The sequence below is a fragment of the Schistocerca gregaria genome, chromosome 5 (assembly GCF_023897955.1).
Source record: "Schistocerca gregaria isolate iqSchGreg1 chromosome 5, iqSchGreg1.2, whole genome shotgun sequence".
Classification (NCBI taxonomy): domain Eukaryota; kingdom Metazoa; phylum Arthropoda; class Insecta; order Orthoptera; family Acrididae; genus Schistocerca; species Schistocerca gregaria.
Window position 1 is genome coordinate 293,904,607 of NC_064924.1, and position 72,089 is coordinate 293,976,695.

The following is a 72,089-nucleotide window of genomic DNA, read 5'->3' on the forward strand; positions in this document are numbered from 1 at the left end:
TAAACGCTATCCTCTACTGTCACACCAGACTCCTTAACGAGTGACACTGTAGGTTTGTACGATTCCTCTGCGTGAACGATTTCTTAAACGCTATCCTCTACTGTCACACCAGACTCCTTAACGAGTGACACTGTAGGTTTGTACGATTCCTCTGCGTGAACGATTTCTTAAACGCTATCCTCTACTGTCACACCAGACTCCTTAACGAGTGGCACTGGATGGAAGCCTCAGATCGCTTAGCGAGTTATGTAGGACCAGAATTTTCTCGGGTTCTCGGGCAGATTTTTTGCTAATGTATGACCGTGATACACTCCTGGAAATGGAAAAAAGAACACATTGACACCGGTGTGTCAGACCCACCATACTTGCTCCGGACACTGCGAGAGGGCTGTACAAGCAATGATCACACGCATGGCACAGCGGACACACCAGGAACCGCGGTGTTGGCCGTCTAATGGCGCTAGCTGCGCACCATTTGTGCACCGCCACCGTCAGTGTCAGCCAGTTTGCCGTGGCATACGGAGCTCCATCGCAGTCTTTAACACTGGTAGCATGCCGCGACAGCGTGGACGTGAACCGTATGTGCAGTTGACGGACTTTGAGCGAGGGAGTATAGTGGGCATGCGGGAGGCCGGGTGGACGTACCGCCGAATTGCTCAACACGTGGGGCGTGAGGTCTCCACAGTACATCGATGTTGTCGCCAGTGGTCGGCGGAAGGTGCACGTGCCCGTCGACCTGGGACCGGACCGCAGCGACGCACGGATGCACGCCAAGACCGTAGGATCCTACGCAGTGCCATAGGGGACCGCACCGCCACTTCCCAGCAAATTAGGGACACTGTTGCTCCTGGGGTATCGGCGAGGACCATTCGCAACCGTCTCCATGAAGCTGGGCTACGGTCCCGCACACCGTTGGGCCGTCTTCCGCTCACGCCCCAACATCGTGCAGCCCGCCTCCAGTGGTGTCGCGACAGGCGTGAATGGAGGGACGAATGGAGACGTGTCGTCTTCAGCGATGAGAGTCGCTTCTGCCTTGGTGCCAATGATGGTCGTATGCGTGTTTGGCGCCGTGCAGGTGAGCGCCACAATCAGGACTGCATACGACCGAGGCACACAGGGCCAACACCCGGTATCATGGTGTAGGGAGCGATCTCCTACACTGGCCGTACACCTCTGGTGATCGTCGAGGGGACACTGAATAGTGCACGGTACATCCAAACCGTCATCGAACCCACCGTTCTACCATTCCTAGACCGGCAAGGGAACTTGCTGTTCCAACAGGACAAGGCACGTCCGCATGTATCCCGTGCCACCCAACGTGCTCTAGAAGGTGTAAGTCAACTACCCTGGCCAGCAAGATCTCCGGATCTGTCCCCCATTGAGCATGTTTGGGACTGGATGAAGCGTCGTCTCACGCGGTCTGCACGTCCAGCACGAACGCTGGTCCAACTGAGGCGCCAGGTGGAAATGGCATGGCAAGCCGTTCCACAGGACTACATGCAGCATCTCTACGATCGTCTCCATGGGGAATAGCAGGCTGCATTGCTGAGAAAGGTGGATATACACTGTACTAGTGCCGACATTGTGCATGCTCTGTTGCATGTGTCTATGTGCCTGTGGTTCTGTCAGTGTGATCATGTGATGTATGTGACCCCAGGAATGTGTCAATAAAGTTTCCCCTTCCTGGGACAATGAATTCACGGTGTTCTTATTTCAGTTTCCAGGAGTGTAGTTGTTTAATCACAGTTGCCTTTCCCGTCCTCAATCCCCTTACTAGGCACAAAGCACGATTTACTGTCTGTTTGAACTTTGCTCATAATTCATCTGTGTTCGGCATACTGGAACTAAATGATTGCCAATGCAGTGTACAAGTGAGATGCTAACAACTGGTTACTCGCTCTTTCTAGCAGAAACACTCTCTGATTTATCAACTTTCGTAATCGTAGTTGCTATAATGACTTCATGAACACTGATTCTCGTTTTCATACCGACGCCAGCGATAAGGGTCGGCCTGTTTGCAGCTTCAGGATCTAAGATGTTTCCATTGCGTGAGGTCAGCCGAAACTAGCTGCTGACTTTGGCACAGAAAGGGGTAAATTATGCTGCCACAAAAGTCATTGGGCACCTACCAAACAGCATCAAAAGCCTGACAGATAGCCAACTAACATTAAAAAATAAATTAAATGAATTTCTAGATGACAACTCCTTCTACTCATTGGCTGAATTTTTAGATATAAACTAAGTTAAAAAAAACTTAATCATTAGTGTCATGCAATATTTTGTGTAATGTAATTTCTTGTACAGACATCTTTTATTAACCTGACACGTTCCACATCATTACGAAGTGTCGTATTCATGATCTATGGAACAAGTATTAATCTAATCTAATCTAATCTGCCGTTTTCGGAAAACGTGTTCAAAAGTACTTCACACGGTTTTCGGAAAACGTGTTCAAAAGTACTCCGCACAACTGTTTGCATGCAACCCCTGCAATGAATCCGTGGACGTCCCAATCCATACCTCAAAAGGTTAAAGTCGCCTCCAATTAGTATTGCATTATTGGGTATTTACGCACAGTTAGCCGTAGACTTTCTTTCAATGGCCATAGAACTGTCACAGCAGAATTGTGCGGCCAGTTAACTTGGTTTCACGTAGACCCGTTTTACGCGAGCAGGCAACTTCACTGACACAATCGAGTTCGACCCTAATAGAGACAATATGAATATCCCCCCCCCCCCCTTCCAAAATCCCCATCCCCCTCCAACTGCCCCCTTATAGCGTCTAATTCGTGTTTCCGATATGTGTTCCATGACTCTTCCGCTTTCCTTGGATGAAGAAACCAGTGCGTCGCAGGCACTCCCAGTATGCCTACGAGGTAAGTTTCGGTGTGAAACATTTCCTGTACAGTCAAAGTGCAGACTTCTACAACCAATGTTTCCGTCAAGTCATCCACCGATGAAAAAATGTATCGCAATGGAGGGAGAGAAGTACTAACACCATCGCGTTTCATCACCGCAGCTTGTTTTGACGAGGTGATAATTAAAACTTGGCGACTAACTTTCATATGTCATGACCGTCGCCTGTCCCCTTCCCCTTCCGCCTCCCCCAATCTACTGCGCCACTGCATAAGGCAAGGCACAATAAAGCAGCTGAATGCTTTATGTGAGCGCACGTGTGCAAGGCTACCCCATCCGAACTTCTCCTCCTCCTCCTGTTCTTACTGGCGGATGCATAATTCATGCCGCGGTCCCTGTATCAGCGCACGTGCGACTGCGACTGCACGCGGGGCTCGCTTGTTTGCTTACGTCACGCTACGTATTCCACCTTCCGTCTCTCCACCCTCGCGCTGTCTCAGTCGTGCGCCTGAGAAAAACAATTGTGATGCACCTGACGAACGCTGGTGATCGGTGACAGTTGCCTCTCTGCCCAGACCCGAGACGAGGGAAATACTTTTAATGATAATGGCCTCAGTTCGGCTAGAAAGACGGTCCACAAGTGTCCCCAGCAATGACATACGAGATGTGATCAAAACGTAATGAGACTTTTTTAATTTCGCGGGCTTTACACAGCCGATTTCCAATTGTTTTTTTATCTGATTGGTACACAAGTTCCTGATGTATGTTTGCATTTTCAGCTGTTTTGATTATTTAGTTGATTGTTGACAGTGGAAAAGGTTATGTGTTTTGAAGTGCGAGGGGAATTTTTACTTTTGAAAAAGATGGATATCAAAGAATTTGCATTAAATTTTGCTTGAAAAATGGAATAAAGTGCAGCATCGCATTCGAAATGACTGTGGCTTCTGGCGAATCTACTATGAGTAAGACAACAGTTTACGAGTCTTATAGACGTTTCAAAGAGGGGCCAGAAGACGTTGAAGACGACGACCGCCCTGCACGCTCTAGCACATGAATTACTGACGACAAAGCAAAGAAAATGGTTCTGCAAAATAGCCGAATCACCATCACAGAGGACGGGTACCATGTCGGCGTATCACTTGGCTCAAACAACATAACTGTTTCGGATGTTTTGTGTATCAAACGCTTAGCAGTAACGTTTTTTTCCGAAACTGTTGAATTTCCGCAAAAACGACGTCGGGTACACGTCCTTCAGGAATTGCTGAATGAAGACGACAACGATTCAGAACTGCTAAAGGAGGTTACCGCTGGGCCCGGGCTCCTTGCCGCTAACGAAGTGATTGCTTTCGGTGACATCATTTGCAATAGCGACTGCGCGAATTGACGGTAGCTCGTACGGACAGCAAGAGTAGCTGATGCTACCGAGGACTCGGCCGCGAGCATTTCCGACGACTTCTTGGGCTGTTATTCGTGGTGGCATTCAGACAGGCAAGGATGCAGTCGATTGTTGCATACGAATGCGAAATACCTGCATTGTGCGTTTCCGCAAAGTGATTTTTACGCCAAAGTTGCGATCGTCCTATAAGTTGTGTCTCATGTGGAGCTCAGAGCGTAGCAGTTTCTGTGGTGTAGCGGTTATCACGTCTGCCAACACGCAGAAGGTCCCCAGTTCGATTCCGGGCGGAAACATATTTTCGTCGCACTCAACAAGACACTTGCTACAATCTCTACTGTGAACATTTAAATCAATTTCAAACGTCCAACCACCAGGCTGCAGATGGCTCAAATGATACATGAAACTCTTCCAGAACCGGCTACTTGGTTTTTGTGCTTACCTGGAGGGCTGGAAATGCGCGAAACCAAGCCCCAATCGTCCCAATGGAAAGTGACTGAAGAGCCAATACCGAAAAAATTCGACGAGTTAGATCACATGTAAAGGTTCCTCTGACTGTTTTCTTTGATTACAAGGGGATAGTGCATCGTGACTTCCTGCCTTAGGGCCGTACGGTCAATAAGGAACTACCTGGAAATTATGCACCGTTTGCGTGAAGCAATCAGAAGAAAACGAGCAGAATTGTGCCAAAACAACTCGTAAAAATTGCGCCCCAATTATTTTTTGGCAAAAAACAAAACCGTTTTGTTGCCTCAGCCACGTATTCACCGACTTTTATCTATTCCCGAGACTGAAGAGAACCATGAAAGGACTTAGTCTTCACACCGCGGATGAGATAAAAACAGAATCGCTAAAGTATCTAAGTCTTCACACCACGGATGAGATAAAAACAGAATCGCTAAAGTATCTAAACACCACAACGAAAAGTGAGTTCCAGAAGTGCTTCCAATATTGGAAAATGCTCTGGGACAAGTGTATTATATCTGAAGGGGATGAACATGACGTTGATGAATAAAGATTCTTTAAGAAAAATTAAAAGATCCTTTTAGTTACAAAATGTATGTATAGCCACCTTGGATGCGTAAAATTGTTGTCAAATTGACTATGGTTGCGACAACACTAAGGCAGTCTTCATCAGAATAAAAATTACATAGAATTACCTAGAAAATATAATGACATGGCTCCAAAATAAAATATACTTAATAGGATTACTTCCATAAAATATACAAACAGTGTACTTACATGTAACCACACCATAGGTGAAAAGCATCTGAGGAACAATGCTCTTGTCAAATTGAAATTATCACAGGAATAAAAATTAAACTGTAGAAATGTAACGAGCTTGTCAATTGGAATAAAATGTTCCATCGAAATACAATGGCAGTCGCGAGGTCGCTTAGAGCCAGTTAGGGACAGTTCCCGTCAGACTAGAGTAGCACATGATGTTTGTAATATTGTCAGCGAAAACGTAACCAATTCTAGTAATATTGTTAATTCTGACAAAAACTAATTAAAACCATAAATATCAAGCTTGTAGAAAAAGATGCATTGTCATTTTTCTGTCAAACAAGAATATGTTACAAAAACTCTACAGTTCTTTCAGGAAAACGATATTTCCGACCTACATGAGGACCCCACGCCAACTTTGCAGAAAGAAGTCAGAACCACTGTTAACGATGCCAAAACTCTATTTAAACTTTTCCAAAAAAAGTAGCTAATCAACATGAATCCGCAGCCACCTAAGTTACGAGCTCGGTTTAAGTTCATAATAAAGACCATCCGATCCGCCCAATTTCGAACAATATGAACAGTGCTTATCACGACGTAGCCAAATTCTTGCAAGATATACTGAAAAAATCGTTCGTTTTCCATAGCAATTATTTTGTTTCCAATAGTCAAGATTTAGTTAATAAAATTGAAGGCGTTCACTGTGATAGAGATACGAAATTAATTTCCTTTGACATTAAAAATCTTTAGACAAATGTGGCGGTACTTGAAGCCTTAGACATAGTAGAAAATAATTTACGTTCTTTCAAAAAAGATTTATCTGATGAGCAAATCACCGACTTCATGAATTTACTTCGTATTGTTGTAAAGTACAATTATTTTGAATTTAATGGAAAATTATATCAGCAATTAGATGGCTTTGCAATGGGGAACCCCTTAGCAGCAATCCTTGCAGATGTCTTCATTAATTCCTTAAAAGTAAAATTTTTCAATGATTTTTCAGCGTCAACTGTAAACATTGTTGCATACGCTACATACGTCGATGGCATTTTGATAATATACAAAGCGCCTAATGAGGGTATTGATAGACTTTTTAATATGTTCAGCGAGTTTCATGAAAATATTTCTTTCACCTGTGAACGCGAAAATAGTTCTGGCAACTGTATTTTCTAGATCTCACTCTTACGATAGTAGACGACAAAATTAGATTCGATATCTTCCATAAAGAACCCAGTTCTGACCAAATTATTCCATTTGCGTCCGTACACCCGCATTCTCATAAGATGGCCTTTTTTCATTCAGCTATTCATAGAGCTACCTCCATCCCCTCCTCCCTTCTTCTGAAAATCTCAATTCTGAAATCAATCTGATTAAAACTGTTGCTGTGAATAATGGCTATGATACTTCGATAGCAGGTAGTATCTTTAGTAGAAAAACCAATAAGAGAGTCACCACCCTAGGCCTTTCTAATAACGAACCTAATGAAAAGAAAAATAATTTATCTATACCATTTCTGGGTCCGATTTCTTGCAGGACACGGCGTTTACTTCATATTAAATATAACCGTAGAGTAGCCTCCTCCACTAATAATTCTTTAAAAAGTAACATCATACATAACTTGAAACCTAAGCTTTCCCCTCTGCAGAATACTGGTGTCTATAAAATTATTTGCGGCAATTGTCCTGCCTATTGCGTAGTCCAAACAGCCCGAGATATTTCGAAAAGATTTAAGGAACACCTTCTGGGCAAGAAAGGCACCAATGTTCACAATTCAACTGTCGCTGACCATTTGTTAAACACATGTCATAATTCTAAAGATGTAAAAGACGTCCAGATCTTGCACTCCGAGGAAAAAAAGTCTTTAGGCTTAACATCTTAAAAGAGCTAGAGATTTTTAAACGACTATCGCAGGAGGACGGTCTCACTCTTCGAGCAGTTGCAGTCACGCAACACAAATTTTTTCGAAGTATAGAGCCGCTAATAAGCTTCTACACCCTTACATTTGTCCTCTAGCCATCCCTGTTTAGCCATTTTGCACTTCCTGTCGATCTCATTTTTGAGACGTTTGTATTCCTTTTTGCCTGCTTCATTTACTGCATTTTTATATTTTCTCCTTTCATCAATTAAATTCAATATTTCTTCTGTTACCCAAGGATTCCTAGCAGCCCTCGTCGATGACATTGTAATTCTGTCAGAGACGGCAAAGGACTTGGAAGAGCAGTTGAACGGAATGGACAGTGTCTTGAAAGGAGGATATAAGATGAACATCAACAAAAGCGAAACGAGGATAATGGAATGTAGTCAAATTAAATCGGGTGATGCTGAGGGAATTAGATTAGGAAATGAGACACTTCAAGTAGTAAAGGAGTTTTGCTATTTAGGAAGTAAAATAACTGATGATGGTCGAAGTAGAGAGGATATAAAATGTAGACTAGCAATGGCAAGGAAAGCGTTTCTGAAGAAGAGAAATTTATTAACATCGAATATAGATTTATGTATCAGGAAGTCGTTTCTGAAAGTATTTGTATGGAGTGTAGCCATGTATGGAAGTGAAACATGGACAATAACTAGTTTGGACAAGAAGAGAATAGAAGCTTTCGAAATGTGGTGCTACAGAAGAATACTGAATATAAGGTGGACAGATCACGTAACTAATGAGGAGGTATTGAATAGGATTGGGGAGAGGAGAAGTTTGTGGCACAACTTGACTAGAAGAAGGGATCGGTTGGTAGAACATGTTTTGAGGCATCAAGGGATCACAAATTTAGCGTTGGAGGGCAGCGTGGAGGGTAAAAATCGTAGAGGGAGACCGAGAGATAAGTACACTAAGCAGATTCAGAAGGATGTAGGTTGCAGTAGGTACTGGGAGATGAAGCAGCTTGCACAGGATAGAATAGCATGGAGAGCTGCATCAAACCAGTCTCAGGACTGAAGACAACAACAACAACAACAACAACAACAATTAAAAATTGTCAGAATAGCGATACTCTCCTCAATGCCGCCTTTTAAGCATCGTATTCCTTTCCATTTTTATATTCTCTATGTACATTTTTAAACTATATTTCTTTTGTAAAATAAGACCGTTACGGTATGTTGTAACTTTCATGCACTGGCTCCTGTTGTTGCACATTATGTTTAAAATTGTCTATGCAGTGCCTCACTTGCTCTTGTCTGTAATTGGACCACTTCTTGCTAGATGGCGCGAATCAGTTTTCGTGTCCAACTTGTGGCTGCTTTGGCCTGTTAGCCGTCTAGTGGCGACCAAACATGTCTGGGAGGTGGCAGTAAAATATACACGGCGTTAACTCTTATAGAGATGTGGTGGCGCTCATGTCGGCATGCCGCTTAGAAGGCGCCCTCGTGGCGGTTGACCTAGACCACGCATTTGACCGAGTTGACCACCATTTCTTGCACTCTTAGAGAAGACGAGACTGTCCTCAATATCGTCAGGTGTGGTTTTCCGTCTCATCCACGAAGCCCCTTCCACAGTTCTGGTCAATGGCTGCCGCTCACCACTGTTCACTATTGAGCTCTCAGTGCGACAAGGATGTCCCCTGTCAGCCTTTCTCTTCGCCGTCGCCCTCGCGCCTGCACTTCATGGTCTGCGACAGCGTTTGGAGGGCATTCGGCTCCGCGATGTGCATTTTAAATGTTGTGCCTATGCGGACGATGTAGTATTCTTGGCGAGGTCCGAAGAAGATATATGTACGGCAATCGCGTGGTTCAGCAGTACGGAGAGGTGGCCAGGAGCCGTATCAACCTGCGAAAGTCGCTCTACATGGATGTGGGCAGAGGACTGCAAATGAGTTCGCCAGTGCCCATTACCAAAGTCCCGGCGATGAAGTGTTTGGGAGTGATCTTCCGTGGGAACGTGCAGCATGCAGCGGCATACACGTACCGCAGACTACTTAATGTGGTCCGCACGCAAGTTCGCCTCCACAACTTTCGCACTCATGACTTGATCATGCGGGTACATTTTGTCAACGTGTACCTTGCTCCGAAACTTAATCATTACACACACGTTCTCCCGATGCCGGCTACGGTCGCTGCCAAGTTCCAGGCGGCCTTCGGGTAGGGTGTTCAAGAACCGTTACGACACGCTAACGTTGCCCACACGTGCAGGAGGCATTGGAATGATAAACGTGCACAACAGGGCGCGCGCTCTCTTCCTGCGGACGATGCATCGCCTATGTACTTCGGACAAGGCTACCCTCCCTGGTACACTGATCCAGGAGGTGGTACCTCAATCCATCCGTCCGCCAATTCCTGTTGGACATATTACGCCAGCACTGTGTCACATTCGCACCTATCTGGTCGACATGAGTTATCTGTTGGATGTCTTGTCGACCACGCGGGATCCTAGCACCAAGGACTTCTACCGTTACTTTCAACGGGCGCTGCCTGTTATGTGGTCGAACGTCGACATCCGGCGGTTGGCTGGAGACGGTTGTGGAGTAACATACACTCCCCTTTCCTACCCACCATGGTCAGGGCGCTGTGGTATGTGATAACGACCGAAAAATTCGCCACCCGACAACGTTTACACATGATCCTTCTTTCCGAGGATCCTCTCTGCCCCAGATGCGCCGTTGTCGACACCGACATGCACCATTTAATTTGCGGTACGGCTGCCGACTGCTGGCTCCTCACACGGAACACGTTGGCATTGTTGCTGCGTCGGACGCCTCAGTCCGTAGAGCCCACCGAGCTGATCCGTCCCCACATCACTTACTTCCCTGCTACTCGTCATAACGCCACGGTGTGGGTTAAGTCGGCCGCGGTGGCCGTACGGTTCTAGGCGCTTCAGTCCGGAACAGCGAGACTCCTACGGTCGCAGGTTCGAATCCTGCCTCGGGCATGGATGTGTGTGATGTCCTTAGTTAGGTTTAAGTAGTTCTAAGTTCTAGGGGGCTGATGACCTCCGATGTTAAGTCCCGTAGTACTCATAGCCTTTTAAACGGTGTGGGTTAAGGGTATGGCATTGTCATACTTTTTTTTAATGAGACCGTTGCAGGGTTGTTAGATTTCTGGCATTATTTAACGAGTAACTACACGATTTTACGGCGCAATGCGTCGTATGGTACGCTCTTTGCGAATTACTTGGGGTCGTTGTTTACGCGCCCTCCAGACCATTGGGGTGTGCCAGGTCTGAGAAGAGACTGAGAGATTGCACATGATGGACTGCTGAGAGTCATAAACGGTAATTATGGGGTGTTTCACCCTCGCTGAACGAGAAGACGATAAGAAAAAAAATTCCAAATAAATACATAAGAACAAAATAAGAACAAAATAAGCATAAAATAAAATATAATAAAGTATATATTGTACCCTTTCCTTTCTCATTTTCTTTTTTTAATAAAATGTTCAGAGGCATATTTAATTTTTGTTCGTGGGCGGAACCTGAAGTGGTGGCTAACGGCCGTCCTAGTTAGCTTTAGGACGAAAATGGCGGTGGCAAAAAAATAAAAAAATAAAAAATAAAATAAATAAATAAAATAAAATGTGGTGGTAGCAGCGGTTGGATGCAGTTCTTGGCCCTAAGCGACCTCGCGACTGCCATTGAATTTCGATGGAACATTGTATTCCAATTGACAAACACGTTACATTTTTATTCTTGTGATAATTTCAATTTGACAGGAGCATTTTTGCTCAGATGTTTTTCACCTATGGTGTGATTACATATAAGTACACTGTATATTTTATGGAAGTAATCCTATTAAGTATATTTTATTTTGGAACCATGTCATTATATTTTCTAGGTAATCCTATGTAATTTTTATTTTGATGAAGACCATGGTCAATTTGACAACACTTTCATGCAGCCGAGATAGCTATACATACATTCTGTATTTACGTTAACGCACGGTTGCTGGATTTTAGCCAATAACAACGTTTAAAATTTCAAAATCCTTTTGGTTTTTGTTCACATCTCGTATGTGCCTGATAACAGTCATTGAATATTAGAGGGAATATCAGCGTTTAACAGGCTGTCGACAACGAGGCCATTAGAGGCTGGAACAAGCTCGGTTTAGAAAAGGATGGGAAAGGAAATCGAAAAAGCACTGCAACCTACATCTTTTTCAATGAGCGTATTGTATCCATCTTGTGGTCTCCCTCTACAATTTTTACCTCCCATACTTCCCTCCAGTACTTAATTAGTGATGCCTTGATGTCTCAGGATGTGTCCCATCAACCGATTCCTTCTAGTCAGGTTGTGCCACAAATTTCTTTTCTTCCCAGTTCTCTTCACTGCCTCCTCATTTGTTACTTGATCTACCCATTTAATCCCAAGCAGTCTTCTATAGCAACACATTTCAAGCGCTTCTGTTCTCTCCTTCTCCAAACTGTTTATCATCCAGGTATGACTTCTATACATGGTTGCACTCCATACAAATACCTTCATAAAAAGTCTTCCTGACAATTAAATCTATATTCGACGTTAACAACACTTAAATTCTTCAGAAACGATTTTCTGTCCCTTGTCAGTCTCCATTTTATATCTTCTCTACTTCGGCCACCATCAGTTATTTTGCTGCCCGAATAGAAGAATTCATCGACTACTTGAAGTGCCTCGGTCCCTAACCTAATCCCCTCAGCCTAACCTGATTTAATTCGACTACATTCCATTATCCTTGTTTTGCTTTTATTGATGTTCACAGTGTATCCTCCTCTCAAGACCGTGCCCAATCCTTTCAACTTCTCTTTCTGGTCCTTTCCTGTCTCTCTTAGCCGGCCGCGGTGGTCTCGCGGTTCTAGGCGCGCAGTCCGGAACCGTGGGACTGCTACGGTCGCAGGTTCGAATCCTGCCTCGGGCATGGATGTGTGTGATGTCCTTAGGTTAGTTAGGTTTAAATAGTTCTAAGCTCTAGGGGACTGATGACCACAGCAGTTGAGTCCCATAGTGCTCAGAACCATTTTGACCTGTCTCTCTTTGGTTTCTTTTACTGCTTGCTCAATGTGCAGATTTAATAACAACTGTGATAGGTTACAACGCTCTCTCACACCCTTCTCAACCACTACTTCCCTATTATGTTCCTCGACTCTTATAACTGTCGTCAAATTTCCACACAAGTTGCCAATAGCCTTTCCCTCCCTGTATTTCACCCCTGCTACCTCCAGAATTACAAATAGCATATTTCACTTAGCGTTCTCAAAAGCTTTCTCTAAGCCTACAAGTGCTGTAAACGTGGGTCTGCCTTTCCTTGACCTACCTTCTAAAAGAAGTCATAGGGTCAGTTTTGCCTCGCGTGTTCCTGCATTTCTCCGGAATCCAATGTCAATGGTACATCATGTGAATGCTACTTTCTTTCTTAAGTCTTGCACGTCAATGTAGATTAGATTCTGTAAAGTAACCAAATAGGTAGGCTGCTGATTGCTTTGTTTCACTATCTCTTTCCAGATATTTTATATGGAATATAAAATCTGGTAATTTGACGGGCCACTACGTGCGGTAGAGTGCCCGAGTGTTTGTCAGGTCAGGAACGTATGTGTGCAGGGCTAGGCTGTTGTCATGTTTGTTGACATTGTCAACGTTGGAAACAAGCGATCTGTCGTGATTTTCATATTAAGGGTTGAAAATCCTCGAAGTAGTGATCGCATATGAATTTTTTATTTAATTGCCGTTTTCAGATGATCTGATGATTTGGGGAATAAGGAGGAGAAAGTAAAAGAGCAGTTGGACGTATGGAAACGAACAGTACAAGAATAAGGGATGAAATTTAGTATAAGTAAGAATGAGACGATTATCACAACAAGAAAGAAGGAGAGAGGAATAACGGGAATAACAATTGTTGGGGAACGATTGAGGAGAGTGGAGGGTTTCAAGTACCTAGGAAGCCTGATACTGGAAGATGGAAAAAACTACAGACAAATAAACGAGCAGGGGAGAAAAGCAGAAGCATGTCGGAAGAGTGTCAGAAGCCTGATAAGGAGCAAGGATGTACCCTAAATCAGTAAAAAGGTTATATACCAGTCATACTATGTCCCGATCCTGACACAAGCATCAGAAACTTGGGTAATGAAAGGAAGAGAGAAAAGCAAAGAACAAGCTAGTGAGATGAAATTCTACAAGCTAGTGAGATGAAATTATTGAGAAACAGTATTGGAATGACAAAGATCGACAGGTTAAGAAATGAGAGGATCAGACAGTTAATGAAGGTAGAACCATTACAGGAGGAGATACAGAAATCAAGGCTGAGATGGTATGGATACGTTAAGAGAATGGATGAGAAGAGGATACCCAGGAGAATACACGAGATGAAACTGGGAGGAAAAAGACCAAGAGGAAGACCGAGAGGCAGATGGCTGAAAGGAGTAGAGGAATGCGTCCAGAAGGAAGGAGAAGACTGTACCAAGGTGAAGACGGGGAGAGGGTGGCAAGACAGAAAACGATGGAGAGGCCTATGTTCCATACAGACCCGGCCAGAGGCTGTCCAAGATGATGATGACCGTTTTCAGCTACACACGAGCCATCTTCAGATCATAAAAATATTCTCTATTAGTGTAACTGCCATGACAGTTCAACACATCGTTAAAACATTCTTTACAACTGAAAATATCCATACAGAACATATAAGTAAAATCACTATACATCTTCATTACCAGTCACGAGGAGCAGAGGTTATAGACTAAGGCGTAATGCCGTTAAAACTTAGGAACTGTTTAAGTTGTTTCAGTTACTAAGTTTTAGGAGAATAACGCCTTAGTTTTGTAACGTCGTTCTGCTTCACTGGCTGTGGACGATATAAAGTTGTTTTACCTATACGTTCTGTATGGATATTGTCAGTTTTAAAGAAGATTTTGACGATATATTGAACTGTCGTGACAGTTACACTAATGAAGAAAATTTTTGTCATCCGAAGATGGCTCTTGTGTTGCTGAAACCGATAATCAAATAAAAAAATTATTTGCGAACTCAACTTCGAAGATTTTCATAACTTTCTCCTCAGAAATATTGACAAAAACATCCTGAAACAACTTTGATTCCATAAGCAGCTCAGTTTCCTTCTGCCTATACACCAGTAAGATAGTGTGACATGTATTGCCCCGAGTTTATTGGATTTTAGCTCAAATGCACCTAAGATGGCTCTTAATAGCCGAAATCTAGACATGCGAAACTAATAAAATGGTAATGGGATTGCGACAGATTCCTGTTTGCCTCTCCTTTATTATGCACTGATGGTCCAAAACATTCTGACCATCTGTTTAATAGCTTGTTTGTCCGTCTTTGGAAAGAAATACATCAGGGCTCCGACAGTTGGTTGGTAGGTTTGTGGAGATATGCGACATTAGATGTCTAAGCACAGGTCATTTAATTCGCATAAATAACGGGCCGCTGATTTACGTACGTGGTGATGGCGCCAAATTGCTACCCAGATGGGTTGCATAGGGTTTACGTCAAGCGAATTTCGTCGCCGAGACATCTACATGAGTTCGTTGTAACGCTCCTAAAACCATTGTAGCACGGTTCTGGATCGGAGACATTAACAACTGTACTGCAGACAGATGACCTCACATATGTAGGGATGCAGGTGGTTCGCAGCTGTAAGCCTATCTTCAATTACTACACTATTGGCCATTAAAATTACTACACCAAGAAGAAATGCAAAAGATAAACGCGTATTCATTGGACAAATATATTATACTAGAACTGACATGTGATTACATTTTCACGCAATTTGGGTGCATAGATCCTGAGAAATCAGTATGCAGACCAACCACCTCTGACCGTAATAACGGCCTTGATACGCCTGGGCATTGAGTCAAACAGAGCTTGGATGGCGTGTACAGGTACAGCCGCCCATGTAGCTTCAACATGGTACCACAGTTCATCAAGAGTAGTGACTGGCGTATTGTGATGAGTCAGTTGCTCGGCCACCATTGACCAGACGTTTTCAATTGGTGAGAGATCTGGAGAATGTGCTGGCTAGGGCAGCTGTCGAACATTTTCTGTATCCAGAAAGGCCCATACAGGATCTGCACCATGCGGTCGTGCGTTATCCTGCTGAAATGTAGGGTTTCGCAGGGATCGAATGAAGGGTAGAGCCACGGGTCGTAACACATCTGAAATGTAACGTCCACTGTTCAAAGTGGCGTCAATGCGAACAAGAGGTGACCGAGACGTGTAACCAGTGGAAACCCATACCATTACGCCGGGTAACACGCCAGTATGGCGATGACGAATACACGCTTCCCATGTGCGTTCACCGCTATGTCGCCAAACACGGATGCTACCATCATGATGCTGTAAACAGAACCCGGATTCATCCGAAAAAATGACGTTTTGCCATTCGTGCAGCCAGGTTCGTCGTTGAGTACACCATCGCAGGCGCTCCTGTCTGTGATGCAGCGTCAAGGGTAACCGCAGCCATGTCTCCGAGCTGATAGTCCATGCTGCTGCAAACGTCGTCGAACTGTTCGTGCAGATCGTTGTTGTATTGAAAACGTCCTCATCTGTTGATTCAGGGATCGAGACGTGGCTGCACGATCCGTTACAGCCATGCGGATAAGATGCCTGTCATCTCGACTGCTAGTGATACGAGGCCGTTGGGATCCAGCACGGCGTTCCGTATTACCCTCCTGAATCCAGCGATTCCATATTCTGCTGACAGTCATTGGATCTCGACCAACGATTAACCGCAATCGCAATAGGCTACATCCGACCTTTATCAAAGTGGGAAACGTGATGGTACGCGTTTCTCCTCCTTACACGAGGCATCACAACAACGTTTCACCAGGCAACTCCGGTCAACTGCTGTTTGTGTATGAGAAATCGGTTGGAAACGTTCCTCATGTCAGCACGTTGTAGGTGTCGCCACCGGCGCCGACCTTGTGTGAATGCTCGGTAAAGCTAATCATTTGCATATCACAGCATCTTCTTCCTATCGGTTAAATTTCGCGTCTGTAGCACGTCATCTTCGTCGCGTAGCAATTTTAATAGCCAGTAGTGTATCACAGTTCCTATGGAAGTGCAGGAGACTGTCTACCACCAGCCTGCGTCCGTGTCACGCCACACGTTTCGAGTCGCCTTTCACCTCGATGGCGGCATCTGTGAAGACGACCATCGACCTAGTGTAGCAAAAATGTGATTCGGACAGCTTTCCGTTGATCGACGGTAGAATATCGATGGTCCCGAGCTCCGTGCCAACTGCAATCATAATTGACGATGTCGTGGGGTCAATATGCGAACACGTAGGTCAGGTCTTCTGCGGAGCTCCATGTTCACCAGTGTACCACGAACGGAGTGCTGCGAAACACTAGAACGTGCACCAGCATTGTGATCTTTCGGCAGGGATGTTACAGATCACCATCTTCTCTATTTTACAGAGCAAACAAGCTGCTGTGAGTAATCGTGGACGTCCAACCATTTGGTAGCTTCACAGTCCTTTTACCTCTTCCCGTAGATGCTCACGACAGTAGCACGTCACTATTCGAGCAGTTTCACCGTTTTCGAGATACTCGTTCACGTGCTCTGCGTAATAATTATCTGCCTTTTGTGAAAGTCGTTTATTTCAATGGATTTCTCCATCTTTCCTAGTTTGATCCCTCTTCTCTCTCTACTCCGCTAATATATATGTATTTGACCACGTAACGTCGCGTTGGGCAGTGTTCATAACGTTTTGGCTTATTGTTCACAGTAACCTGTATGAGTACACGCAACTCACGCCACGAAAAACACCTCAAAATATCACAGAACCACCTCAATCTCAACCACACCCTTCACAAATTGGGCCGCTGGTGCACTAGACGCCTTGCATCATTTCAAAAGAGTTGCAAGGACGACTCGTCGAACAAAGCAACACACCCACTGAAGGCGTGCAGCCTCGTGTGCCGCTGTGAGAAATGACCTTTCTCGAAGTACACGACTTGAAATATCGATTGCATGCATCTCCCTTCGCAATGTTCACTCGGTAACTGGTTGAGATGGACCTGCGTTAACTGACAGCAGCTATTCCTTTCGGATTCGGAACCGAATGTCTTTGATAAGGCGTGGTACTCGCCTCTGGTCCCTGTCGGTTTGTGGTTTTGAGTCATCACTCTTTTAACTGGTTTGATGCGGCCCGCCATGAATTCCTCTCCTGTTCCAACCTCTTCATATCAGAGTAGCACTTGCAGCTCACGTTATCAATTATTTGCTGGATGTATTCCAATCTCTGTCTTCCTCTATAGTTTTTACCCTCTACAGCTTCCTCTAGTACTGTGGAAGGTATTCCCTGATATCCTAACGTATGTCATATCATCCTGTCCCTTCTTCTCGTCAGTGTTTTCCATATATTCCTTTCCATATATTCATTTCCTCGCTGATTTTGCAGAGAACCTCCTCATTCCGTACCTTACCATTCCACCTAACTTTCATCATTCTTCTGTAACATCATATCTCAAATGCTTCGATTTTCTGTTGCGGTTCTCCCACAGTTCATCTTTCATTACTATACAATGCTCTGCTTCAAACGTAAATTCTCAGAAATTTCTGCCTCAAATTAAGACCTATATTTGATACTAGTATATTACTCTTGGTTAGGGCTGCCTTTTTTCACATTGCTTTATGCTTTTTATGTCCTCCTATCTCTGTCTAGGCAGCAGAATTCCTTAACTTCATCTACTGATTTTAAGTTTATCGCTGTTTTCATTTCTGCTACTTCTCATTACTTTCGTCTTTCTTCTATTTACTCTCAGTCCATATTCTGTACTCACTAGAGTGTTCATTTAATTCAACAGATCCTGTAATTCTTTTTCACTTTAACTAAGGACAGCAATGTTATCAGCGAATCTTATCATACTTTCACTTTGAATATTAATTCCACTCTTGACCTTTCTTTTATTTCTACCATTGCTTTTTCGGTGTACAGATTGAAGAGCAGCGGCGAAAGACTACATCCCTATTTTATACCTTTTTTTATCCGAGCGCTTCGTTCTTGGCCCTTCAGTCTTATTGCTCCCTCTTAGTTTGTGGTACACGTTGTATATCATCCGTCTTTCCCTACAGCTTATCTCCATTATTTTTAGAATATCGAACAACTTGCTCCATTTGACAATGTCGAACGCTTCTTCCACGTCGACAGATCCAATGAAGATGTCTTGTTTTTTCTACAGTCTTGTTTCCATTATCAACTGGACATCAGAATTGACTCTCTGGTACCTTTACCTTTCCTAAATCCAAACAGATCGCCATCTAACAGATCCTCAGTTTTCTTTTCCTTTCTTCTGTCGGTTAGGATCCTTTAAATGACTTCCATGCTTACGCAATATGACATGCATAACTGCTAGTGGTACATCATTGGTTGTGCGATAGTCTGGGTCGACATAGTGACAAGTATGCAAAATTGATTCGTTGTGTGGACATGGGCGCGCCCGAATACGATAGCTCCATTTTTTCATTGTGTCAAGTCTTCACGTAGATCAAAAAAATGGTTCAAATGGCTCTGAGCAATATGGGACTCAACTGCTGTGGTCATCAGTCCCCTAGAACTTAGAAATACTTAAACCTAACTAACCTAATGACATCACACACATCCATGCCCGAGGCAGGATTCGAACCTGCGACTGTAGCAGCCGCACGGTTCCGGACTGCGCGCCTAGAACCTCGAGACCACCGCGGCCGGCTCACGTAGATCCATCTATACTGATAACATACAACCAGTTGGCCCATACGCTTCACAGCCCTGTCTTACCTCGGTGGTCAAGGGTCACATGATCGCGTGGTACTAGTTTTAGACCGTCTACAGAGCTCCAAAACGATCAGTGCACTCTTGTAAACGAGTGACTATTATTTCGCCCGGTCTATTTCTGAAAAGTAAGTGGTTGTACTCGCACACTAAGTTGAGTCTCGACGATGTGACATTCTCGACTCGATGGAAACTAAATGCGTCGACTGGTATTGACTATTTTCTGGTTGCTGCAAATCTTAGGTAGCAATAGTGCTGTCTCTATTGCACCTACGGCTACGAAAGCAGAGATGACAAACAAAGCTAACACTGGATGTCAGTTGAACAGAACGGAACAGAAAGTGAAAAAATTCCACGATAAATTTCTAAAGTCGACATTAACACAGACAGGTCAACGGAACTGAACGGGACAATTAACTTGCGTCAAATTTAAGGATTTCCTGGAAGAAAGTTTTAACATTGACTTTGGTGGGGGAAAAATGGTTCGTCCTCTGATCTCAGAAGTTAGCCCAGCCTTGCTGCGCTCACTCATGTTATAATAGTGGGTTTTGTGCTTTTGTGTCGTCTTTGTTTCATTGTTTCATTTATTTCTTGGATAGCCCACAATGGTTCCATGAAGAGTTAGTATTTTTCTTGCGAGTATTCTTCCAAAAATGTGGGTAAGTAAGAGCAAAATGCTGATGTTTTTCACATTATTTAGTACTTAGAAAAAAACGCAATAGATATGCTAAAAAGGTTCCATGTTATGCCTTCTAAATATTGTTCGGTATTTTTGAGTATATATTTGCTACAGAAAGATAAATGTCGATGTTTTGAAATGTTTGAATGGCACTATTTATGTTCTTTTACTTTTCAGAACATTCGAAAATTTTCGGTACGACCTACGTCTAGAACATCCTTTATGAATTTTGCATTGACCACTAATAAATTCTACGAAACTTCCTGGCAGATTAAAACTCTGCGCTGGACTGTGATTTTTTTTACCTTTTTTCAGCACTTCAGCCTTACCTTTCGCTCACCGTAATCGCCTTCTTTGGCTTTAGCCAAAAACAAAGAAATACTCTTCTGCAGAAGTTTTTCTCGTTTATAAAACTGATAAAATTCTCTTGGGTTGACTGTTAAATAATTGTAAAAACTAAGTCTTACTGTGCAACAGAATTACCTTGGGAAAATAGTCTTCTTGGAAGTGAAGAACAAATCATGGTGTTTTTATTACGACTACAAAAGATATGTAGTCTTTAGTGGTGCTGGAAATGAGACTTTAACAGAAGAACCCTTCTGGTTTACAAATCACTCAAACAAACAAATAAAGAAATTAACTTATTGTTGTGTATTATTAATTATTTACAAAACAACATATTTCGATTGGTGTTGCGAGTGTCTTACTATGATGTCAGCTGGCGTCCTCCTATTTTCATTACTTCCTAGCGTCCTTAATTGGATATGTTGGAAATGACTGCTGAAGTACCTGTTCCTTATTCTAGCACGATGTCCTCACCAAGAACAACGTTTAAATAATTATGGAAAAGTACTGTCGCGAGTTTACTTCCTGAGATTCGATACCGTCACGTCTCACTTAATTAATCCCTTCCTAATCAGGGATAAACTTCATTTGACCGTGAGGTATCAGGATGAAACAAAATCACTTGCAATAGCTGCCTGGTCATTACGACGATGTTGAGCCAATAAACGTGTCAGAAACTGGGATAGAGACATCAGAGCAGCGTGTACAAATATGAAATTTATTTTACTTTTCAACATACTCCCCTTGTAAACTCAAACATCGCTCGACATAGCGTTAAAAGTCAGCAGCATTGAATTCCTGTGGCAGCGTTCACATTTAACGAGTGACTTTTCGGGATATCACTCCTTTAATTGATGCAATAAGGGGTAGCGAAATACCCCTAGATGGGAAAACAATGTGCCATTACTGGATAACCAAGGAAGCCAGGTTTTGTCCTTTGCTGAAATTCTGTATCCAGTTGCACAAAAATTCCCATTAAATACAGTTCTAAACATATGCGAGACGAATTTCGAAATGAAGGTGCTCTGCAGATAGTTCCTCGTCTCAAAAGAATCACGTTTTTCTAGTAGGGCATACACTCATAGCACACCTGCCATCTAGGTCTGCCCAATAGGTCGTTAAAATCCTGAGTTGGTTGGAGGGCCCTCCCAATGATGCCCCAACGTTCTCAACAGGGGCACCACCGATGACCTTGTTCGCTCAGGTAGGGTTTGGAAAACACGAAGACAAGCAGTAAGAACTCTCGCCTTGTGCGAGCGTTATCTTGCTTGACCAGGGTGGCTTGCCATGAAGAGCAATAAAACGGGATGTAGAATAGTGTCGACGTACCGCTGCGGTATAAGTGTGCCGCGGATGACAACTAAAGGGTTGCTGCTCTGAAACGAGATGGCACCCCAGACCATCACTCCTGGTTGTTGGGCCGTACTGAAGGCGAGTGTCATATTGGTATACCACCGCTGCCTGGGGCGTCTCCAGATACGTCTTCGACCTAGAATCTCATTGACTGGAGTACATTGATTTCAGTGATAAGACTCGCTTCGAACTGAGCCCCAGACAGTGGCTGGTCAGCAAGGTCGTCTAATCTCTCACCAACTGAGAATGTTTGGAGGATTGTGGACGGTGCCCACGAACCAGCTCGGGATGCTGACCATCTGACGCGTAAGTTGTGGCAGTATTTGGCACGACATCCCTATGGAGAACATCCAACAACTTTATCGATCAGTGCTAAGCCGAATAACTGCTTGCGCAAGGCCCAGAGGTAGACTAACGCCTAATTGAGTTGCTCAATTTGTGAAGCTCTTCAATAAATCATCCAATTTTTCTATATTCGTAATCAATTATTTGTCTGTACATGTCTAAACCACACTTGGCTTCAAACTTCGTGAACATTTTCTTCACAGTGGTACGTGTCACAAGACCTGTACCCATTCAAATACCCTTCTTACGGCGATAGGGTCGTAAAACTGCAGTAACGGATTCTCCATTCTGATAGTAAAGTTCCACGAACAACGCATTTTCTGGTAAGGTCAACATGCAGCAATTGCTGGTGCATTTGACTCCTCTCCTTCTCTCACTACAGCTCTTTGTATACGGGATTCTCGTGCGGCGTCACTAACATATTGCTGTCCAGCGCCATCTGTTAACTAGTCTTTGCATTCATTCTTGGTTTCAATAAAACCTCATGCCATTTTAGGCATTTATGTCATGTTTTACCTCTCTAGCTACAGTGTTCCGTGAATTACAGCGTTTTCAAATGTGAACGACTTTTTGAGTCATCCTGTACTTTTCTTACTTGCCTGCAACGTCGCCAGGCCCCATACAGTCTCGCAGAGGGCATTGGTCGCAATGTCTTGACGCATCAGTGTGTATGACACAGACAGCGGTCGGTGAAGGCGGTGGCCAGAGTTCCACTGTATACGTTTTTAGTTAGAGACTGTGAGACAGTTTCTATCTATTCGATTCGCTGCTGTATTTATCAGAAATGTATTTGCTCCCCTTAAGGACATTTAGTCTCCAACTCTCTATTGGTCGAAATTGTTGCGCTAATACTTGCAGTCCAGGAGTACTGAGCGATTGGTGGTGGTGGTGGGGGGGGGGGGGGGGAGGGGAGGTTCGCAATCGATTTCGCTTGCCGTGATTTCGGGCATTATTCACTGGCGCTTCTAATGGCTGCATGAATCGATTGTAGTTTGTCGCTGGTTATTTCTGGTAAAGTAGGCCTTGAGCAGCGTTGGCGGAGCCAGGTAGCACGTGACAGCGGACTAAAGGGCATCACGGATATAATGGGTCAGTCGGCCGTTAGCTCCGTTTATATCAAGACTTGGTGCAACTGGTGAAGTCGGAGTTACAACATTGAACGGAGTATGGCGTCCTTCTGTCTGCGCCCGCTGATTTGTCCGCCTTTGATATTCCATGCTATGCCTGACTGGGTGCTGGGAGCCGTACTGGATATTTCCAGAGTTATCAAACATCTGCTACATCGTGCTTTTATGATCAGTATTTCTCACACTACGTACACCCATGTATATTGCCTATCCTTGGTGGCTTACTGAACTACTTGTCTGAGCCCACTTATCTGAGCTAAGACTCTGTTGCTTCAGATTATGTATATGTCTCAACAGTCGAATATTCGACTGTATATGTAAATTTACCTGTATTGGGGATTTATGTGCACCACTGAGAGCTTGATTGTGGTGTATATGCATTGGTTATACGCACTGTGAAACACTAACTTCGGTGATTAGCCTTAATGCTATATTTTCCGATTCGGCCGTCGGCTTTCTTATGCAGTAGTATTCAGGAAAAGTGTTTTGGCATTAAGGTACAGCAAAAATTTTTCAGATTAAATTGTGATTTAAGTGTTTTTAAGCATTTTGCATTTAATTTTATATATTTTGTCTGTTATAATAGAAATTTCCTTATTTAATATATGTGTTAAAATTGTGTTGTATATTTCCACGTCTAAATCCACGGAAGGAAGCGTTGCTTGTAAGATCTAATTATTAAGTACTGCCTCGTAGAGGTAAGCTTGTTATCTTCCTTACGCAACAGTTTGGTTCACGCAAGGTTCCTTGCTGTGTGGTTTGGCTAAATTACTGTCAGGTCTTATTCTATGAGCATTTATTAAGTTTTCCTGCATCAAATTTTATTGGGTAAATGTTTTAAGAGGCATTACCTTTGCCACTACTACACATTCTTGATATTTTGTAAATTGGTTAAAAATAGATTTTGAAGTTTGGTTGTATATTAAGAGGTCTTATACTGACCATTTCTTAAGAAGGTGGCATTTAATATTTGGTAGGCGTAAGTGGATTTTATTGCAAGCCCTATTTAGACTTATGAGGTTCGCGTCCGGTTTTTCAGTGGCTGGTGGCCACGGGGATTGGAACTCTTACGCACCGCCTTGGTATTTATAGGCTGCCTCTAAGATACTGCTTCGCGCTGCCTACTAATAAATTCTAAGTTAAGTAGTAGCTATATTACTTAGTGTTCTGCTCTATGGAATGTTATTTAAAGTTTTACTTAGAGTTGTACATCTCCTTTGGAACATGCTTACATGCCCATATTACGAATTTCAGGTAGCTACGTTTTTTTCTAAACTTGTTTAAGAACAAGATACTGCCTTGATTATTATGTTAAGAAAATATTTGCAAACCATTCAACCATAATTACTGGTTTGAGCCTAAATTAAAATTTTATTTGCCTCACATGTGGACAGTCTTAATCTATTTTGCTTTTTTGGTACTTGATGGAAGTTATAGTAGAGTTTATGCTGATTTTAGCAGTGCGTTTGCCCTGTTGTGTGACAAGGACCTGTTTGATTAAAAGACATTAATTAGTTTCCCGAAAATCCTCTGAAGACTTTAAATGACCTTTTCTTAAATTGTTATAAGTAAATCTTTGCTGTTGACCTTTGAGCAGCTACTGTTTTATAAGGAAAGAAGTTTTTTTTAAAATTACTGTTTTATATTTATTCTGGCACTATGTTTTGTGGCTTGTTGAGGTAAAAATCATTTGTTAAAGCCGGTTATTGCTATTAGCAACTATTAAGCCTTATCCTATCCCTCATAATGCTCATATTTGTGATTATTGTGTTTATTTGTTCATGCTATTGTGTGATGGTTAAACAAATATAATCATTCACCCAACAAGTGACGCTTCTATTCTGCGTTCGCCCTTCCATGCTTTCCTTGTCCTACCCCATCCTGTGTTTAGGTATTTCAAATGTAATTAAAAAAATAGTATCTGATGTGAGCGCTACAATCCAAATTTGAGTTGCCGTTGCTGGTGGTTTGATACTGCAGGTCGGACACTAATTCCGCCATTCCCGTTGTAAAGAAGTTCTTGAACTGATTTCAGATTACGTGATAGCATTAATAAATTCGATCGTAGACCTGCGAAGAAAATGTCTCTCCCGGATTCTGTTAATTTGGTCGGCGCACATTGATAGGCGTCTCTATACTGAACGACAGTTCCGCTCTTCTAAGAATACGTAAGGCTCATATCTGTGCATCTCCAGTAGTCTAGGGATAGTATTGCAACGTTGAGATTGATGGAACGTCGATGTAGCTGCAAATATGTTCAAATGTGTGTGAAATCTTATGGGACTTAACTGCTAAGGTCATCAGTCCCTACTTAACCTAAATTATCCTAACGACAAACACACACACACCCATGCCCGAGGGAGGACTCGAACCTCCGCCGGAACCAGCCGCGCAGTCCATGCATGCAAATATGTTTCCAGATGAAAAATGCTCCTGTTGGAGCACAAAAAAGCCGAATATGATCCTCTAACAGAAGAGTGGGGGAACAGCTGCCTCAATCCTCGTTCCGACTTCCTCATCAAACATTAGCGTGTGTGAACGTATTTGCGCTCTTTTAAAACATAACGTTCGAAATCCCTCAACCCAGTCTCTCTTCGTCGTAAAGCTTTCACACTCAGCATCTCCCTTTCACTGTCACTGTCTATATGTGTGTATCTCTCCCACAGTCTCCTTTTTTCCCATTGTCACTTTCTCCTATCTGTCTCTCCCAGCCGGCCTGTGTGGTCGAGCGGTTCTAGGCGCTTCAGTCTGAAACCGCGTGACCGCTACGGTCGCAGGTTCGAATCCTGCCACGGGCATGGATGTGTGTGATGTCCTTAGGTTAGTTAGGTTTAAGTAGTTCTAAGTTCTAGGGGACTGATGACCTCAAATGTTAAGTGCCATTGTACTTAGAGCCATTTTTTTGTCTCTCCCACTGTCACTGTCTTCATCTCTTTTCTCTCGCTCTTTCTTACCACTGTGTCTTTCTCTGCCACTTTCACTGCCCCTCTGTTCCACTGTCATTATCTTTGTCCCGTTCTTTCTCTCTCCCATTGCCACCGTTTCCTCTTTTCTCGCTTACAGTCCGTTGTGTTTCTCTTCAGCCATCATTGCCTCCTCTCCACAGACGTACTTGGGGATGGTTTGCAAGTGTTTTCGACACCTAGACCCGGAAACTTCAACACATGCATATGGGGAATAGGGAGAAGTGGCCAAATTTTTTCGTGTTTTAGTTCGTCCCCCCTATGTTTGCCCTCCATTCATCTCTCTTTTTCATTTCCACCGTCTTTTCTCTCCTTCGCTCTCACTGCTGCTATCCTCATCTTTCTCTCATTTATTGCCACTGCCTCTCACTAATGATCACTATCTCCTCTCTCTTTGGCTTCCACTGCTGCTGTGTCCTCTCTCTTCCAGCGTCACTGCCCCTCTGTTACACTCTTTCAGCAATAAAAAGCGGAAATACATTCGCATGCCAAAGTTTTGGTGAGGAAGGTGGAAAGAGAATTGAGGCACCTGCTTCCCAATTTTCTATCAGTCTTTTAAAAATGAACATATTCGCTTTTTGTGTTCCAATGGGAATTTTTCATTTAGCTCCCTTGTTTATCCTGTTACAGCAGGGTGCGCTGCTTATATAAAACGAATTCCATGGGTCAGTAAAGTTTTGAGGATTTATTTATATATTTCGACACATGTACATCTACATCTACTTGGTTACGCTGCCTGGCAGACTGTGTTCCCTGCCGCCGTTGGATAAGCAGCTGCAGCAGCAAGTCGTATACCCCTAGCTTACTTATTTGTTACATAGTTTAATTCTTAATTTCTTTTCGTGTTTTTGGGTACTTGCATTGTTTAATTCATATGTTTTGGGCGTTATAGTATTTGAGAGTTGTAGCATGGCGCTTTAGTGTTTACTTGGTAGATTCTTACTTAAATTGCGTGTGAGTTTCGTATAGGAGGTGTAATTTCGAGTTTTAGTTACTGTAATCGTAAATTCAGGCAGATTGTAGCGCAGTCGTTAGGCATGTGTACAGGTTAGTTGATACATTCTTTGCGTGTTTCGCTTGCGTTATCTATGCACGGACTCGTGTTTCAGTAACTGTTGTTCAACATCAATTAGAATGGACAGGAACTGCGATTGCTGTGTTCGGATGAGGGCTGAGTTGGCATCCCTTCGCTCACAGCTGCAATCGGCGCTGACTTCGGTCGCGCAGCTGGAGGCTGTTGCCAATGGGCACCACTGTGGGGAGCCGGACTTGGGTATCACGGGGATGTCAACCTCGTCCCGTCTGTCCCCAGACCGGTCTGCCGCTGTGGTTGCCCCGGTTGCTGTCCGCAGTGGGGCTGAGCCCTCGCCTGTGGTTGATTGGGAGGTCGTTCCAAGGCGTGGCAGGCAGCGAAAGACGGCCCCGGAAGCTGATCAGAAAGCCTCCCCGGTGCGTCTGACAAACAGGTTTCAGGTACAGTCTCTTGCTCAGCCAGATGCAACTGCCTGCCCTGTTTCAGAGGATCATTCTCAGCCTTCAAGGTCCGGGCAATCACAGAGGGTGGGCTTATTGGTAGTTGTGAGCTCCAATGTTAGGTGCGTAATGGGGCCCCTGAGGGATACGGCGGCTAAGGAGGGGAAGAAATCCAGTGTGCACTCCGTGTGCATGCCGGGAGGAGTCATTCCTGATGTGGAAAGGGTCCTTCCGGATGCCATGAAGAGCACAGGGTGCAGCCAGCTGCAGGTGGTGGCACATGTCGGCACTAATGACGTGTGTCGCTTTGGATCTGAGGAAATTCTCTCTGGATTCCAGCGGCTATCTGATTTGGTGAAGGCTGCCGGTCTTGCTTACGAGATGAAGGCAGAGCTCACCATCTGCAGCATCGTCGACAGAACCGACTGCGGACTTTTGATGCAGAGCCGGGTGGAGGGTCTGAAACAGAGGCTCAGACGGTTTTGCGACCGTGTTGGCTGCAGATTCCTTGACTTGCGCCATATGGTGGTGGGGTTTCGGGTTCCGCTGAATAGGTCAGGAGTTCACTACACTCAGCTGGCGGCTACACGGGTAGCGGAGGCTGTGTGGCGTAGACTGGGCGGTTTTTTACGTTAGAAGGCCTCGGGAAAGTACGGGGTGGGCTGCAAAGCCAAAGGGTGCATGGCAAATACAGGACGTGCTTGGATCAAGGAACAGTCGGAATTATAGTTGTAAATTGTTGTAGTTGTGCTGGGAAAGTCCCTGAGCTTCAAGCGCTAATAGAAAGCAGAGAAGCTGATATCGTTATAGGTACAGAAAGCTGGCTAAAGCCTGAAATATTTTACATTGTTGAATGCGTTTGCCAGGTCGACAGATCTTATGAGCGGGTCTTGATTTAGCTTCCGTTATCAACTGCAACGTCAGGACTGCCTCTCTGGTGCCTTTACTTTTCCTAAAGCCAAACTGTTCGTCATCTAACACATCCTCAATTTTCATTTTCATTCTTCTGTGTACTGTTCTTGTCAGCAACTCGGAAGTGTGAGCTGTTAAGCTCATTGTGCGATAATTCTCACACTTGTTAGCTCTCGTTATAATCTGAAATTGTGTTGATGATTTGTTTCTGAAAGTGAGGGGGCATATCACCAGACTCATACATTATGTACACTAAAGTGAACAATCGTTTCGCTGCCATTTCCCCGTTGGTTTTAGAAATTCTGATCGACTGTCATCTATCCTTCTGATTTTGACCTTAAATCTTCCACAGCTCTTTTATATTCTGGTTCTAATTCTGGATCCCTAATCTCTTCCTTACCGACTCCTGTTTCTTCTTCTATCACATCAGACAAATCTTCCCCTTCCTAGAGGCATTCAATGTACTTCTTCCACCTATCGGTTCTCTCCTCTGCAATTAACAGTGGAATTGACGTTGCACTCTTAATGTTACCACCCACGATTTTAATTTCACCAAAGGTCATTTTGACTTTCCTACATGATGAGTCAGTCCTTGCGACCATCATTTCTTTTTCGATTTCCTCACACTTATGAAGCAGCCATTTCGTCTCAACTTCACTGCGCTCCCTATTTATTTCATTCCTCACGGACTTATATTTCTGTCTTCCTGAATTTCAGTAAACATTTTTTTACTTCCTTCTTTCAGCGATCAGCTGAAATATTTCTTTTGTTATCCATGCTTTCTTCGCAGTTACCTTCTTTGCACTTATCCCTCTGTCTACAACTTCTGTGATTGCCTTTTTTTTATAGGTGACCATTCCTCTTCAACTGAACTGCCTCATGAGCTATTCCTTACCGCAGTATCTATAGCCTTAGAGGACTTGAAGCATACCTCTTCATTCTTTAGTACTTCCGTATCCCAGTTCTCTGTGTATTTATTCTTTCTAATATCTTACACTTCAGCCCATTGTTCTTACAGTTAAGTCGTGCACTGAGTCTATATCTGTTTCTGGGTACATCTTACAATCCAGTATATGATTTCATCGTCTCTGCCTGTCTATGATGTAAGCTTCCTGAATTTTCCCGTACCTCCCGGTCTTTTCCAAATCTTCCTCCCGTTCTTACGATTCTTCAACAGATTACTCGCTATTACTAGCCGAAATTTATTGCAGAACTTCATTAGTCTTCCTTCTCTTACATTTCTAGTACCAAGCACATACATACCCGCAACCCTTTTCTCTACTCCTTCCCCTACAACCGCATTCCAGTCGCCCGTAACTATTAGATTTCCGTATCCGTTTATGTACTGAATTACTCGTTTATTATCCTTGTATACTTTCTCTCTCTCTCTTCATCTTCACCTTGCTATGTCTACATATATACCTGAACTAACGTTGTATCTATGGTACATAAAAATATTGATTTTTCGGGATTTGCACAGAAACCGTCCATGAACAAATGGTGCTTTTATAAGTCTCTTAAGGCCGTTCCTAGACCACTCCTAATTAAAAAAAACGCTAACCGATTTGCTCAATTTGCTTGGGATGTGGAAGTACGTAAAGTCTATGTTTTGACCCTCCACTGTAGGACAGGTACAGTATGCTCGATCTTCCGATACGTACGCAAATGGTGGCCAGGCCAAGGGATATTCAAAACACTTGACCCCTCATCTCTGATCAACAGAACACGATATATGACCTCTGAAAAATCGCATTTCCGTGCATGGCTCTTTACAACATATTGTTATCATGCCATGTAGTGCACGTATCTATTTTGGTACCTGACTCAGTTCTACAAGGAACATTTAATAAATAATGCACAGGTTGGTATTACTGTGGATTGTTTGATTCAACAACAATGAAAATTACGTCAGATGTAGTTGGGAGCTTGAAGCTTCAAGAAGAAGCACATGTTTTTTTCTTTTTTTTTTTTTCGTTGTGTACTCTGACATAAAATAGGCGAGATGTAGAAGTGGACCCGGCATGGGTCCCGGGCACTATGACTGCTGAAGATCATACATCAAGATCGAAACTTCACGTGGCAAAAACCCGACACAAGTCCACAACGCGTTACATGAAGTTTTTGGTGAGTTTACAGTGGACCGTAGTACAGTTTGACATTGGGTGGTATTATGAGAATAGTAGACAATAATCCAAGACCTGGAAGGTCAAAAACGTCAAAAGATGAACAAAGTGGGAAAGATGCTCTAGAAGAAGATAGCTGTGCGACTTATGAGGAATTCTCTGAAGCTAGGGGAATTCGCCCCCCCCCCTCCCTCAACATCCCGTATCCCGACAAATGATTTGAGAAATAGAAAAACTTCTGAGTTGAGCCCCACACTGTTTGACTGCTCAAGAGAAGCAGAAACTCCTGGACACTGCAACGATTCGACCTTGAATGTCAAGGATTCTTGCATCGAATTGTCGCTATTGATGAAACGTGGATTGGGTACTTTCAACCGGAGTTTAAATCACAGTCCAATGAGTGGAGAGCTTCAGAGTACCCATGTGCACAAAAATTTCGACGCTCTCAGTCAAAGCTCAAGCAGATGGTGACTTTTGTTTATGCTCAGGAAGGAATTATCTTGACAGCTAGAGTCTCATGTGAAACAAGTGTCATAACAGTGTATTATCGTGACTTCATGCAGTGCACAAAACCCGACTACAGTTGCTCGGGGCTGGGCCACTCAATCTCCGCTTTTAACTTACGTCCTCATTTTTTCGCCAGATATATTCCAATCTCAGATTTCCTCTACAGCTATCACCCTCCACAGGTCCCCCTAGTACCATGGATGTTTTTTCCTCATCTGACAACAGATGTCCTATCATCCTGTGCCTTTTTTCTTGTCAGGGTTTACCATATATTCCTTTTCTCGCCGATTCTGCGGAAATCCTTCTCATTCTTTACCTTCTCAATTCACTCGGTTTTCAACCTTCTGCACAACCACATCTCAAACGCTTCGATTCTCTTCCTTTCTGATTTTCCCTCAGACTACGTTCTGTCAGTATAGGGTGTAAAACAGAGTTTTCTATACTTATTTTGCGTGTCTCATACCATTTGAGACCTTATAATTTATAATTAAATAGTGCATAAATTACAAATTATGACTTCCTTTGAATAAAATATGGAGTGGGAAATTTTCCGATGCTTTAGTAACAGTGTAACATTTTCTCCCTAGAGTGTTTCGGGGTTAAAAAAAAGCTAAATGCGGAACGACATGAATGCAGTTTACAGCAGTATATACTACTTAGAGAAACAGCTCGGAAAGATTGTTGTTTCTATTAGGATGACAATGCACCCTGTCATAAAGGAGCTTCTGTGAGGCCATGGTTTGTGGGCAATGGCTTGTCTGAAATGCACTGACATGCCCAGATTACCGATGTGGACCCAGTACAACAACTCTAGGATAGTATGTATGTGATGTCCTTTCAGACATGTTCAAAAGAACAGACTCCATTTCGATACACCAGCCATTACAAATTAAGACACAAAGGAAATGCAGGGTCTGCATAAAGTTCGGGAACACTTTCAATTATTTATTGTTCAAGAACTAAACACTGTAAATATGTCATACATATTACATTTTGAAGAGAAACTCTGAATGTTGTTTACAAACATTCTGTATGTGAGCCATGAGTGACCCGGCAGACGTCAATACGGTAATCGAATTCTTGCCATATCCGTCCCAGCATGGCATCGTCGACTGTGGCAGTCACTTCCCGTGTTCTCCCCCGGAGCTCTGCTATATCACGTGGTAGAGGCTGTACATGCATCAGATCTCTAATGTACCCCACAGAAAAAAGTCACACGGAGTTAGATATGTTGATACGGGAGGCCATTTTATGATACCGCTGTCCCCTTCTGTAGCACGGCCCATCCGTCGATACGGCGCTGACTATCGGCAAATTACGAAAATATGCTGTGGCGGTATACATGAAAAAAAAACTTCCAGGGTTTCACTTCAAAATGACTTATGTATGAAATCTGTACAGTGTTTGGTTCTTGAGTAATAAATACTTGAGTGTTCCCGGACTTTATGTACACCCTGCACAGGGGACATTGGTTGCGAAAGGGCATTGACTTAAATCAATGGGGAAAGTTGAAAATTTGTGCCTCGCTGTGATTCGAATCCGAGTCTGCTAATTACGAAGCAAATACTCTGACCACTGAGCCATCTTTTTTTTTAAATCTCATTTTTTTCGTTGCATCTGCTCGGGGCGGACGTCTTAAGACATCCGTTTAAGTTCATTGTTGATCGATTAAATCAGTTTTTTTTATTAGAGAGGGCAGCTAACCTTCTGACCGAACACGCTGAGCTACCGTGCCGGCGAGCCATCCGGACACAGTGGTCATTCCCAGCCCACGGATTACCCTAGTCCGCCTCCCATCAGACCGAAATTCTTAACTTATCCGCACACTATTAATGTGTGTATCCTCATTACTCGAGGCAGAACCTGGTGTGCATCCACACTGAAGAGATCATTGGCCGTCTTCGTGCAGCTGCACGGACGTATGTGGGTGGGGGGAGGATTGCGGGGAAAGTGTCCATTCTTTCGGACATGTCCATGCAATTGCAATGCACTATGTCCAGACAGCTCAGCGGTCAGAGCATCTACCTAGTAGACAGGCGACTGGGGTTCGAATCCAGCTCCGATAAGAAATTTCAGCTTTCCCCAGTGGTTTGAATCAGTGCCCTCACGCAGCCGATGTCTGTATTTCCTTTGTGTCTTAACCTTTGGGATGAGTTGGAACGTCGCTAGCTGGCTCGGCGCTGTAAACAGGGGCCTTCCTGCCTGCTCCCCTCCTGGCTTGGAGAGCTAACAAACACGTCCGCTCTCGGTGAGGGACAACAAGGCACGACTGACGAGCCGCCCTAGCAACTACGCTGCCACCAGTACCTCTCTCCTGTCTTATAAACTTCACAGTTCTCCTGCATTCCTAGGAAGTTTCCAAGCAGCACACACTCCGCTGCGAACTAGAAGATTAATTCTGCAATAACTGCTACCGCTGATAGTTCCAATATTAAATTCTGACTTTTTTGATCATAGATGTTATCTCACAATCTCACTTTCATCTCTGTAATTGTGGGAGTAGGATTCTGCTTTGAACATCCATAATTTTCTTTTCTTTAACATCCACACACACTTTTGGAAAGTTTCAACATTGTCAGTGGAACTATTCTATTTTCTGTCGAATAAGTACTTAATATTTTTGCATGATAATATTTACAATTTCTTTGATTGCGATATTTTTAGTCATAACATTACGAAGAAAATATATAATATGTTTGTGATGCTGAGATTTTCTCCAGTTTATCATGTGCAATAAACATAGAGCTCCTCAATAGTATATTAGATATCATTACTAAAATCTTGTCCGCTCCCGGTAGCTGAGTGGTCAGCGCGACAGAATGTCAATACCGAGGGCCCGGCTGCGTCTGAGATTTTCTGCGCTCAGGGCTGGGTGTTGTGTTGTCCTAATCATCATCATTTTACCCCCATCGACGCCCAAGTCGCCGAAGTGGCGTCAAATGGGAAGACTTGCACCCGGCGGACGGTCTACCCGACGGGAGGCCCTAGTCACACATTTACATTTATTTTTTATCGAAATCTTGAGTCTAAAATGAATCTATTGCTTTATTTCTTTTTCCTTGAACGGGGACGTATGCGAAATTGTAATATTTTGAAAAAAAACTTTGTAAAATCTAAAGTTTTTAAGGCAGAGTAACTACATTTTCACAGTTGTTAGGGAATATTATGTGGATACTTACGTAAGTTTTTATGCTTACTGAATTTATGCTAAGGATTGACATTTTTTGAATAAGGGAGTACAACTGTTATTTTGTTAAACTATGGCGCTATTTAAATAAATAAATAGCACTGAAAAAAGTAGCTGGTTACTGTTATCTGCTGTGTAAGACTCAACCTATATTGAGTATAAATGTTCCTTTTTTGAAAAATCTGTCAGAATGAAATTAATGTATTTTCATACAAAGTTTGATATACCCCGTTATTACAAATGTCTATGTAACAGAATATTGATACCTTCTAGGTTTTTACAGCTCTCCAAATTTCTGTGAAAAAATATACTAAATATTAGGACTTTTCTCTTATATAAATGCCCTACTATTGTAGTAAATGAAAATTCCTTCCACAAAATATTTCACTGTAGTACTGAATTCCTGCATTCCAAATTTAAGTACTATAATGTCAGTGGTGTGTTGCCAAAACGAAAGTTACGGGAAACTTAATTCAAAGATTTGGCGGTGTTTGTATTAGGCCTTACCTTATCTGGGTGAACTAGTGCAGACCATATGCATTTTCCTCTTCATACCGAGGTAGCGTTTTTGCTTGTCCTCTTAAGTAAATCCGATTTTCAAATTAAGTAACAATGTCAGCTGCATCAATTCTCCTCTTTCCAGTTTCCTGCAATATCGACAGTGTGAATCTCTTGGATCAAATCCCAGCCTCTGTAGCATCCGTAGCCACCCCCTTTGTGGCCGTGCGGTTCTAGGCGCCTCAGTACGGAACCGCACAGCTGCTACGGTCGCAGGTTCGAATCCTGCCTCGTGCATGGATGAGTGTAATGCTTAGGTTTAAGTAGTTCTAAGTCTAAGGGACTGATGACCTCAGATGTTGAGTCCCATAGTGCTTAGAGCCATTTGAACCATTTTGTAGCGTCCGAAGTCTGCCACGATTAGCGCAATTAAAAACTAAACAAGCTTCAAATGGTTCAAATGGCTCTGAGCATTATGGGACTTAACATCTGAGGTCATCAGTCCCCTAGAACTTAGAACTACTTAAACCTAACTAACCTAAGGACATCACACACATCCATGCCCTAGGCAGTATTCGAACCTGCGAACTTAGCGGTCGCGCGGTTCGGGATTGAAGCGCCTAGAACCGCTCGGCCACCTCGGCCGGCTAAATAAGCTTCATACGCTGCAACTTCATCAACAGTTTTGGAAACAAATGTCTCGGAGCATGTTTTTCCGATCAGAGAGCTGTAACTATTATTAGAATTTTGAAGTTTTCAAGCACACTCTTATGTAGACTTTCTGAATATACTAAACACTGAAATATTCCCCACATTGAATATAACTGGAAGGAAACACGGCAGGAATAAACAATATGAGGTAATACAGCGCAACAAAGGGCCTGACTCCATGCAAACTTTTGTAAATTATTATTTTTATCACACTTAGGAATGGCACGGAGAAATTTCAATACCATGTAGTAAATGAAGACCCAATAAAATGCTTTACACAATTTTGGTCGCTTTCGCGTACATACCCCCGCCCCCCCTCTAAATATCGTTTGCCGGTTTAATACGTTTTTTTTTAATCATACTGATTTTTAAATTACCATTTAACTGTAACCCCGAGGGGTAGGTTCAGCCGCTTAATTGGAAAGGTTCTTCCTATCCTGCGCACACTGCCACCTTTCCTTCGCCAAGTGTGAGGATTGTGTATTATGTGCATCTGACACGTGTACATGACCGTAATGTGTGTGTGGTGTGGTGCCTTTTTTGCACTGGATGATGATTCGACTATGAGAGAAGGGTGAAGATGAATCCGGTACCGGAACCGAGCCTGCAGCTGTCGAGTAGTACCAACGGGGTGCTTCAGGCTACGCGTCCACTGAACCTATTTGTCCGACTAGCTGGACTGCCGCACACGAGTGAGTAAGCCCAAGACACTGGCTCTCGTCCACTGCACACGAGTAAGTCGGAACAATACCACAGTACACGGCCGGCTGACGGACGGATCGCAGTGAAATGGTACTTGTCGGACGTAGTCTGAAATCGTAGGTGCGGCGACCACTTGTTACTACTTGTGTCTCGGTGGGTTCTTTACATAATTATCAACTATAGACTTTGAGAACTTTATATGCCTTGTGAATGAAAACAGGCCAATGTGGGATGTACATGAAACGAGGTTCCACCAACGCTAGTTACCGAGGAAACTATGGTGAGAAGTTGGGGAGCGCAAGAGTGCAAGGTGAATGGAAAACATGTCACAACTTAGCAAAAAAATAAAAAAAATAAAAAATAAAAAAACTGTGCGATCAGATTTTTGCTGAATTTGTGACACATTTTTACTGGAAACTAGTTCAAATGGCTCTGAGCACTATGGGACTCAACTGCTGTGGTCATTAGTCCCCTAGAACTTAGAACTAGTTAAACCTAACTAACCTAAGGACATCACACACATCCATGGCAGAGGCAGGATTCGAACCTGCGACCGTAGCAGTCGCACGGTTCCGGACTGCGCGCCTAGAACCGCGAGACCACCGCGGCCGGCCTGGAAACTAGAACAGACATAGTAACGTGCAATGACATTCAATAAGACTGTTAAAAAAATCCATTAACTGTATCTGAAAACACGATTGAGAAAAAAACCTTGAATCGTACGTCTATCCTATTTATTCCTGAAACTGGGGAGGTATCAAGAATGGGGTCCACAAGGTTCAGTCTTGATTCCCTTATTCTTAATATATATTAATGACTTCCAACTCTACAGGGTGGTTTTTCCCACCATGTAGAAACTCTTGAGACTGATCGATGAGAGGATACGGAACAAAAAAGGTCTAATGATCTAAGTCCGGAAGTGCATGGTTTCCTCCTAGAGGTTGGTACTGTTCCTCATATGTCCATGCCCTAGCGCCCTCTCGTGCTATAGTATTTGGAAATGTTTGTCCGATTCTCTTCTGTTGCTGACTCACCTTGTGGTGGACCTGATACAGAGTTGTACACAATGGTTCCGTATTCGAATCGTCAGATTGCTGACATGATGTTTACTTATGGAGAGGTAAATGCCAACGGGGGGTGGACAGCAAGGTTATATCAGCAGACCTATCCCCGCCGACATCAACCACAGTATTCAATGATTCCGACAATGTTTCGCTGTTTGTCTGAGACAGGGTAGTTTCAGGAAGCAGGAAATCACGAACGACGTACCCGAAATGTTCAGACACCAGACTTGGAGGAAAATGTGATTAACACTGTGGAACGCCATCGCCGCGTCAGTACCAGGCTGTCTGCCCGCCAGTACAGGGTAAGCTATACGACCGTGTGGAACAATCTCCACGACGATTGTTAGTACCTTTGTCATTTTCAGCGTGTACAGGGCTTACGAGCGGCAGAATTTCAATATTGGGTGCAGTTCTGTCACTGCTTTCTTCACCAGGCAACCACGATTCCGGGATTCGTGTCATCCATGCTATTCACAGATAAGGCCACCTTTACGCGGAGTGGTATCTTCAACTTACGTAACAGTCATCTGTAGGATAGTATGCAGTACCCGCATATGGTGACAGCGAATAACCAGGATTGGTGCAGCCGGAATGTGTGCTCCGGGATAATTGGCGACCTTATTTTGGGGCGGCTTATGTGACCGAGCGGTTCTAGGCGCTTCAGTCCGGAACCGCGAGACTGCTACTGTCGCAGGTTCGAATCCTGTCTCGGGCATGGATGTGTGTGATGTACTTAGGTTAGTTAGGTTTAAGTAGTTCTGAGTTCTAGGGGACTGATGACCTCAGAAGTTGAGTCCCATAGTGCTCAGAGCCATTTGAACCTTATTTTTGGACCAGTCTTCCTTCCACGTCGCCTAACAGGCCGGAACTATCGGCGTTTCTTGGGGGTGACATTGGCCCCCCTGCTGGAAGAAGTGCCATTGACGATTCGAAGGGTTATGTGGCTGCTACATAATGGTGCTCCAGCCCACTTCGCCGTTAATGGCCGGACGCATCTCAGTCGTGTCTTCCCTGGTAGATGGATCGGACGAAGAGGTCCAGTTGCATGGCTCGCTCGTTCTCCGGATTTCAACCCGTGCGATTTCTGGTTATGTGGCCATCTCGAAAGTATCGTGTATGCAGAGCCCATTCTAGATATGGAAACTCTGGAGTAGCGTATTCACGCTGCCCGTGGCACTGTTCGGATGTAGCCTGGCCGATGTGAACGTGTGAGACAGAACATGCTACGGCGCGTACACGTATGCGTTGAGGCGTATGGAAATCATTTTCAAAACATACGGTAACTGTGGCTGCATGGTACAGCGCGTATTAGACCGCAGTCTCTGTAACAATGTATCGTAATAAATGGTCTATAGCATGGAAACCATGCTTTTGCGGACATAAGCCCATCCCCTCATTTTTGTTCTGTATCCTCTCATCGATCAATCTCTAGAGTTTGTACACGGTGGAAAAATTACCCTGAGTATTGACGAAGATGAAAAGCAAGTTCGTTTTGCTGACGATAAAAGTATAGTAATCACACACAACAAACAAGAATAAGCTTAGGAAATTGTAAATAATGTATTTCAAAAATTAAGTGGTGCTCTGCAAATGGACTCTCATTTAATTTTGTTAAAACATGCTGTATACATTCCTGTACTATAAACTGCACAACACCATTATTAAATATAGTCTGAACAGAAGTCTGTAGCTAAGGCAGAACATTCCGAATTGTTGGGTGTGTGCATTGATGCAAGATTGAATCTGAAGAAACAGCCTGATGATCTGGTGAAAGTTTACAGTTCAGCTACTTAGGTTATTAGGGTCACTGCACATTTTGGCGATACGCTTGTAAGTAAATTAGCTTACTATTCCTATTTTCATTTACCGCTTTCGTGTGACATATTTTGGAGTAATTCATCACTAAGGAAAAAAGTATTCATTGCACAAAAGCGTGTAATCAGAGTAATAGCCAGAGCCTAGCCAAAATCAGCTTGCAGACATTTTTTTAAGAAAATAGGAATGTTCAAAGTAACTTCGTAATATATATATATATATATATATATATATATATATATATATATATATATATATATATTCACTTGTGAAATTTGTTATTAATAACTCATCTCAATTCAAAGGCAATAGCAATGTGCATAGCTACAACAGTAGGGAAATGGGTGATCTTCACTACTTTGCGTTAAATCTAACTTTGTCCCAGGAAGGGATGAAATATGCTGCCACAAAAATTTTTGGTCCCTTACCAAACAGCATCAAAAGTGTGATAGATAGCCAACCAACATTTAAAAACTCAACAGATGAATTTTTTGATATAAATTAATAATCTTACAAAAAAAACAAAAGAAAAACTTCAATTACGGGATGTAAAGAAAGATTTTGTTAAACTGACACGTTCTACGTCATTGTGAAGTGTCGTATTCATGATCTAAAGGACAAGTATTAAACTAATCTATTCTCATTTGTAAAGTACTAACTGATTTCATTTGTCCACTTCCCTTGGGCAAAAGAAAATCATAATTTCATCTCGAGTGGAATACGCTGCTCTAACACCTCGACTTTCCCCGACAGACGCGTATCTTTTTGTCGACTGTGTTTACGTAGCAAGTGAATTCAGCTGCTGGTTCTTCTCCCTCCTTGTCAATTACGGTGCTGCATAATAATCACATACATTTGAGTATATTATCAACATTATCACAGGCTTTTAGTTTAAATATTTCTTTGCTGCAATCGACTAGCTACTACTGCGAGCGCACATTCTATGACTCGTCGAATCTTATGAAGACACTTCTTGAAAACTATTTGTATTGGTCCAAGTTTTGACTCTGGTAATGGTCTCATCAGACAAAGTATTTAGTGGATAGCCTTCATCGGCCGAGAGATTGCAACGTACCACAATGTCTATTCCTCGAAGAGGGCAGCGACGTCCAAAACCAAGCCCTTCTACTTCAGGTTCCTTAGAAAGACTCGAATGCGGGAAAACACAACCGCCGCTTTTTTCCCTGGTGCCTCTACATGAACAGCTAGAAACTTGTGGCCTGGACCAGCTACAGCATGCAAGACAATAAACTGAAAAAAGCTGCTTATTGTTCATGAACATGCTACTCGAATGACGTGGATTCTTTATTCTCACGTGCTAGCCATCATACACTCTACACAAATCTGAAACTACCATTTCTCCCAAAAAATCTAATATTGGCTTGACTTGGTCTTCTTTCGGGAAAGGTACGTAGAAATATTCAGGGAAATTCTGGAATACAGAGATACACGTCATTTAGGAATGAAATAAATTGGAAGTACAGGGAAGCTAAGGTGAAATGGCTGCAGGAAAAATGTGAAAAAGTCGAAAAAGAAATATAGGAAAGTCAAACCAGCCTTAGATGAAATTGAAAGCGGGGGTGGTAACATTAAGAGGGCAGTGGGAATTCCACTGTTAAATGCAGGGCAGAGAGCGGATAGGTGCAAAGAGTGCATTGAATGCCTCTATGAGGAGGAGGATTTGTGTGATGACGTGATAGAAGAAACAGGAGTCGATAAAGAAGGATACAGGGATCCAGTATTAGAGCCAGAATATAAAAAAGCTTTGGAGGACTTCAAACAAGACAGAAGGGATCGATAATATTCCTCCGGAATTTCTGAAAAGTCATTCGGGGAGGGGGGGGATACAACGGCTATGTATGAGAATGGCGATGTACTATCAGACATTCCGAAAAATATTCCGAATATAGCAAGAGCCGACAAATGCTAGAATTATTGAACATTCAGGTTAACAACTCCGGCATTCTAGTTGATGACAAGAATAATATACAGAATGAACGGTTGCGCCGTCGATAGCTCGCACCACGTTTCTCGGAACACGATCTCTCGTGTGAAGGGGGCGTGGCATGTTTGCGGCGAGTGCTGTTGAGGTTTTTTTCCGGGTAGAGGCAATGTGTAAAGCAACACGGATAGTGCAGGTCTGCGGAGCAACAGGTCGGCTGTTTGTCCTACTGCCCGTGTGACTTCCAATTTTGTGTGGCTGAGCACCTCCCGTACACGAGGCACCTGAACCGGAATCAGTAGTGGACGCTGCATGGGGGCTTAATTAAATACAGAATGCAAATAATTTTAATTTTAGTCGCTGTTTGTCCGGTTACGCAGTCTCGTAACCGGTTGGCCCTGAATAATATTAGTACGCAATCTGACTGCACAGAATAACAACAAAGAAAGAAAATTTCCGTTAACACAATTAATTAATTAAGTCCCCAGCAACTACAAAACCTATGAAACAAGAAAGCACAAATGTAACTGTTCTGTGTGTGGAAGTGTGATTCAACGTACACGTCTGGCACGGTTCTTCCACGATAAGACAAGATATTTTGAACACCATTTACACTGAAGTAATTTAAAAAAAAACTAGAAATACTATGATTGCACATAGAAACCAGAATTACAGTCAAATACAAGAACACGAGCCAGATGCTTTGTTGACTGAACCTGTGACCGAGAGGCATTGTTATTTAGGACGTCTAAAATAAAAAATTTTCTTTACCTTCATATATACTGACGAAAAATACACTTTGATCATTACAACATCCCCAATCGAATAACATATGGTGTCTTGCCCAACAGAACAACTAGTACTCTATCGACGTCTCAACAAGCACAGATCACGCCTACCTCAGAACTACTACTATCTCTCCAACTTCTCAGCGGCCACTGCCAGTGGAGGCGGCTGAATAATACTCTTTGGCGCAATCTCTGGCGCTGTGACTCAGTGCAGCCACCTTTCAACGCATTCTTCCTTTGGCCGATCAGGTCTGGAGGCGAGCGGTGGATCTTCATCCGCACGTCTTCTGGCGGCTCCAAGTCGTTTCCACTGTCTGTCATCGCACAGCGTCTTTGTATTCTCGGTGAGGTACTTTCAGTTCATTGCTTCGGTGCCGAGACCACGCGGCTTTCATGAAGACTAATCTTGTTCTCAGCTGTGAGCGTGATAATTGTGACTGCTTCACTTCTTTCTAGTGTTTGTGCCTTACTGCTTCTATACCAAATTCGGTTCAGACCTTCTGTTGATCTCTGTTCCTGTGTCTGGCCAGGAGATTTGAGGAGCGTATCGCTCGTATCGAAACATAATAGTTTCCATTTGCTAAATGTCGTAGAGTTATGATTTGATGGTTGGTTTTAAATTATTGGGGTTTTGTAAACTGCACTAATGTTTAATGTGTCATTATTTAGGACGTTCAAAGCATTTTTTTTGGCTGGTACTTTGTGCACTAAATGTCCAGTCATTTTCTTTAGGTACTTGGAGCCTGCAAGATTATCCGCCTTACCGGGGCAAATCTTGCTGCACGTATTTTAGTGGGCTATACTTCCAAGCCAGGCATGCGGTTACGTAGGTGAGGTTCATCAGCCAGCCATTTGCATCTTCCTTCCACCTACCTTTTCTGTCCCGTGAGACGGTTAAGTATTTACTATTTCTGCCTCGTCCCGTGATCTGACGCTGAATTTCAATTTCGCTGAACTTCTTTCCTATCAGCTGTAAGTGAGGGTGGTTGCCTTGGCCAATTATTATCTTTCAACGACTTTTCACAAATATTTTATATACGCTGGCAGCATTTAACCTGATGTTTTTACTCGTTTTACTTATAAATTAATTCTCTGTCCATCAAGATATCACTGCATGTTTGTGCCTTCGGGCTTGTACCCACTGGCTGTTTAGAAAGGGAGTGTGGTGAGAAACTTAATGGGAGTGCTCTACGTGCTTCCAGGTCCGTTCGTCTGGACCACATTGTCCGACACAGGGTCGTTCCATATGAGGCGCTTTAATTGTTTTTTGTTTCCTTTTGATGAACTTTTTCGGTAAACATGAATCATTTGTGGTTTAAAGACTGTTTTCTTAGATCCACTGAAGAGATTGTTATGTAACATCAGTAGGTGGAATATTAGCTCGCTTTTACTGAAACTAGCTGCAAATATTTCAACAATAGTAAGCAGTGGCAAACGAAAATTGTATATATTGAAAAGAGAATAAATTTGCTGTAATTTAACTTTACATACTTCATCCACCTATGAATGAATTTTGGGAGAGTTGAGAACAAGTATTTGAATTAACGCTGTAACCTTTTGTTATTGATCGTACTGAATTGTTTGATAAAATTGTTGATCTATTATTAGTAATTGCTCTTAAATAGTTTTGTCCTATTTTGTAATTTTGACTTACTGTGTCAAGATAGTGTTGACCTAATTTGTGAAGTTATTTTGAGTGGGCAGTGTTAATTAATCCGGTTCCCATCAGATCACCTAAGTTAAGCGCTGTCGGGCTGGGCTAGCACTGGGATGGGTGACCATCTGGTCTGCCGAGCGCTGTTGGTAAGCGGGGTGCACTCAGCCCTTGTGAGGCAAACTGAGGAGCTACTTGATTGAAAAGAAGCGGCTCCAGTCTCGTAAACTGACACACGGCTGGGAGAGCGGTCTGCTGGCCACGTGCCCATCCGTGTCAGCTTCCAGTGACGCCTGTGGACTGAGGATGACACGGCGGCCGGTGAGTACCGTTAGGGCTTTATGGCCTGTTCGAGCGGAGTTTAGTGGTTTTAGTGTTAATTAATATCTTGATATGAATGGTGTTCAGTCTTCACTTTGCCCGGTCCTTCCACTCCCAGGCAACCTTACGCCAGTAGTGGGTATCACAGAAGAAAAAAAAACTAAGCTTCTTCCTACAAGTGTCAGTAGTGGTTTATCTTGTAGTAAAGTCGAAGTAGATACTCAGTGCGAATTGGTATGTGTAGAGGTTATACTTAACAGCCGAATTAAGTTAATAATTGGCTCCTTCTACTGTCCCCCAGACTCCGATGTACAGTTGCGGAACAGCTCAGAGAAAGTTTGAGTCTCGTAACAAATAAATACCCCACTCATACGGTTATAGTTGGTGGGACTTCAACCTTCCCTCGGTATGTTGGCAAAAATACTTGTTCAAAACCGGTGGTAGGCAGAAAACATCTTCCGAGATTGTCCTAAATGCTTTCTCCGAAAATTATTTCGAGCAGTTAGTCCACGAACCCACGCGAATTGTAAATGGTTGCGAAAACACACTTGACCTCTTAGCCACAAACAATCCAGAGCTGAGAGAGAGCATCATGACTGATACAGGGATTAGTGATCACAAGGTCGTTGTAGCTAGGTTCCATACCGTTTCTTCCAAATCCATCAGAAACAAACGCAAAATAATTTTATTTAAAAAAGCGGATAAAGTGTCACTAGAAGCCTTCCTAAAAGACGATCTCCATTCCTTCCGAACTGACTGTGCAAATGTAGGCGAGATGTGGCTCAAATTCAAAGATATAGTAGCAACAGCAATTGAGAGATTCATACCTCATAAATTGGTAAGGGATGAAACAGATCCCCTGTGGTACCAAAAAACGGTCCGAACGCTGTTGCAGAGGCAACGGAAAAAGCATGCGAAGTTCAGAAGAACGCGAAATCCCGAAGATTGGCTAAAATCTACAGACGCGCGAAATTTGGCACGGACTTCGATGCGAGATGTCTTTAATAGGTTCCACAACGAAACATTGTCTCGAAATTTGGTAGAAAATCCGAATTTGAAACACGAACATCTGCTAGCATGAGTTTCTTAGAAGTAGATACCTTAGGGGTTGCGAAGCAACTCAAATCGCTTGATACGGGCAAGTCTTCAGGTCCAGATTGTATACCGATTAGGTTCCTTTCAGATTACGCTGATACAATAGCTCCCTACTTAGCACTCATATACAACCGCTCGCTCACTCATAGATATGTACCTACAGATTGGAAAATTGCGCAGGTCGCACCAGTGTTTAAGAAGGGTAGTAGGAGTAATCCATCTAACTACAGACCAATATCATTGACGTCGGTTTGCTGTAGGGTTTTGGAGCATATAGTGTATTCAAACATTATGAATCACCTCGAAGGGAACCATCTATTGACACATAATCAGCATGGCTTCAGAAAACATCGCTCTTGTGCAACGCAGCTAGCTCTTTATTCGCACTAAGTAATGGTCGCTATCGACAGGGGATCTCAAGTTGATTCCGTATTTCTAGATTTCCGGAAAGCTTTTGACACCGTTCCTCACAAGCGACTTCTAATCAAGCTGCGAACCTATGGGGTATCTTCTCAGTTGTGCGACTGGATTCGTGATTTCCTGTCAGGAAGGTCGCAGTTCGTAGTAATAGACGGCATATCATCGAGTAAAACTGAAATGATATTAGGAGTTCCCCAGGGAAGCGTCCTGGGACCTCTGCTGTTCCTGATCTATATAAATGACCTGGGTGACAATCTGAGCAGTTCTCTTAGACTGTTCGCAGATGATGCTGTAATTTACCGTCTATTAAGGTCATCCGAAGACCAGTATCAGTTGCAAAGCTATTTAGAAAAGATTGCTGTATGGTGTGGCAGGTGGCAGTTGACGCTAAATAACGAAAAGTGTGAGGTGATCCACATGAGTTCCAAAAGAAATCCGTTGGAATTAGATTACTCGATAAATAGTACAATTCTCAAGGCTGTCAATTCAACTAAGTACCTGGGTGTTAAAATTACGAACAACTTCAGTTGTAAGGACCACATAGATAATATTGTCGGGAAGGCGAGCCAAAGGTTGCGTTTCATTGGCAGGACACTTAGAAGATGCAACAAGTCCACTAAAGAGACAGCTTACACTACACTCGTTCGTCCTCTGTTAGAATATTGCTGCGCGGTGTGGGATCCTTACCAGGTGGGATTAACGGAGGACATCGAAAGGGTGCAAAAAAGGGCAGCTCGTTTTGTATTATCACGTAATAGGGGAGAGAGTGTGGCAGACATGATACGCGTGTTGGGATGGAAGTCATTACAGCAAAGACGTTTTTCGTCGCGGCGAGACCTTTTTCGAAATTTCAGTCACCAACTTTCTCTTTCGAATGCGAAAATATTTTGTTGAGCCCAACCTACATAGGTGGGAATGATCATCAAAATAAAATAAGAGAAATCAGAGCTCGAACAGAAAGGTTTAGGTGTTCGTTTTTCCCGCGCGCTGTTCGGGAGTGAAATAGTAGAGAGATAGTATGATTGTGGTTCGATGAACCCTCTGCCAAGCACTTAAATGTGAATTGCAGAGTAGTCATGTAGATGTAGAAGTGTAACTGCTTTACTTCACCAGTTCGATTTATAAAGGTATACTTTGCTTGCGAACTACAGGATATTTAAAAGACACCAGTATCCAGCTTTGACCTAAAAGTTGTGCGGATCTTGTCCTCCCATGGAACCAGCCTAGCCTGAAAACTGAGACATCTGTTTGTGTTTTTGATCTGCATTAAGAACATCTCTTTCTAAAAATTTGTCTGTTCACAAAGCACTCCAATGCACGACCAGCTACTTTACGTGCATTGGAGAGTTTTATGAACAGACAGATTGAGTGGCTGTGGGATCCCCTCTTGCTCCAGAGATCACAAATCTATATATGGGACTCTTTGAGGATGTGGGCCTCTAAACTACTCGCCAAAACCAAAGCGCTTCTGCCATTGTGTTGACAATACTTTTGTGGTTCAGTAGCGTGGAAGGCAGGCACTGGATGAGTTTCTGGACCAACTAACAGCGTCTATGAAAACTTCGCTTTCACTATGGTGCAACTTCTTTGTGTGAGTTTACTGAAATAACTGAGTAAGTGACACTTCTTCGTGTTGACTTAAACTGCTGTGTGAAATTGAACCTACTGCCTCATCGTTTATTTTTGTCATTTCAACAGTCAACTACAGGATTTTCCCTGACAATGACAACTCAAACTTAACCTACTCATTTATTACCCACAATATACAAGCCCGAGGCAACCTGACTGCTCTAACATGACAACATGACTTCAAATAATTAACGCAAAAGAATGGCTTTGAATTGGAAGAAATCCTAACAATAATCCATACTTTTTCATAAGCCACTTACCTCACAGAAAGTCTTCATAACACGAACTACAGCAATTATGGCAAGCAGCAACTACAGCCAGCTAAATAAAAGGATTCTAACTTCTGTAGGCTCTAACTACTAGGAGGCATATGGTTAGCAAAAGAATGATTTTGTTGAAGAGCAAACAATGTATTTAGCGGATTTTATCTTGTTCATGTGACATCCTGTTCCAAAAATTATATAGTTGTCGATAATTCCACTACCAAAACATTACAAACTACATCCATCATCATTTTACAATGCATGTCCCACCAACACTGAGTCTCCACGAAGGACACTTGTCCAAGCCGTCCGCTTGCTAACTTGAAATTTGGGAATTTGTGGTAAGATCTTATGGGACCAAACTGCTGAGGTCATCGGTCCCTAAGCTTACGCACTACTTAATCTAACTTAAAGTAACTTACGCTACGAACAACACACACACACACACAAACACGCACACACACACACACACACACACACACCCATGCCCATTCGCTAACTGCTAGTCCGTCCATCCACAGACTCTCATACCGAGGGCGTAGAGCTCTGTCAGCGATATTAATTACAGTCTATAGCGCTCCCAACATACAGACATATAAACAGGCTACTTACAGTGGAAATTGGGGAGAATGGCTGTCTCCCATTTCTGGATCTACTAAAAAGGAAGAAGGCAGATGGCACACTGTCTTTCAATGTATAGGAAGAAGACTCATATAGGTCTGCACCAGCATGCAACAAAGTGCTACCATCCACCGCAGCGCCAAACAGTACTGTCCACCTTGGTGCAGAGGGCGCACATTTCGCAAAAACGGGTACAGCGGAGCGCAGATTAGGAGTGCGTTCAAGACGAAACAGGTTGCGCGGGAAATCGGGAAGGAGGAGAAGACAAGAAACTTGCTTTTCTTCTGCATTTGGGACCGCTATCAGCCACAACTGGGAGGCTTCTGGAAAAATGGAACATAAAAAGCCGCCTTCCGACCAACACCATAGACGAAAGAGTTACTTGGCTCAACGTAATGCAATTTATAGTATCGCCTGCGAAAGAGGTTCAACAGTACTTTGAACAAATGCAGCGATTTATTTCTGAAAGCTGCGAGGGACATATCGGGCATGCGCTGTTTGGACAGACGGAGAAGTCGGCGATAGCGGAACACAGCATCAAGGAAGACCACGCGTTTGACTTCGAGAACACCATGGTACTCTGCTAGGCTGACGGGTACTGGGATAGCCCATCGAATTTCGAAACTTGTAAACAGAAAAGAAGGATACCAACTGAGAGTGGCATGGAATCCAGCGATAGTGGCAATTCGTCCAGAGCGCGCCCACCACCGTCCTCATAGCCAGACAGGACCAGAATTTTCTCTGACAGAGGTACAAACTGTAACACCCGAAGAAACCCGAAAACCCAAATAAGAATGTCATGGTAATTTAAAGTAGGGAAAAGTGTTATCCTGACATGTACTACAACTTTGACAATAATATAACACCTTAAAGTTTTGATGAACAATTTCTTTAATTACTGAGTATGTCATGATGTAAAGGTAGTAAGAAAGAAAGGTTATTTTTAATTAGCTATCAAATATCTCAGTAATAACTGCCAATCAGTACGACGAAAGTTAAATCAAAAGTAATATGTCGGTAAGAGATAACATTTATTGTGAAAGAGATTTGTAAACTCGGCGAAAAGGAAATTCAATGCATCTACAATGTTCGATCATGGAAAAGTCAGTCGCCTGCTAGCTTGCTCGCGATCAAGTCGAGAGAGAGCACCGTTTGTTATAGTACTATATACGGAACGCTACGAGATTGTTTCTTTTTTTAAAAAAAAAAGTAATATTGTGTGATACAGATGCGCGGACTTTGTTCTCAGTTATTCTAACTTGAGAACTTGAACTGAAGTGATATTCTGATAGTGTATAACGAGTTAATGAACGTTAAGTATTGTAGATATTATTATTGGACTCAACCTTCAGCAAAGTCAATAGTTACAACGAAGAATGGACATAGTATCGAACACTGCAATACTTGATTAGCCTGGAGTAGGAAACATTAATACGACCACACGAAGATGATACAAATACGCCGATTGTTGTAATTGTCACGATCACCGAATTGAAAAGAATCGTAATTGATCTGATCCATCGGTGTGCGTGTGGTGTGATGATTACAAACTAAGTGCTAAGAAGGAACAATAAAGTTGTTCGTCAGTAATGGAGATCTCACGTGTTGGTTCCATCATTAATTGAACTGTGTGATGGTTGATAATCAAAATTAATTAACTGTGAACATTCTAATTGAAAGAGTGACTTGATGAACATTGAGCATTGAAACGAGTGTTTTGCCGAAATAATATCACGATGCACAAAGCAAGATAGCATTATAGATTATCTCTGGATCTGCGTCGTGCCGTAGTGAACAATTCTGCCTAGAAAGGTAACAACAACTGCTGATACTGAACCGCAAATTAGTTTTTCCTCGCTTCCGTGGTGTGAACCGATGCCGGTGATGAATGATTCACTCAGTACTGCAATAAATAACTATTCCACCGACCGAGCTGTAGCAGTAGCGGCTCAACATCAACAGAGGAGAGGGGACGTCACAAAACGGAGCGCCCGCTACCCCCACCACCGCGACGTCACCCCCTACCCCATCCTCCTCTCTGTACCCAGCCTCCAAGAGAGAGGTGGAGGGGGGCAAACTGCAGGTACAAGTAGAACGCCATTCACTAAATCTCGACACTTCGCCGGAAGATGACAAGTATGTCACCTGTCGAAACGTGGCGGTTTTATAACACTGCCACCAGGATGGAAACCTGAGAGCTGTTCATCAACTGTTAATGTCTATTTTCACTTATTAAGTAACTGTTCCATATGCTATTTCAGTGTTTTAGTTTTTCCTCTTTTTCATTATTTATCTTCATTTGATCAGTTTTTTCGCTGTTTTATTTGAAATTAATTTTTCCGCCCTTTATTGCTCCTAACATTTTGCCTGATGGTAGAAACGGCCTCGGTTACAACCCTCTTAATCCATTCTCAACAAAAACTTCTTTTTCTTGTCGTTCGACTCCTATAAGTGTATCTTTACATGTTGTAGATAAAATTTTTCTCCTTGTATTTCATTCCACTAATTTCAGAATGTCAAGAAGTGTGTTCCATATTCCTAAACCTACAAGTGCTATGAAGGTACATTTATCCTTCGTTAACATATATATCAGTGGAGTAAACTGAATACTGGAATGCTCCTCGTTGGTTTCCGGCCCTCCAAAACGCTGTGAATAACAATGTTCCTAGATAGCTTATGGCTGCAACCAATCTGCGTTGGAATCGGGCGCTCACAAGCATCGGAATAACCCGGAGCGCGGCGACAGAATGACGATGCGGGGCGGGAGCGACGGACAAACAGCCGTCATCACAGGACCGGGGGGATTCCCTGAGTTTGCTGAGCGGCCGGGTGTGGGTGGTGTGGGTGGGGGTTGGGCCCGCGCTTCCCTGCGACCGCTTTGTTTTATGCGACCTCCCGGTCCGCAGCGGCAGCCGCGCATCCGCACAGTAAACCCCTTGAAAGCGGCCGGTATTACCATTCCAAAACAGACGCCCCGGCCGCCTAATCCGCCGGCAGCGCGCAGAGGAGATATCTGCTTCTGGCCGGTTGTGTTGGCAGACCTGGTCAACGCACTGGGCTCCCACCCTCGCCTCACCGTGTAGCGCTCTGAATGTCCGCCCGTGCACCCTCCGTTTCGCGAGCAGCATTTTTGATGTGCAGCTTAAATCTGCTGCTGGGAGAATTCTGACGCGAGAGGGTGGTACCTCACGAAAGTTTCGAGGAAGACAAATGCAGGGTAGTTCCAAAAAATAACAAACTTCGATAAATCTAAACGATATTCAGAAAGAATGGCTTGTAACTGAAGTTGGTTTGAAAAAGCTGCACCAAATATTTCTTTACTTCAAGTTTCGATCAACCGATCGTCAGCGGATTCCATGAGTACATACACATCAGCCCGAGTAGCAAAGCTTTTATTGTGGCGAATTTAAGGTGCCTAATTATATCAATGGATTCAAAAATGGTTCAAATGGCTCTGAGCACTATGGGACTTAACTGCTGAGGTCATCAGTCCCATAGAACTTAGAACTACTTAAACCGAACTAACATAAGGACATCACACACATCCATGCCCGAGGCACGATTCGAACCTGCTACCTTAGTGGTCTCGCGGTTCCTGACTGTAGCGCCTAGAACCGCACGGCCACTCCGGCCGGCTCACTTGATTCATTCTGTTAGAAAACACATATGACGCTGGCACAGTAGTCTACAATCGTAGAATATTACGCCAGTGTCGTGTGTGTTCCTTTCATACCATATAAAATGTTGTTGTTGTTGTGGTCTTCAGTCCTGCGACTGGTTTGATGCAGCTCTCCATGCTACTCTACCCTGTGCAAGCTTCTTCATCTCCCAGTACTTACTGCAACCTACATCCTTCTGACTCTGCTTAGTGTATTCATCTCTTGGTCTCCCTATACGATTTTTACCCTCTACCCTGCCCTCCAATGCTAAATTTGTGATCCCTTGATGCCTCAGAACATGTCCTACCCACCGGTCCCCTCTTCTTGTCAAGTTGTGCCACAAACTCGTCTTCTCCCCAATATAAAATATTATACCAAAAGCCAGCGGAGCAGTCAATCAATGCAGTTTTATGGTACCTCATGATACGCAATTGTAAATATGGAAATAAACCGCTTCAGTTGTAAAAGGCTTTTACTTTTCCAATTTCTCGACAGATTTCAGGCTAACAGATGCTCTTCAGCAGGTGTAATATTATACTGAAAACAAACAGGAGAAAACGTTCTAAGTATTTAGGAAGGTTTTGAGTTGTTCATTGTGTTTTTATTTATGAACGTAAAAATTTGTTTTATTATTAAAACATGTTTTATCTAATCCATTAGTCAATTTTTTATTATATATTTTGCATCTGATGTTCCCTCGACGTTTTTCACATTACTTTGCAGTGTAATTTTTCAACTTCGCAGTTTGATGAAGAAGAGAAATTTGTTAACATCGAGTATTGATTTAAGTGTCAGGAAGTTGTTTCTGAAAGTATTTGTATGGAGTGTGGCCATGTATGGAAGTGAAACATGGGCGATAAATAGATTGGAAAAGAAGAGAATAGAAGCTTTCGAAATGTGGTGCTACAGAAGAATTCTGAAGATTAAATGGGTAGAGCACATAACTAATGAGGAGGTATTGAATAGAAATGGGGACAAGAGGAGTTCGTGGCACAACTTGACAAGAAGAAAGGACCGGTTGGTAGGATATGTTCTGAAACATAAAGGGATCACAAATTTAGCATTGGAGGGCAGTGTGGAGGGTAAAAATCGTAGAGGGAGACCAAGAGATGAATATACTAAGCAGATTCAGAAGGATGTAGGTTGCGGTAAGTACTGGGAGCAGAAGAATCTTGCACAGGATAGAGTAGCACGGAGAGCTGCATCAAACGAGTCTCAGGACTGAAAACCACAACAACAACATACTTTTTCAAATTCGCAATTTGATGTTTGTCTTTCCATACCTCTTTACATTTTGTGCACCAGCGTCGTCGGTTACATCGTTTCATAGTACATTTTTCTAAGCTTTTCCATCTATATAGGCTCTGTTTCCGTTCTTGGTTCCCCTGTCGACACTGTTCTGTGATGTTCTGTGTTTTCTCACTGTAACTAGCCCGACCGCAGCTAGAATTTTAGCTAAGACGATTCTTATTAGTATTCATTGCCTTATGCTTAGAAGCATCGTGAAAAGTTTTCCCTTAACGTTTTCTCTTGTTTGTTGTCAGTAATATTACACCTGACTATGAGCATCTGTTAGCGCAAAACCGGTCGTGAGATTGAAAAAATAAGTCTTTTGCGACTCGAGCAAATTATCTCCATATTTACTGTGATGCTAAATTGCAGATGATCATTCAACAGGATTACTTGATTATCAGGTGACAAAATCTGGTAGTTACTAAAGGTCTATTTCAGCTTCATCTCTTGGTGGTTCTCAAATTAGATTTTTATCACATCCATTGACGAAAAAACGCGAACACCAAAAGATAATTAATGTAGAGTAATGAAATTTTGGGAGTGCATTTATCTAGATACCATACGTAAATGATTAACATTGCAAGACCATAGGTTAATGCAAATGTGAAATTCTGTTACTAACCGATGTAACTGCCGTATTATTGAATACAAGCATGTAAACGTGGATGATTTTTGTTGTACAGATGCTGGATGTCAGTGTATGGGATGGAGGTCCATGCCTGTTGCTTCCGGTCGGTCAATACAGGGACATTTAATGCTGTTTGTGGATGACGCTGGAGTTGTCGTCCTATGATGTCACATACGTGCTCTACTGGAGAAAGATCTGGTTATCGAACAGACCGAGGCAACGTATTGACATTCTGTAGATCATATTGGGTTGCAACAGCGGAATGTCCAAGAGCGTTATCCTGTTGGAAAACACCCTCTGGAATGCTGTTCATGAATGGCAGCACAACAGGTCGAATCATCACATTGGCGTATAAATTTGCAGTCATGGTGCGTGGATAACCATGAGCTTCCAGAATTCGAAACCAGAACAGCTGTTAGCACGACTGATATAAAAGTAGATATCTTAGGTGTTGCGAAACAACTTAAAACACTTAAGAAAGGCAAGTCTTCCGGTTCAGATGGTATGCCAATCATGTTCCTTTCAGAGTATGCAGACAGAATAGCGCCTTTCTTAGCAATCATATACAACCGCTCACTTGACGAAAGGTCTGTTCCTAAAGACAGGAAAGTAGCACAGGTCGCACCAATATTCAAGAAAGGAAATAAGGCTAACCCTTTGAATTACAGACCGATATCACTGACCTCAATTTGCAGTAGGATTTTGGAGCGTATACTGTACTCGAACATTATGAATCACCTTGAAGAAAATGACTTATTGATACATAACCAACACGAATTCAGAAAATATCGTTCTTGTGCAACACAGCTAGCTCCTTATTCCCATGAAGTAATGAGTGCTGTCGACAAGGGATCTCAGATCGATTCCAGACTCCTAGGGTTCCAGAAGGCTTTTGACACCGTTCCTCACAAGCGACTATTAATAAAATTGTCTGCATATGGAGTATTGTTTGAGTTGTGTGACTGGATTCGTGATTTCCTCTCAGAGGGGTCACAATTCGTAGTGATAGACGGTAAATCATAGAGTAGAACAGAAGTGATATCTGGCGTTCCGCAAGGTAGTGTCATAGGCCCTATGCTGTTCCTGATTTAATGTAAATCTAGGTGATAATCTGAACAGCCCCCTTACATGGTCTGCAGATGAGGCTATAATTTACCGTCTAGTAAAATCATCAGACGATCAATTCCAATTACAAAATGATCTAGAGAGAATTTCTGTAGGTGCGAAAACTGGCAATTGGCACTAAACAAAGAAAAGTACGAGGTCATCCACATGGGTTGTAAGAGGTCCATGTTTGAGGAATTTGTTGTTAGCGCATTCGAGCAGATGTAATTTCGATGGATTGCTCACGCGCTGCCTACGATATGTAAGCTATAAGAGAATCTCAGACCAAAGAGCACTGTTGACTGCAGTAGGAACTGTGTAGTAGTTGTTGCTAGCGAGCAGTCTGGTGTATCGTGTTGGCTGGGCCGGTTGTGGTGGAGCGATGGCGGAGCCTGAGCGTTGTAGTAGAAGGTAAAACCAGCCTCGCGCATATGTAGTTTTGTTATATCAAGTCCCATGTAAATGTGTCTAAAGAATCTCTTAATAATAATCTTTCTTAAAAAAAGTAACTTTTGACAATCGATCATCTCAATTTAAAGAATTTACTAATTTCTCCAATCCATGGTCATCCCGATTAATGCAAAGAAAAATCAGTTGTTGTTTTTATACATGACAAATCTATTTGCCAGCATTGCACTGGACTGTGCCAGAAAAATTTCATATAGGAGCAGATATATATGCGTTATCCAGCGACTTCATTGAGGTAAGATTTTTCAGTTTATTCAGTATGATCTTTCAGGGCCATTACGCAGCACTGGTGACGTCCTAAATTTACCAGTTTAAATTCGCAGTCATTGAAAGGTTATAAGTGAGTCACATTTTATTATTGATAGGTTACGCAATTTATTTTCACTGCTGGATAGTTACGCTAAATGAGAATATTATTTATATTATTTTTTGCTGTTGGTAGGTTACGGAATAAATCTGTTGGAAGCTTACACTAAATGTGAATGATATAAATAATAATTATTTTTTTGATGTTGGAAGGTTACGGAATATATTTTATGGGGAGGTTATACTTGTCGACAACCGGCCAGGATCGTATTTATTTGTGAATTTCTGAGCAGTAGTCAGTTATATATCTGCTCTTATTTACCTAACGCTAAATGTAGCTTGCATCTGGCGCAACGCATTTACTAATTTGTCACTCTTTCTTTCACAGATCATCGGCAATTTATTGCTCTTTGTTGTAATTGTATTTGTTCCATTTTGCTTTGTCTTTGTCTGATTTTGTGCTTAACTTTGAGTTGTGAAAAATGCCGCGAAAAACTGCTAACAGTACATCGCGATGTGCAATGAGTGAAAAAGCCGACTCGAATAATTTGACCGATAATACTAGCGACACTCAGTGTCATAGTGATAATCCTCTAATTACAGATAGTCAGTGCGTGCCGATCACTAGTAATCGTTTTATTCCAAAGGATGAACAAACACATTCATTTTTGTCCACACTTAATTTAACGGCAATTGATGACGCGGCCCTTTCCGTTACAATGAACGCTGCCCAGTTTAACACACCTGATTTGCAAAATTTACAAGCGAACAGATAATGGTTCCTAACGAAGGTGAACAATGTACTCAAAATACGTCAGATTTGTTTGATTCCGATGTAGTGACCAGTAGAGCACATCCAATTAGCAGACCTTTTCGTGAATCAGACAATGACCAATGGTTACAGAAAACGTGACAAATGCAGTTACACCATCACACAGCACAGAGAAAAGAGTCGATAATTTTGGCTGGGATCAAGCTGTGGCATTATTGTTACAACTCAATGAAAAATACGACAACCATTTCAAAGAACTTAATGAAAATCTCAAACAGTGGAATGAAAAACTAGACATCAATTATAAACAACTTACTGAATCGTGCAAAGAATTTAATGAAAATTTCAAACAGTCGAATGAAAAACACGAGAACCTTAATAAACAGACCAAACAACTTAGTGAACAGGTTTCAGCCGTTACCGTGCAAAGTCATGATACTAAAGAACAATTACGTGAGGAAATTAAGGCTTGTGCTAGGAACAGTAGTGAAGAAATTGTATCTGTTGCACAAGAATTAAGTAATACACATGCAGCCACAACAGAATCACATAGAGATGAAATTAGTGTGGTTAGCAAACAATGTTCAGAAAACGCAACACATTTACGCGACGAGTTTAAATTAATGTCAGCAGAACTTTCACGCACTCTGGATGCGAAATTCGATGAGAAATTTGAAAAACAGAACAGCCAAATTGACGAACGTTTTAAAGTGACAGAAGTGAAAAATGTTTCAGCCTCTAACACGACACAGCATACGTCACATTCCGAACATTTGCCACCCTCACACAGCCAGTATAATTTAGGTAATTTACAGAGAGTACGTGACTTGGATTCCGGGCAGACACAGACAAACGGATTATCATACAATCGTGAACCAGTTCACATATCCAGAGACGATCACGTTGATTATAAGCAATTTTTATCCGTGAAAAAAATCGAAGGTATTTAAAAATGACAGACCAGAAATACTTCCTTTGGACTGGATACGACTATTTGCTTTTGTAATTTCATCAGCTTGGTGTGTAATGCAGAAACTAGAATTGGCCTGGATACAACAATTTGCATTTGAATTCTCACCGACATTGCCTGTAATGCAGAAACTAAAATTTATTTGCAGCGCGTAAGTGACCTCAGGGGATTCGTTACACTTCGACGAATATGTGCCGTAGCGTACACAGGGCCCCGAGCCGTAGTAGTGCTATTTCGTCTGTAGTTTTCTGCACTGCTGCCTTATCTTTTACTATCCTTTATATCTATCAAAACAGCTCTTCAACTATCGATCTATGTAGGAAAATGTGTAAAGAAAACCTGATATGACAAGTTTTACCAAAAGTGCCAGTTATGATTTTACGCTCCAGAAACGGCAGCCACGAGAACGTTAATACCAGACAAAAGTTTAAGCATCAGTATATACAAAATTTTCAGAAATCGCAGACACATTATGGTAACAATAGAGGTTTTTCCCCACAACAACAACAACAACAACAAAACCAGCCAGTTAGCATACCTAAACAACAATGTAGTCTGCAAGGTCAACCAAGCTTTAATGTTTCGCCGCCTACACCTATAGTGTCGGCTCCACCAAATAGTAACACAAAGCAACGAGGAAATCACTACGTACACAAAACACATCTTTTCAACTCGAATCGCAACGCACCGTATTGTAATGACTATCATGACAGACGAAAAGATAATGAGCACAGTTTTCAGCGTATATTTAATAACAGTGGGTCCTATCAGCAGCAGAATCATCCGCAACAACAGATTATTATGAATGAACCAGACAATCGGTATCATCCTGAACCTACTACGTCAGGACGAAATATCAGAACAGTAAAAATAGTCGAAATGCCACAGCATCCTCCCGCAAATAACAGTACGTCAGAAAGAATTTGACTAGATACAGTACAGACTGAATCTTTCAGCAACGTAAGCAATACTTTTGACACGCAGACTCTTGTTCACGAAAATGTTATTTCTTTTGACGACATCCGAGACACTCTTTTGCACGAAAAACCAGTTATTCAAAAAGCCATTTCCCACCCTGTCATTGAAGTAAAGACTGGATCATCCAAATTTTCAGCAGTAATCGATTCTGGATCACCTATGTCAGTCATAAATGAAGAAACCTTCAATGAATGTAACAAAGAGAATATTTATCCTACGTTACCATTAGGTAAAACTAAAGTAAAAGGAGCAGTATCTAGTAGAGGAGTAGAAGTAAAATTACAGACACACTTATCGTTTTGTATTGCAGGTCATATGTTCCACGCAAATTTTTAGATTGTTCCCTTATTGACAACATACGTTATTTTACGTACGAGTTTTTTGGTACAGCACGACGCAGTTATTGACTTTCAAAATTCCTATTTAATGTTAAAGGATGAAAATGTACAACTGGCATTAGAATTTCAGCACGCTTTATCTGCAGACGAACACGCAATTACTCGAACAGAGAGTCATTTCTACATCGCGTAACATAGGCAGTCATTCGACATTGTTCACCGATACGTACGTACACAATTATAATACACCAGACGAAGCTGACTATGATGTTATGCAGATGATTTGTGATAAAGTAAAACAAAGCAGTGCAAATACAGACGTCGAACGTACTCAACTACGCAATATTCTTTTACAGCAAGCTCCAGTTTTTGACAACTTCCCTGGTACTATGTCCGGTTTCATGTATGAATTTCAAGTTAAACAGCACGATACGTTTAAAGCCAAACATTATCCCATTCCGTATATTCACAGAGAACAAGTTGAGAAAGAATTGCAAGCTATGCTTGACCAAGGAATTATTGAACCGGCAGTTAGTCCGTACATAAACCCGCTCCATATCGTTAAGAAAAAGGATGGCTCACTTCGACTCGTGCTTGATTCGCGTCATCTCAGCGACATTATTATTAATGAAACAGATCGCCCACAGATACTAGAGGAACTTTTACAGAAATTTCATGGTACTGCTATTTATTCCACATTAGATTTGAAATCGGCATTGTGGCAAATCCAGCTCCATCCGAACTGCAGAAAGTACACAGCTTTTCTCTGTTTTGGTGATTGTTATCAATTTTGCAAATTACCTTCGGTCTAACAATTTCTTCAGCTGCATTTATTCGCGGTTTGAATACTATACTTCCGACAGAACTTAAAGACCGAATAACAACATATGTAGACAACATTCTTATTGCAGAAGCTGACTGGTCTGAACACAGTCTGATTCTTGAACAACTGTTACAAACTCTTCGTGCAGAAGGAATCACAGTTAATTTTAGCAAATCGCACTTTGGCAAAACTTCCATAAAATTTCTTGGACATGTAATTTCAGCAGAAGGTATTGCGCCTGACTCCGAAAAACTTCAAGCTTTACGTGACAGTACTGTTCCAACGACGAAGAAACAACTAAGCAGCTTTTTGGGTTTAATTAACGGTTTCCGTAAATTTATTCATTACTCTGCTTTAGACAACCCTAGATTATGCCAATTGACGGATAAAAACGCTATTTGGTCCTGGGATAGCCAAGCACATTCTGAATTTGTCAATCTGAAACAAGCTTTGTTGAATGCACCTCTTTTATCACACCCAGATCTTACTAGAAATTTTTCCATTGCCACGGACAGTTCTAACACCGTTTTAGGCGTACACATTTTTCAGGAAATTGAAGAAGGTGGTACTACAGTAATTAAAAACATCGCCTTTGCAAGTCGCGTTCTGTCACCTGCTGAACGCAATTATTCTGTTACAGAACCTGAAACATTATGTGTTGTATGGGCATTTACGAGATTTAGGCATTTTCTTTATGGAAGACATACGGCTGTTTACACAGATCATAGAGCTATACAGTTTTTACTTTCCTATAAATTTATACATGACATTAAGCAGATGGAAACTTTATTTACAGGAATTTAATTTTACAATTGTTCACATTTCCGGTACACAAAATATTGTAGCAGACGCACAATCCCGTTCTCTCAGCAACAATCAGCAAGTCATCGCAACCAACTTCTGCCAAGCAAATCTTAGCGTCATGTATATTCAACAAGTTGCATTCGTAAATTTTATTTCGGCATCATTACGAGACATAGCACAAGATCAGAGCAAAGACAACGTGTGGAAAGAAATTATACGCCTTTGGCAAGATAAGAATAACGTTACCATTAGAAACCATTATACTGTACGCAATAATATAGTTTCGCCGCTCTCACCCTGACAGCAACAACTGGTTATTATGTATTCCTGACGAGCTTGTTAACAAATTAATTTGGTATACTCATTTGAGTTAAGGACATTATGGAGCCAGAAAATGTTCTCTTGTACTGAGACAGAACTGTTATTTTGCAAACATGGAGAAACATATTCGACGATTTTTAGCGTCATGTAAAATCTGCCAGTAAGCTAAATCAGACACGACTTCACATATTCCTGCGTTACATCCCATTGTACCCATTAAATTGAGACACATAGCCTCTGTAGACATTTTTGGTCCGATTCCCAGATCTAATAGAGGTTTTTGTTACACCTTTGTCGCTGTTGAACTCACTTCGAAATTTGTTACCTTCACTACTACTGCTAAATCTGTTTCGAATGTATTCGTAAAACATTTTCTATTTCATGTAGGGCATGTATTGAAAGTAATTTCTGACAATGGACCACAATTTCGATCTGCAATATGGACCCGAATGTTACGAGCTAGAAACATTTCTCCGATCTATATATCCAGGTATCACGCTTCTTCGAACCCTTCTGAACGAATGATGAAAAAAAAATTGGTAAACTATGTAGAATATACTGCCATAAAAGACATATTGATTGGGATACACACATACTCTCAGTCCAGGATGTAATTAACTCCATACCAAATGAATCTACTATGCTATCTCCGAGTGTTATTTTAAAAAATGTTGAACCACCTAACAAAATTAAAGAATTAGTATCTTTTCCTACATCTCGTCGACTACGTCACAATGAAATAATTGACATTGCGCTCAACATCAAACGTGCCGCAGAGCGCCGGAGAAGACAGCAAAAACAGGTTTGTACACGCCGTGACTTCCACATTGGACAGAAGATATTAGTACGGACGCATTATTTATCCAACAGAGGAAAGAGTAGATGCAGTAAATTTGAGCTTCTGTACGCAGGTCCATACAGAATTCGCAACATTCCTCATCCCAATGTGGTGCATGTTGAAACTTTGAGAACCAGAAAAAGCAAAGGCAATCACCATGTCTCCAATATTAAACCCTTTATTGAATGAACATATTTTATGATTTATCACATTGTAATGCCTTTTCCAGTTATTGATATGACCACTTACTGATGATAATATTTTTTCTTGGGTCTTGCCCATCTAGGTAAGGTTAGCAGGTCGCTTTTCTTGTCGTTACACATGACTGTGCACATGTTTTCATTTTTTCGTGTATGTATGATTGTTTTCCTGTTTTGTCTGTATGCACTACAGAATCTTTAAGATATAAAAAACACAAGTTGACTTTGACATTTTTCCTTATGATAGGTCAATATCTTGACTATTCTACATTTTTTCTACTCCATTATAATACTGTGTGTACATTTTGTGTACTGTCTATGTTTTTGACCTAATACGTTTTCTGTCATGCTATGCTGTATGCTTAATTATATCACTAGAAACAATTTTTCTCTTAATTAGAATGTGATTTAAATGCAAGATATTAATCCTTATTCATCATTTTCAGAAAGCAATACTACCAAAAAGAAATAAATTAAACAACCACAGTGGTTTACAATGAAATGGAAATTTTACCATCAGAATGAAGAAACGAAAATGCAATATCTTGTTATGAAGAGTAAATGGATCAGAATTAACAAGCATTAACCAGAATATACTATACACATCGTATAATAGCAGTCTTAACTAATTTTTTTTTCAGAATACGAGGCGATTGATGCAAGCTGTCAGACAGAACTATACTTGTTAATTTTAGTGATGAAATATGCTAGAAGTAAGAAACTCTATACTATGAATAGTTGTATGAAGTAAATGATAATATGAATAATGAATAATGAAGTGTCAATTTTTTGCAGATGAAAATAAATTATGATGAATAGTTGTATGAAGTTATGGCAATATGAATAATGGAGTTTTTCTTTGCAGATGATGATAATGATGCAGTTGTATATTTTCTGTTAGTTAAGAAATACTATGTATTTATTTAAGTATTTGTTGCAGTTCCTTTTGACAGTATGTCTTATGTTGCATAGTATAATGACTGAATGTTTTGGGAAAGACAGCTAGAGTACATACATATTGAGTACACGTTTCATTACCTGTTAATTCGAAGTTCTCTACTTTTCAGCATAATATGCATTTTTTCTTTCAGTTCAATAATTCATTTTGTATTTTTTCCAGGAGAAGCTTTTCATGACATTAATATGCTATAAGCGGTTAGTTATTAAAACTGTTCTAATACTTGCATTTTCTTACCCAGTTGTGTCTATCATTTATGAATGTGATCACATATACTGTACTTGTTTCATAAACTTGCTACAGCTGACTCATGAGGAATGACGTTATTAATCCTGATTTCCTACAATAAGTCAAAAGTAAATATTTTCATGCCGTACCAATGCATTTCTATCACAAAAAAGAAATGCTGGCCGATAGATTTGTCACGTATAAAAAGAACAACTTATTTTTCTTTGCAATAATTGGGAGGACCATGGATTGGAGAAATTAGTAAATTCTTTAAATTGAGGTGATTGATTGTCAAAAGTTACTTTTTTATAAAAAAAAGATTATTATTAAGAGATTCTTTAGACACATTTACATGGGACTTGATATAACAATACTACATATGCGCGAGACTGCTTATACCTTCTACTACAACGCTCAGGCTCCGCCATCGCTCCATCACAACCGGCCCAGCCAACACGATACACCAGACTGCTCGCTAGCAACAACTACTACACAGTTCCTACTGCAGTCAACAGTGCTCTTTGGTCTGAGATTCTCTTGTAGCTTACATATCGTAGGCAGCGCGTGAGCAATCCATCGAAATTACATCTGCTCGAATGCGCTAACAACAAATTCCTTAATCATGGACCTCTTACAGGGTACTAAAAGCAATCCGATAAATTTTGGGTATACGATAAATCGCACAAATCTAAGGGCTGACAATTAGACGAAATACCTAGGATTTTCTATTAAGAGCAACTTAAATTGGAAAGAACACATAGATAATATTGTGGGGAAGGCGAAACAAACACTTAGAAGATGCGACAAACCCACTAAAGAGACAGCTTACATTACATTACACTTGTCCGTCCTCTGCTGGAATATTGCTGCACGGTATGGGATCCTTACCAGGTAGTATTGACGGAGGACATCGGAAAAGTGCAAAGAAGGGCAACTCGTTTCGTGTTATCACGCAATAGGGGTGAGAGTGTCACTGATACGATACGCGAGTTGGGGTGGCAGTCACTGAAACAAAGTATGTTTTCTTTGGGGCGAGATCTATTTACGAAATTTCAATCACCAACTTTTTCTTCCGAATGTGAAAATATTTTGTTGACACTCACCTACGCAGGGAGAAATAATCATCATAATAAAATAAGAGAAATTAGAGATCGAACGGAAAGATTTTAATGTTCTTCTTTCCCATGTGCCATTCGAGAGTAGAATGGTAGAGAAGTAGTATGAAAATGGTTCTATGAATCCTCTTCCAGGCACTTACGTGCGAATTGCAGAGTGACCATGTTGATGTAGATGTAGAGATTGCTTCTAGTGTCATACGAAATCGCATCCCAGAAAATTACTGAAGTTGTAGGTCTTGTGTGCCTAGCACGTAGACATGTTGGTCGCACGCCCTCAACCGGCCCCTTCTAAGAAAACACAAGGCTATCACTGGCAGACCGCCAACACGTCCTCCAGTGAACTCTCGTTTGGCACCACTGAAGTCGCAAATGGGAGTGGTTTGTAGTCAGCGGAACGCACGCTACAGTGAGTCGGGTCAGAGCTGTCCTTAAAGTAACCAATTTATAAAAGTTTGTTGTGTTACTGTGATGCCAGCTGCGGCTCAGATTGCTGCTGCAGACCAAGTACGATGGGACAGCGCCAAATACTGGCACGATGGTCTCCTGTCTCTGTAATGCCACGTGGCTGCCAAGAGCTTGGTCTTCCTGTGACCTCACGTTCTCGTGACCACTGTTGCCAGGAATCATATACAGTGGATACATTCCTGCCAAGTGTTACTGCAGTATCATTAAAGGGACATTCAGCTTCTCGTGGCCCTATTACACAACCCCATTCGAACTCAGTGAGATGTTGATAATGGCGTGTTTGTCACCCTAAAGTCTTTTTTGACTAACATCATGTCACCATGTATAATCCGAAAGGTAACTAATGCTCTCGCCTGTTACTGCGTGTACTTAAGCAAAACTGATTTGAATCCTCATAGTGGCGTTGACAGCACTACTCTTATGTAAATGATGCGAAATCTTTATAAACATCACCTTTCATGCGTAGAAACACGCCTACCAACTTTCGTTTGCCACGCAACTCATTCTTGGTGTTGCTGTTTTCTTCCATCAGTGTATTCACGAGCTGTGGGCACCGCATGACCAAAACAGAGAGTATTTATTTTTCACTAACTGGTAATGCAGCACAGCCCCTTTTAATATTACCATAATCTCTTGCTAGAAAAAAGAGAATGTATTGAGCCATAGCCGGCTCGCGTTGATGCTGTTTGTTCTTCGGCAGTTTGTCGCCATCGAGTGGCGTCTTTCTTCCTGTGTTACTACCATTACGAGTTGCTGACTTGCCTCCGTCAGTGGCAGCAGCAGCGCTTATCTATACTAGTGCTGCTGTACCATCTTTGGTGTGACCGCTATATTTCATTGTGGTGTTGTGTGTGGCAGTCGGTCGTTTGGGACAGAGCAGTGAGGAAGTCTTTGCGCTGCGAGGTCAGGCTGGGACAGCTGGTGGCGTGCACACACGGTCGTATTGTGGGGTGCTAGCTGCGAGAGCTACACAGTTCGTTACTCACTAAACTTGGACACTGAAGTTGAGTGATCAGTTAACCAGTTATGAAACCTCAACTGCTGTGACATCTCTTCGTTCATTGCCGGTTGTTGCTTCCTGAGCCCTTCCGGCTTGCAGCAACATATGGTGTATTGGAGTCGGCGAAATTTTGCAGCCGTCTTCCTGTGTGGTCATCAACTATTAAATTGATTGTTCCTTATCAGTGAAGTGCTCCACCAGTGTTTTCTACCTTGTAGCCGTTAACGACCCAGTTACCTGCCATGGTCGTTAGCGAATTTTCCGGCAGTGTGTTTCTCAAAATGGTTCAAATGGCTCTGGGCACTATGGAACTTAACATCTGAGGTCACCAGTCCCCTAGAACTTAGAACTATTTAAACCTAACTAACCTAAGGATATCACAGACATCCATGCCCGAGGCAGGATTCGAACCTGCCACCGTAGCGGTCACACGGTTCCAAACTGAAGCGCCTAGAACCGCACGGCCACTCCGGCCAGCTGTGTTTTTCCTCGCCGTGTTGATGTTGTCCGGGAGGGGGTGTAGTTCGACAGCCTTTTAGTTCTTTGTTCATATTTTTTTCTTAAGAGTGGTTATTGTGCCTTGGATGTTTTTAGATGCCAATTTTGAAGACGTAGTGTGACTGGTATCTTCGTTCTCGGCTGATATTTTCCGTTGTCGTGCCGTTGGTCGGGTGGAAGGGAACTGATTACGTTGTTGGTCGGTCCTTTAGCCGTCCCTGGGTCGGGTTGCCATCTGATTATTTAAACTTATTCTTAACTGCCTGTCACTTTACGTTAGAGCTAGCTCCTCAGGCCGACCCCTGCAACGCTTCTGAGTACCACTGTTCTGCTGGTTTCAGATTGTGATTTTCATTTTAGTCTCATGTGCCGTGCGCGGCCTTCAGCTGTCTATTAATTTAGTTTGTTTAATTTTAAAATAACGTCTTCAGCCAACTTAAATTAAAGTTGATTTGTTAAAAAACTAAACTTTGAAAGTTTGTTCTATCTGAAATTCTTTTATCCAGGCCCCAAGTCCTGAGTTGTTCAATGTCCAGTGTGTGGCCTTCAGCTGAGTATTTACGTGAAATAAGTTTTTTTCATATGGCCTTCAGGCGCTTGTATTCTTTAAAGTAATTTTTGTAACTTGTGTTCAGGCCTTCAGCCGTTGTTTTTGGTGTGGTTTTGGGCTTTCAGCCCAGGAGGTATTGCAATTTTTCTTAACTAGGCCTTCAGCCGTATTGTTTTAATTTGATCCTTTTAAGGCAATGTGTAATTAAGTGGTTCTTAGGAAAATAAAGTTTGTGTGTTTTGTGCAACTAACAGTAACTGATTATGGCCTCCTCTACAACCGTAACCTGATCCGCTCTATCCTGCGGAACCAGATTTCATGTATCGTGAAAAAAAGAATGAAATCCACTTACAGTGTAAAATTGCTTTATTCTAGCAGGTTATACAGTCTTTCTGTATGACACCAAGCATTTTAGATAGTTCTACAGCACTTTATTTGATTTACTCGAATAAATTTGGAAGTTAAATTTCGTTCATACATAATTAAGCTTAGTATTCATCTCCTTTCTCACCCTCATATCCACACCCTATCCCAATCGCTCAAATATCCTTGGGACTGTCCTCAGTGAGTTTAGTGACCTAGAGAATGGTGGACTGGACAATAATATCGGCCATTTTCGATTATCTCACTGCTCTCCCACCCGTTGTCTGCTTTCCAGACCTTGGAGCCAGCTCGTCAGTTGGCACCCCTTCATACTCCAACATTGGCAATGAGACCCACTGGCAATATTATTCTCGGGTGTGCAGCCGGATCACAGCGTCTTCATGACACAATATTTCTGCGATCCAACTGGCTGCCATCATCACGTCAGAGTGCTGGTGCACGATATCGCCGGAACTGACTTCCCAGCGAGAGCGGCGGCCCGTATATACGCCGCAGAAGACCCACAACGCGTGCGCCAGGAGGTGCAGTAACTGCCCTCTAGCGCAAGTGAACATACCGCGCCGCCAGTGGTGGAAACAGGCGCAATCGAGATATTGCTATAAAAAATTGATAGTTATTCCGACGATCGAAACACAAATCGTTGTTTTTAATGTCTGATAACACTGGGTTCCAAGTCATACTTAAAAGATAACCCTTGTCTCTATTAATAAGATTAACAGATAAACGAATTTCTATGGATTTTTTAAAAACATCGTCCCAATAGCGAGATGCAGGGGCAACCATTTGTGTCTCGCCATAAAGTATTCTATGTCCCTCGGTGAGACAGTGCTGTGCCACAGCAGATTTCTCAGGCTGAAGCAGCCGTGTGTGCCGCTGGTGCTGAACACATCGGTCCTGAATGGTCTGGATTGTCTGACCAATATAAGCCTTCCCACAGCGGCAAGGGATCTTGTACACACTGGGCTTCCTCAAACCCAAGTCGTCCGTAACAGAGCCAAGAAGCGCTCTAATCTTGGCTGGCGGACGAAAAATACTTTTGATATGATAGCTTTTTAGAATTCTTCCTATCTTCGGGGAAATGCTCCCAGCAAAAGGCAGAAAAGCCATCGATTTGCAGGTATCTTCTGGTGGTTCAGGCGAAGATCCAAACTGGAAAGCACGACGGATCTGTTTATCTGTGTAGCCATTCTGCTTGAACACAACCTTAAGATGGTCCATTTCTTGTGTCAAGCTATCTCCATCTGAAATGGCATAAGCTCTTCTCGCCAACGTCCGCAGGACCCCCGTACCGTGGAACGATGGATGACAGCTACAAGCATGCACGCAAGGGTCCGTGTGCGTAGGCTTTCGATAAACACTGTGTCCCAGAGTCCAATCATCCTTTCGCTTGCGCTGAGAAGTCAGTTCCGGCAAGATCGTGTACCAGCTCTCTCACCTGAAGATGGCGGCCAGTTGGACCGCGGAAATGTTGTGTCAAGATGACGTTATGATCCGGCTGCACACCAAGAATATTATCAATTATTACACCGGGAAAGCCTTCGTAATTTGACCCACTGATTTTTCATCTGTAGAAGCAGATTCATCCCCATTCGTGTCTGAACTATTTATTCGTGTATCTCACCCAGACTGTTTCTTACCACATACATGCGTACTAAGTTTTTAGACAAAGCATGTAGTGTATACACGGTGACCATTTGCTTAATAACATGTTGATCCACAAGTAGCAACAATTCTATGTCGCATGGGTTGAACAAGTCATAGGTAGTTTCCGGTGGAATGTAGCACCAGATATCTATGCACAGGTCACGAAATTCCCTTAAATTGCTACAAAGTGATTTGGGTGGGAAGCTGGCAACCGATAGCGTTCCAAATGTCTTTCATCGCGTTCGGATCAGGCAGATTTGATGCCCAGTATCGAAGTTAATTCCCTAAACCATTGTAGCTCATTTCTGTACTTTTGACACGGACAGTTATCCTGATAGAACATGCCATCGCTGTCGGGAAGACATGATGCATGAATGGATGCAAGAGGCCTCTAGTAATGTGCAGATGTTCAACATCTGTCATTGTGCCATCGATTACTACCACACGTACCACGGAAATTCAGGCGAATATCTGCCGAGCGATTTCTGCATCGGCACGTCATCCCCCTGCTCACAAAGCGCAAGATGGCCGACCGCTCTGCTAGCCAACGTGGGAACCTACCGCCCGCTCTTTGCTAGGTACATATTGCAGTGCTGTTACATTCGCTTCACGTATGTGAAATAGCAAAACTGGAAATAAAGTAAAATGCACTCTTGTATGCAAATAAGGGGTACCTTAACAGCTTCGCCGAGAGGCTTGTTCACTGGTATGTTCAAATGTGGGTGTATTCCTAAGGGACTAAACTGCTGAGGTCGTCGGTCCCTAGACTTACACACTACTTAAATTAACAACACACGCACCCATGCCCGCGCGAGGACTCGAACCTCCGTTGTCGCAACACCTAGAGGCATCATTCAATATCGCAGCGGGCTGCAGGCATAATGCCTTGGGTTATTCCTATACATGTACTAGTACACATGAATGTCACAGCTTTGATTGCACTTTATCAGTATAGTGATAAGTTCATAACTGAATCAGGAATCGGGCGACAAGAACCCATATCATCAAAACTATTCTGAGGCGCGCTAGAGCAGAGCCAGCCACGGCGTGCCAAATTTCACGTGGGCCACGTGTACGGGCCGTGTACAGGCCACGGCCGGGGCTGTGTCGGCTTTGCTTTGCTCAGTCCTTCCCGGAAGTGCTCGCTACAGCACGGCATTCCATTTAGGTTCTGCGGTGTGCATTTTTCGGTCGCATTCTTCAATTAGGTGGAATCGCTGAAGATCAAAGTAGGCAGAAGGGATAGATAATATTCCATTAGAATTCCTAAAGTCATTGCACGAAGTGTCGGCGAAACGACTATTCAAGTCGGTGTGTAAAATGTATGAGAGTGGCGATATACCATCATCCACACAATTTCCAAGATTGCATGAGCTGACAAGTGCGAGCATTACCGGGCAGTCAGCTTAACAGGTCGTGCATAATAGTAGCTGACAAGAATAATATACATGAGAAAGGAAAAGAAAACCGAAGATCTGTTAGATGACGATCAGTTAGGCTTTAGGCAGTTTGCCAGAGAGACACTTCTGATGTGGTAGACTGAAGAAAAATCAAGACACGTTCACAGGATATGTCGACCTGAAAAAAGCGTTCGACAATGTCAAATGGTGCAACATGTCTGAAATTCTGAGAAAAATAAGGGTAAGCTGTAGGGAATACGGTTAATATGCAGTATTTACTAGAACCGAGAGTTTTCCAAGACTGAAAGACGAAGAACGAAGTGCTGAGATTAAAATGTGTGTAAGACAGTGGACTAGTCTTTCACCCCTACTAGTAATGACGGAAAGAAAAGGAAGTTTCGGAAGTGGAATTAAAATCAAGGTGAAAGGATACGAATGATTTGCTGATGACGTTGCAATCCTCAGTGAAACTGAAGAAGAATTACAGGATCTGCTGAATGGAATGAGTAGTCTAATGAGGACAGAAAATGGGATGAGGATAAATAAAAATAAGACGAAAGTAATGAGAAATAGCTGAAATGGGAACAGCGAGAAACTCAATATCAGGATTGGTGATCACGAAGTAGGTGAAATTAAGAAATTCTGCTACGTAGGCAGTAAAATAAATAACCAGTGGCGGACGGAGCAAGGACATCAAAAGCAGACTATCACTGGCAAAAAGGGCATTCCTGGCCAAGAGAAGCCTACTAGTATCAAACATAGGCCTTAATTTGAGGAAACAATTTCTGAGATTGTACGTTTGGAGCATAGCATTGTATGGTAGTAACATGGACCGTGGGAGGACCGGAACAGAAGAGAATCGAAGCATTCGAAATATGGTACTACAGGTGAATGTTGAAAATTAGGTAGACTGATAAGATAAGGAATGAGTTGGTCCTGCGCAGAGAGGGAGGGAATATTCGGAAAACACTGACAAGAAGAAGGAGCAGGATGATAGGATATCTGTTAAGACACCAGGGAATAACATCAATGGTAGTAGAGGGAGCTGTAGAGGGTAAATACCGCCGAGCAAGAGGCGGAACAAAGAGGCAAAAAAGGCATTCTTGACCAAGGGAAGTCTGCTGATATTAAATATAGGCTCTAATTTGAGAAAGAAATGTCTAACAATGCGCATCTGGAGTTCAGGATAGTGAAGCATGGAGTGTGGGAAAAGCGGAACAAAAGGGTATCGAAGCATTTGAGATGTGGTGCTAGAGAAGAATGTTGAAAATGAGGTTGACTGATAAGGCAGGGAGCGAGGATGTTCGCCGCAGAATCGGCAAGGAAAGCAATATCATGAAAACACTGACAAGAAGAAGAGGCAGGACAGGATGGTAGGGCATCTGCCAAGACAACAGGGAATAACTTCCATGGTACTAGAGGGAGCTGTAGAGGGTAAAAACTATAAAAGACAGAGAGTGGTGTACATTCCACAAATAATTAAGGACGTAGGTTTGAAGCGCTTCTCTGAGATGAAGAGGTTGGTACAAGAAAGGAATTTGTGGCGGGCCACATGAAACCAGTCAGAACACAGAGGACTCAGAAAAATGTTCCTAATGTGAAGGATTTGCAAGTGATTAAGCCAGAAGCACTATTTGCAACAGAAATGTTAAACATGAACTTCATAGGCCAAATGGAGAAACTTGAATTGAAGGAAAGAAAAAATTGAAGGAAAATCATGCACCAAAATTACAGGATAATAAGATAGTATACATCAAAAAAGAAACTCTCTACAAGAAAATCGAATAACTTTAGCATGCGAAAAAGAATTTTTACGCGCATCTTCTCAGAATGAACTCTAATAGATTGACAAAACACATCTTTGACTTTGTCAGTAACAGTAAAAAGCAAAACCCAAATGGTTTAAGGAAACTGAGAAAGACCTTGTAGAAGTAAAGATTTCAGAAATTCACTAATCGATCGAACAGCTAAATTAATTACTAAAGATGAAAATATAAGGCTACAACACAAATATGCACAAAAACCCAAACGTATCATCTCAGAAGAAGAGAGGAAAAGATCAGAAAGAATTAAGAAGTACTGGGCACTGAGAAAAGAACAATACACCAAAATAAACGATTGATCCAATGTACCACAAAGAGGATGAAACGAAAGAAGAAGAAGAAGAAGAAGAAAAAGAAGAGGACGTTCACAGGTTCAGTAGATGTTTGCACAAACAGAGGCAGTCTGAGGCCGGCCGTTGTGGCCGAGCGGTTCTAGGCGCTTCAGTCTGGAACCACGCGTCCTCTACGGTCGCAGGTTCTAATCCTGCCTCGAGCATGGATGTGTGTGATGTCCTTAGGTTAATTAGGTTTAAGTAGTTCTAAGTTCCAGGGGACTGATGACCTCAGATGTTAAGTCCCATAGTGCTCAGAGCAATTTGAACCATTTTTAGAGACAGTCTGATGAACTATCATCACAAACCTTTAAAGTGAGTGGGAATGACCTAAGAAGGGGTTGAGAATTCTTAATATTTGTTATGCAGTCGCATTAGCGACGGGTACTGCAGATATGCTGTGAAACGGTATTACAAAACCGTGGAGAAACAATTTAAAGATTCAGTTAAAAATGAAAGAACAAAAAATTACAACGATCGAAAAATAGGATTCATTGTTCAGTACATCAAG